Source organism: Lonchura striata, chromosome 15, assembly GCF_050655825.1.
Source record: "Lonchura striata isolate lonStrDom1 chromosome 15, ASM5065582v1, whole genome shotgun sequence".
Lineage (NCBI taxonomy): Eukaryota > Metazoa > Chordata > Aves > Passeriformes > Estrildidae > Lonchura > Lonchura striata.
Window position 1 is genome coordinate 2,783,451 of NC_140717.1, and position 71,707 is coordinate 2,855,157.

The 71,707-nt window shown below is 45.2% G+C and overlaps 1 protein-coding gene and 1 long non-coding RNA gene across 12 annotated transcripts; one reads left to right on the plus strand and one right to left on the minus strand.

Annotated features, from left to right (window-relative positions):
- Positions 1-2,225: 2,225 nt before the first annotated feature.
- MORC2 (MORC family CW-type zinc finger 2) lies at positions 2,226-53,942 on the minus strand. 11 transcript variants are annotated; one of them, XR_014958622.1, is made up of 26 exons: positions 53,519-53,655; positions 47,314-47,367; positions 45,829-45,863; positions 44,795-44,863; positions 36,469-36,559; positions 34,837-34,945; positions 33,476-33,635; positions 33,283-33,394; positions 31,949-32,074; positions 28,510-28,589; positions 23,210-23,292; positions 22,316-22,401; positions 16,670-16,810; positions 16,086-16,240; positions 15,830-15,958; positions 14,504-14,609; positions 10,220-10,352; positions 9,792-9,866; positions 9,305-9,679; positions 7,307-7,447; positions 7,159-7,213; positions 6,236-6,377; positions 5,729-5,920; positions 5,518-5,634; positions 3,994-4,182; positions 2,226-3,138 (listed from the first exon to the last, which is right to left on the minus strand). XR_014958622.1 is itself a non-coding variant. In XM_021536776.4 (26 exons), exons 4-26 carry the CDS (start codon positions 44,802-44,804, stop codon positions 3,070-3,072), a joined length of 2,853 nt encoding a protein of 950 aa, XP_021392451.1. In that variant the 5' UTR covers positions 44,805-44,863; positions 45,829-45,863; positions 47,314-47,367; positions 53,891-53,942; the 3' UTR covers positions 2,226-3,069. The 11 variants fall into 11 exon arrangements, 9 of the variants coding, with proteins under 9 accessions (XP_021392451.1, XP_021392447.1, XP_085448945.1 ...); XR_014958621.1 differs by having other exon boundaries at positions 44,795-44,884; XM_021536776.4 differs by lacking the exon at positions 53,519-53,655 and adding an exon at positions 53,891-53,942 and having other exon boundaries at positions 5,541-5,634.
- Positions 53,943-54,044: 102 nt separating this feature from the next.
- Positions 54,045-55,080, plus strand: LOC116184196 (uncharacterized). Its single transcript, XR_014958623.1, has 2 exons — positions 54,045-54,221; positions 54,349-55,080. It is a non-coding gene; the product is annotated as an uncharacterized LOC116184196 (long non-coding RNA).
- Positions 55,081-71,707: the final 16,627 nt, after the last annotated feature.

Sequence of the window (71,707 nt, forward strand, 5' to 3'; positions counted from 1 at the left end):
TCCTTGGCAGACACCTGTCTTTCAAACCAAGTCAAGGTGAAAGCTCTGGTTGAGACATAAAAAGTGTTTCAATAAGTGCTCCAAAAAGACAGGAACCACACAGTCCTCCTCATTCCATTGATAAGAAGCAACTCTGGCCAATGAGGAACTCTCAGGGACAATGAACACCTCCAAAACTACATGCACACACCCCTCAGCGTTCTCCATCCAAACCAGATCAGTGTTACTTTACACCTCTGCAGAGCTGTGCACACAGGACATCCTCTCCATTTCCACAGCATTTTAGTCCACAGCAACTATCAAGAATTGGCAAATTTCCCAGACTCACTTGGTTTCTCCCAGAGTGACCCTCGCTGCCACACTGTCTTTACTTTCCCGCAGGCAAGAACGTCCATCATCTGCTGTTCCTGCTGCTCTTGGAAGCAGATGCAAAGGGAATGTGGCAGAGAGCTTGAAGGAAAAATGGAGCCTCACCAGAAGAAGTGTGCTGGCATGAATTACCCAGCTGAAAGCTCTGGGAGAAATTTCAAATATGCAATGCATAAAACAGGGATTAAGCTGGCCATAGAGAGGGGAAGAGTAATGTGCAAAATGAAACTTTCTGCTCGAAGAAACAGTTGAAAGTAAAGAGGAAGACTTAGGGGAACATCTGAGACATCAAGAGGCTTAAATGCAGGACGGAGGTGTCATGACAGGCTTACAGGCAGGGGACAGGTTCTTGATGGCAGCTAGAACGACCTTCAAGATTTGACAGAGACATCCCTTTGTGGTACAGAGGAAGAACACCCATGGGAGTGGTGTGTGGTGCAGAGCTGTGGGGCAGTCTCCACCCCTGACTTTAAGAGCTCAACAGGAAAATGCCCTGAACCACTTGATAAAGCTTTGGAGTATACCCCACTTGGAGCCAGGAGTTTGGATCCCCTCTGGAGGCATTCTGAGCCTGTGGGTTTTAGAGGTATTACTAAAACCTGATGTTACACACAGACTTGCTTAACAAATTTACAGAAACAAATTCAAGAAAAAAGCAGCTGCAGAGCATTGCCCGAAAAGAGTTTGAGAAGGAAAAACTTGTTTTACTGGTACTTAAAAGTTCTTGGCTTGCTGTTCCTAGCAAAAAACCTTGGTACAAGATAAAAAAAAAAATTAAATGCATTAAAAACAAGAGCTACAATTGGAAATGAGAAGTTGCACAGAACAGAGGAGAAAAAACCAAACCTCAAAACAATTGCACTTTCCTAACATGAGAGAAGTAGGGAATCAAACTGTGCCACGAAGCTGAGGAAGTATTTAAGAACAGTTAGCTCCATACCGGTGCCCTCAGGGTGTCAGAAATTAAAGTCTGTATGCAGCAGCAGCTCTGAACTGCAGTATAACAAAATCTCCTTCTTTAGAATATCTGCTGTCTTCTGGGAAGGACAAAGACTTCTTTCACCTCAATAAAAAATGCATCTTCTCCAGACAGATTATTTTCATCAGAAACTGCAGTGTATTATCACAACAAAAAAACCTCCAGTACGTATGAGGAAATGGAGACTGGTGGAGCCTGTTCCTTTGCTTAAGGAATGCTGCCCCTCTGTGCAGGAAGGTGTATGAGGATAGGGGAATACTCCTTACCTTTATTTATTGTGGAATGTCAGGCCCAGATTCTGGATGGAAGCAGTCAGTCTCACTGTGTGCTCTGCCAAGCGCCTGGAATCAGGTAATAAGCAAAAGCCTTTCCTCTCTTCTGTGGTGTGTAGAAACTTGGGAGTTCTTCAGGACTATGAACAATTAGTACCAAAGATTTTTGGTGCAACAGATATTTAATTTGGAAGGGTTTGCTGCAAAACATCTATTACACATCCAGGTATCAACCCCAAGGGTCCATTCCACCTGACCTCCCTGATAGTGGGTACCTCTTCCTTTACACCATATTTACAACCATCTGGTTTGCACGGGACTCCAGTTTCTGAACATGAGTCCACAGACACATTGTCCTCAATCAGGTCTGAGAAGCTGCTGACCAGCTGACAAACTCTGACTGAGTCCCCTTGGCCACAAGTGGCTTACCAGGAGCTGGCTGCAGCTGGAGGATAAGGGGCAGGTGTCTTCCTTGCTGCAGGCAGAGGGCAGATGCCAATCAGTGGTGTAGGGCCCCAAAGGCTCCAAATAGCCTCTTTTTAATAATTAGGAGTCTCTAATAATAAAATTACCTGGTAGAACAAATTGATCAAAGCAACACTGAGGGAGTGACAAAAGAACAGGGGTCACTTTATTGTCAGGCAGAGGAGGAGTCCTTCTGATGCTGTAATTATGTCTCAAAGAAACAGCAGCAAAAGTGAGTGATAAAGTGACTGCAAGCAGAGAACCCAAGTACCAACATTCTTCCTCTGATGCTCACAGCCCACTGTGAGCAGTTCAGAAGGTGATCCTATTCTAGAAGGACCCTCAGCCTCTTAGCTATTACCATGGAGGCAGTTTCACCCACTTGCAACAACCTCCTGTTCAGGAAGCTCACTGCAGGTGCCAGTCCCAAATTTCTGAGTTTCACTGAGGTTCCATCCCTCTACTCACACTCATACAAGGACATCTTCCATAGCTCCAATTCATGGCTTGGCTTTCTCGACCTCAAGTTCAGTATCTTCCACAAAAAATCCTGACCCCCCTCTGCCACAACTCAAGGCTTATTTTTTTAATTGCTACCAGGTTCTTGCTGGAGAACCAGTAAGCTAAGCTGGGTGGTCCAAGCTCCCGGGTTTAGCATATGAACATACTTGAGTTGCAAAAGGGTACTCACACTTCTACATCACTAAAAACACCCATTGTATCAGGCATGGTTCCCATTTCTTTTAAAAATAAATATTTATAAACAAAAGGAAGAGATTCAGAGAATTACAAAGTTAAAAATTTTCCTGCCAACAGCACAAATGCTTCTCATGTAAGTCAAAGGAACAAGTTGTACAACAACATGAGCACTGTCTAAGAAACTCTCTCCTCATCAGCTGCCCCATTCCACCTGCACAGAGATCCACATCTCCCTTTGCAGCAGCCAGCTCTTCTGCACTTCTCTAGGACTTGTATTGGAGCTGCTCAGTCTCCTTTCATGATCAAGTCTTCAATATATGCATCCAGTTCATCATCTGTATTAATATCAATGTCCTGAAACCAAAGAAACAAGGAATACCAGTGAGAAGTGAATAATGAGGAACATGGCAAGAAAAGAGGAGCCAGAGCAGCTTAGCACCTTCTGTTACATCTGGCCTGCACAACCTCTGTGCTCCAACATCCAGCACCCTCCAGCTGCTAACAGCTGTAGTGGCAGCACCCCTAACTTTCCCTGTCAGCATCCAAAAGACAACACAGGAAACCCATCAGCACCTCATGCTCAAACAATTCACTGAAGTGATGGATTTACTGTACTGATTCTGGTCAAGGCAGGTTTGGTTGGGGTTCTTTTAGATTTAGCACGTTTTCCTAACAGGGAAAAACTGCTTCCAGATGCTTTCAGTAACTTTTCCAGGTTGATCCTGATTTTATTTAAGTAGTTTTTTAGTTTAAAGTTAGTTTATTTATTTAAATGCTTTAATTATATATTTTCTATTTTAATTTCATAGTATAACTAATACATCAATTTTACCACAATACTTTTTTATATTGTTTGTTTAAAAGTTTGCATTTCTGTATGTGGAGTTCAGAATCTGCCCAAGAATGAGGCAAAAATTCCCTGATGTGCACTGCCTATGCCTGGGGAAATTCTCAAGCAGCCTCACAGCAGAGAACAAACAGAACCTGTGCATTACATCCACACAGTGAGAAATCATTATGTGAGAATTAACATACATCAGACTTCCAGGGCCTGGATCCCAAGTGTGGGCAGTGACAGCCCAAGCTGCTCCCAACTGAGGAAGCTGGAGCCCAGTGAGATGCTGGACTGAGACACTTGTAATGCCTGGAGGGAATGAGCCAGGTGGCTACTCTGATATAGCTCATGGTTTGCTGCTACTCCTCACCCACCTCCTGCACTTTCTGCAGAAGGGCCATGATATTAGTCCTCAGCTTCTGCAGTTTCTCTTCTGTTTCCCTCAGCTTCCTTTCTAAGTTCTGGAGGTTTTCCTCACAGGCTTTGGCCCGGGCATCGGCACGTGTCTGATATGAATTGCACAGATTCTGCAGACCCACCTCATACTGCTTAAAATATTCTTTCTGTAGTAGACAAAACACAACAGATGTCACATTAAGAGAAAGCATCAAGCATCACAAAAACATGAGCACTCACAGGCTATAGAAGATCCAAACTCCTGAACCCCATGATCAAATCCTTCCTGCAGTGTGTCCCTGCACACCCTGCCCATGCTCATATTTACATCTGATTTGCCTACACCAGCCAGCACAGAATTCACACAGCTTTTCACATTCTTCCAATACCAAAACTGCCCCCAAAGCTGACTGAATTTAGATTAAGGGTGCAGTGTACTTTAAAAAGCAAGAACCCACAGGTACGCTGCAGGCCTGATATCCCCTGTAAACTGTGAGTATCCTTGGTAGAGATCACCCAGACAACACAGCCTCCCAGGGCAAGGTAGGGACAGCTACACTCACCAAAAACCCCAGACACAACAAAGGTGTCCTATGGAAGAATCAGGAATGGTAACTCCAGCAAATGCCAGCAGATGCCTGAGTTAACAGAAGTGGAGGAGACAAGAGAGAGACTGCCAATACACACACTGCGAGTCTGGGAGTGCAAAACAGAACTGGCTTTGGTCATGTGCTCATCTGCAGGTGGCTTTTTAGATGTGCCTCCTTGGAAAGGTCTCTCTTGGTGGTATGTTGGAGAATAAAAAGTAAGAGAGGCCAGTTCCCTTGCCCTTCATTCCAGCCAGCACTGGTCCTCCCAGTACCAGGCTGCTGGTGGAAGCTCAGTCCCACCTGTCCTGTGCTCAAATAAACAGACATCGAAAGTCTTAAGGTGTGCAGCTGACTTGCTGGAAGTCAACCTGCTCTCCAGGGTAAGTGGGAAGGGGCTGGCTTCCATGTCCTCTCACACTAAAGTAAATGGCCAATAAAGGGATGGAATCCACACTAACGTTGTGGGTTCAAACCCTGTATGGGCCATTTACCTAAGAGTTGGACTCAATGACCCTTGTGGCTTCCTTCCAACTCAGAATATTGCATGAATCTGGGGATAATTATTTGTTGTTATTTATAATTTTTAAGATTGTCTCTAGTTAAATTATAAGGCTGGGAGCTCCTCCTACAAACCTGTAACCTGGTCTCTCTTTTTTAGAAGTTTAACAGCAATGGTTAAGAATTTAAGATAGTAGCAGCCAACAGCATTCCCACACACATGCATGTTAATTAGAAAAATCCTCAGACAACTCTTACAAGAATCAAGGCATCTCTCAGAGCTCTCATTCTTTTCCTCAGCTATGTTAGTCTGCCAAGGATTCAATGTATCTTTTCAAGAGTGCACTCCTGCACTAGCAAGATGCACATTTGCCATAAGAATGGAATATGTGTGGGGAAAACAGTTAAACTTACTTTTCTAGAAGTACTGAACTCACCAAGGGAAATGCCAACAACCCTTCTGAGCTCATGGAACTCAGCTCATTCTTGGAGATCGGAAAACTTGGAGGCAAGAAGTATCGCAAACAATTCCTGTGCAGGAAAAAAAAATGCAAAGCCAGAGTTGAGAGTTTAACAGACTGGAGCAATCAGACTGCAGAGCTCACAAGATCTGCAGTGAACCCACCGAAGGATCTGGACTAGCAAGTCAACTGTTTCTTGGCTGCTGCTGGGACCAGTGGTGTCAGGCTCGATTCTGACGCAATCTGAGGTAGAAGGTTCAGCCATGACCGCCTCCTCTTCCTGCTGTGTGTCTGGAGCCTGGTATTCAGGAGAGGGAGGCTTCATAAGCCTTACATCCTCACTGCCCTTCTCTACCCTGAAAAAAAGTATTAAGGGAATGTCAGGAATCTTTTTTCATATTGGACATACCTGAAACATGGTTAATAGTTTCATCAGAACCTGTACCCAAGTGTCACACAGACCTCTAGACACACATCAGCTGCCTCCAGGGCAGACATCAGTGACAGACTGATGGGAGTCTGTCATGTCCATTCCTTATGAAGCCATGGACAGTCCTGACCTCATATGTTTCCTGACATGACAACAGCATATTTGTCTTCAGCATCTATGGCAAAAAAACAGGCCCTTCCTCCCAAAAAAAACCCAAGCCTCCAAAATCCAAGATAGTTACCAGCGATCCCTTGGTGTGGTGTCTGTAGGGACATAATCAAACTTCACCTTCCACCGGATTGCATGCCTGACCCTTTCCACAGCCGTAACACGGCCTGTGAACCATTCCTTGTTCACACGCACTTCCACGTGCAGCCCCTTATCTGTGAGGGGGAAGCAAAGGTATTTGCAAACATTCAGCTGCTGGAAAGCACATTCTACAGGAGCTCTAGAGATTCAGGCACCTCAGCAGGGAGCATGCCTGAACCTGTGACAATGCCCTCAAACAGTACAGACACTATCAATACACAATGGGTACACAGGTCAGCTCCTGCTGAGAAACATGAAGATGCATGGAAATGAGCTGGCAATTCCAGATAGAAGGTTTCTCTTGTACTCTAAGCTGTTTGACATTGGCTTTACAGTCTCAGTATGGACTCTAGGACAATTTGCTACATGTTCCTAGTGAGCCAGTTTCCAGACAGCTCTCTGGAAGCATGCTGAAAAGATGCCCTGCTCTGGCAGATTGTACACTACCACCCCAGCTATCACCTTTCCTGGGGTCTCCCAGTCTCTCTTCTCTCACAGCAGTGCAGCAGATACTGGATACAGTCCTGAGCATTTTGCAGCTGGCATGGCTGCATGATCCACTCATGATGGATGAACATGCCATCAGCTACACCCTGCAGCCCAGCCCCATCCCCATCCCTGACAACATGATACAATCATACATCACAGACCTTTCCACGCCACAATTGCCATTGGTCTAATCAAACGGTTCTCAGCCAAAATGTTTCATGCAAGTTAGAGTAATCTTGGGGTTTGGAATTCAAATTTACATTATTTTTTATTTAAAAATCTCATTCATTAAATCACACGTTTAACTGGTGCAACAGTTCTTTTCTATGTCAGATACTAGTGGCAGCCCAAGGGCCCATTTCTCACCTTTCTGTGCTTTCTTCAGTTCCAACAACTCTTCCTCGCCAGCACTGTCTGTGAGCTGGGAGCAGAGAGAGCTCTCATTAGTTGCCTCCCATCAAGATTATAAACACCTGACAAATACCTCCTGCTGGGGAAACCAGCACACTCTTACCTCCACCACCACCTCATTGGAATCTTTCTCTTCTTTCACTGCCGAAAATTTTCCTCGTTTTGTCCTCTCCTTTTTGGGCTCACCCTCCTCCTCAGACCCATCCTCTAGGATGTTCAAGGCCCTCTTTCGAGTGCTGGAGGCCTGAAGGAAGCAAACAAGCTCTAGCTATTAATTCCAGCCTGATTCCAAACAAAACCTTCTTGCAGTGTCATGATTTGACACTGGCACAATGCCAGCACCCCCATGAAAATGTAACCTATCAATTGAATGTTGTAAAATAAAATCTAGAACAGCAAAGCAGGCCAAACTTAATAACAAGGGGAAAACTTTGTTACACTACTACTACTACTACTACTACTACTACTACTACTACTACTACTACTACTACTACTACTATAAAGGGAAAAAAAACCACACAAAATTTGAAATGAAAACCTTTCAAAACATTCCTCCTCCCCCAACCCAACACCAATAAATCACAGAAAGACACATTTGGACCCTTAATCCAGTCTTCATCCTTCCACATAATCAATACTGAGTCCATCAGGGGAGAGAGGAGTCTCCCTTGCACCATAGACCCCCCAGGAAACAAGGCTGCCACCTCTTGTGTTTCCATGTCACACATGGCAGCGCCCAGAATCTGCCAGTGTGACACTCTCCTCTCCATGTCACAGTGCTCTCACCACTGTGCATGGACAGAGACTGCTTCAGAGACTGCTTATAGGGCTCCTTTAAGGATGCTTTGCCAAGGACCAACAGGAACAACAGTCCAGTGTCTCATTTTGGGACTACAGTCCCCCCCATTTTCCTGGGGCCGGGGATCCAAGAACAGAGATCGCCTTCTCTTCTTCTCTGAAGACGGAGGGCATCCTCACACCCTCCTCTGCTTTTCTCTGTTCATTCCTGAACTGGTAGTTGCTGAAGGAGTCTCTTGGCTCACCATTGCATCCCCCTAAAATGCAGTCTCTCTTGGAGGAGAAGTTGGTTCAGTCTATGGTTAACAAGAAGAGTCCAGCCAACAGCCACTCGATCATTTCCCCCCAACCTTCTTTCCCTAACAACTAAGGTCCCTGGCTGTCTCTCTTTCCTTCAAATTGAGGAGGAGCAATATTTCACAAAGCCTTCATTTCTCAGGAAAGGGTTAAAATTCCCAGACTCCCCGGACGGCTGAAATCTCTGGCCCAGGATGCTGTGCTGTCTCCCATGCTGGGCATCTCCCCCTGCCCCTCCCCTCCTTCTCCTCTGCCGGCAAACTCCCGGGTGTCTGCAGGCTCTCTCTTTTCCCCCTAGGTTGGGGGGGCAACAAAGACATCTCAGACGTTCTCCACCCTTCCATCTGCAGGAACTGGCCTAGCTCGGTTCCAGACCCTTCATCCCCTGGCCTACCTCTGCAGGCCACATGGCTTCCCCTTCCCCACCCAGCCTGTGGCTGGGCAGGGGAGGTCTGTACCCTCTGATGACCGGAACCAAAGAGAGCGAGTTCTCCTGGGAGTTCTGCTTTTAACCCCTCTGTGCTCTCAGAGATGTGTCCACCTTCAATTGGTCACTCCAAGTGTCAGTATCCAAACCTGACCCCTGATTGGAATGACCTCTTCCTTCCAAGAAAATTCTTTTCCCGCGTCAAACCACGACATGCAGCCAAGTTGAAAAAAAAAAAAAAAAAACAAACCACAAACCAAAAACAAACCCAACATCTAGTATTTAATTTGGTAGTTAATGAGCTTTTCTGGAAGGCTTTAGAGGTACTACATCATCATGCAAACACTCACCCCCCCACCACTCTGCACACTTTTTTCCCCCTGGGGGAACCATCTGGTCTAACAGGAAAGAGACGAGACCAGTCTTCTCAATGGGTGTAAATGGCACCCTAACCAAAGAGTAAAGTAGAAGTTCTCTTGTCCTGAGCAGTGCCCACAGTGCACGTATCACAAGACAGAACAGACAGGCTTACAGGACAGTGGGTGAGGAGCTGAGGGGTTTTATCCCATTGACTCTTACCTGTAAACATCTGCCAGAGGCAGATTTCCTTACTGTTGGCACCTTGACTACTTTTGGATTGGGTGTCTGACGTGAGCTTTTGGGGCTCTGCAGGCCAGAGAGCGACTTCATGCTTGTACTTTGTTTAGCAAGAGTTTTTAAAGTGCTGTTAGACTTTCCAGCTGTCACAGTGCGATGGTGTGTCCTGGAAGTGCTGGCCTCCTCCTTGAAGAGCATGCTGGCTAGCTTGGGGGAGCTGGTATTTGGACGATCTGAAGAGCTCTTTTTCAGCTGAGTGCAGGATTTGTGAGGAGGTGAAGATCCTGGTGGCCTGCTGGGAGCATTCTTGATTACATTAGGCAAAGGAGGAGATCGTGGGCGCTGAGTTCGGGTGTGCTGAAACAAAGGAGGGTAGAGAGAGAGGAAGGGTAGAAGAGAGGGGAACTGCTCTTCAGAACAGCAAAAGAAGTACAAAAAAGTAAAAAGCCTATAGCAGAACCCCATTTACCTCCCTTGAAGGCCGTGTGGTCACTTCCAGAGGCAGTTTCTTTAAGTCAGTCTGAGATAGAATTGGAGTGCTTTTCTACCCAAAAAAAAAAAAAATAATAATAAAAAAAAAATATATATATATATATATATATATATATATATATATTCAGAAAGTTCATGTTTACAAGCTGCCAGGGGCTGCCTGAACCCATTCCAGTAGTTTTCGAGGCTAAAACCAACAATTATATGGTGTGTTTTGTGTCCTTCAAGATACCTCCCTTCAGCTGTAATTTCCATTTTCCCAACAGAAAATTAAATACAAGTTGAGATGGTCCATTTCTGTTATTAGAACAGCCCCAGTCCCACGAAGGAGCATAGCTGATTTCAGAGTCAGCACTAGGAAATCCATCACACCTGCTCTGCTTAGCTGGAGACCTCCAGACTCACCTGCAGAGCTTCTAGCTTTTTCTGCTGCTGGAGTATTTTCTCTGTCAGTTGTTTCTGCTTTTCCTCATTTGATTTCAAGTCTTTTTTTAGAGTTCCCAGTGGTACCTTCTGCTTCTGCTCTGCAGCCTCACATCTAGCATGGAGGGAATGCAAGACAGCCTCAGGAAGGACAGCAGAACCTGTATAATGTCATGCACAATTATCCCAACATCCCATTCCAAATGCAGCAGGAAAGCCACTTGCTTTTCTGCAGTAGCCACATCTCAAAAGCAGTGGTTTTCATCTTGGAAAACAGATATGAATTAAGGATGAAAAGCATGGCTGCTAATAAAAAGGCATTTATGCTGGGAATCACCAATTCAGGGCCCAGGAACTGTGACAGTTTTTACAGCTTCTGTACTGCATCTGTATTCCAGATTTTTCAGCAATTTTCCTTCCTATCATCTTATTTCTTCACATCAGTTCTTCTTTCTACAAACTTCTTTCCCTTCATAAAGGAACGCACAGTACCAGAAACCCATGACTAAGATGTTACCACAAGCCTTCCAGTCTCAGATACCTTCTGCCTTGCCATTCAAGGCCAGACAGTGTCCTTTGCAATATCCTGTAGCTATTTGCCTCGTCCTTTGCTTTCCTGTAGCTGTTCAGCCTATGGCATACAACAGTGGTGAGCATCCTACTCTCCCAGGTCCTCTCAAGTGCAGAATCATAGAAGAGTCCTTGAGAAAGAAGGAAAATAGAGATAGGAAGTACTCTCTCAAATGGACTGGCATCACCTCTGAAGTGCTGGACGAGCAGCTAGCCCTCAGGAGCATTGCCAGAGGAGGAAGAGGGGACTGAGCCCAGGCTCATCTCCTATCACCAAACAGAATCATGGAAAGACAGACAAGGATCAGTGCTGCTGAGGTAAAGTCATGGAACAATGATTTGAGCCAGAAAGCAGCAGATAGCCCTTTTACAACACAAGAGATCCAGCAGATCTCACTCTGCACTGGAAACAAGCTGGTAACCTGCAGAATGTGAGTCTTACTAGTAAAGGGAGAACCCTGCTCTCACTGTAGAGCACTCAAAGCTCCAAGAAGCTGGAGAGAAATGATTCTAAGAAGATCTCTATCTAGATACACACTAATCAAGCTTTTTGAGTGAGAAGGAGCACAAGCAGCAGTTTCTCCATCAGCCTCTGCCCTGCTGAAGCACATTCCATAGAGTGGTTACTTCCTTGGCTAAGGAAGTGTGTGTCATCACTGCAAAATGACTGCCTGACACGAAAACTGCAGTTCCCAAAGATAAAGTTGAACAAGTGGCACCATAAACAGGCTTCCCAGCACAGAAATGCATCTTCCAGCTCGCAGCAAGGCTGTAAGCATTGCCAAGCTGTGTCTTACAGCACAGTAAAGAACAAAAGCACCTTGAGTTCTGAAGAAAAATTCATGGCATCCAAACCCAGAGACTGCATCACTGAAGGCAGCAAATCAGAACAAATGTATTATATTGGTAGTCACAATGGACTAAAACCAAGATTCTGATAGTGCTCAAGGAGCTTTGAGACACACAGTCATCTTCAGCTGGTGCTTCAGCCACCCATTCAAACAACATCTGGGATCCAACTGGGTATCAGATAGGAGAATGGAGGCAAGCAAGCCTGATGTTATTTCACAGTGTGAAACAGGGACACTGCCTTCTCTGTAACAAAGTGAGCGATGGTGGCACCTGGTGCTGACCTCAACACAGGCAGTGGCACTGGAGGGAGTGACTGCTTCCCATGATACAAACTGAGAAGGGCATTCAGTTCCCATGGAACACCATGCCATAAGCAGACACTGAAGTGTAGGTGGACAAACCAGAAAGGCGGGGAACAGCTCAGTGTCAATAGTAGACACTGTGCCAAGGCAGCCAAAACTATCATATGATCTCTGATGCCAGGAGAGTCTCAACACCTGATATTGCTCTGACATTGCTTTGTTTCCAATTTGGCTGGATGAGACTCTGCACAAAGCCTCACAGTACACAACCTTGAGGATGCCACCCATGTGCTTCTCAAATCCTGTCATCTTTCAGACACTACAAATACCTGTAAGGGTCACGACACAGATAGGAAGGTGTCCAAACTCTGCACGAGGACCCAGCAGTGAAGCACTTGGAATTTGCCCCAGCCAAAAGCCAGAGGAGTGCTGGAGAAACTTCTGCTTCATATAAATGACACAACTGCACTCGCTGCTGGAAAGCACATATAAGCCTACTTAATCAAAAAATGTCCTGGAGTTATTTATTCTCCCAGAGTAAGACTCCTGAGATCACTTTTGAAGCTAAAATGACCAGAAGTTTGGCTCACCAGTGCCAAGTGCCCCACCTGCCCTTTCCCAGCTTCCTGCATGGGGGATGTAGGATGGCACAGAATGCAGTGTGGAGGTACTCAGACCCACTCCAAACAACGCCTCAACATGTTCTCACATGAAAAGCAGCCACCTACCCCCAGTTATCAAGGTATTGCAAATAAAAAAATCTAAATTGTTTCATCAGGAAATCAAGTTGCTGCTAGGTAATACAATGAAGACTCCATCTGCAGACAGAAGTGCAGGAATATAATGGCAGGTGAAGAGCCCTGAATAATACCCTTCCATGGCTACCCTCAGGCCATCCCAGGAACTGCCATCCCAGAAGCTACCAGCCCATCTAGGGTCCATTTCCACAAGCCCAGAGGCCCAAAGGCAGCTAAGGGGATGTGAACTGGGCTTTTTGGGAATTGTGGAATGCAAATCTGTTCAGAGGAATAGAAACCCCTTTTGGGGTCCTGCCAAGACTGTCCTACAGCTGCCTCAGACCTGGTATCTGATCAATGGGGGCAGCCCTCTGAAACTTCTTTTGGACTAACACGAGGAACCAAAAGCAAAGTAAAGGAAAGGACTGAGATTATTTGGGAAGAATAAATAGGGGAAAAATAGACTATAACAAGGGTCAATTGTTCATAAACCTTTGGCTGGTCAGTACACCTCTGTGTACTAATCTCCACGTCTCCCCCTTTCCTAGGCAAGGGACTCTGTTCCGCATGCACACCTGTGTACTGGGGTGCAAGTGCCAGCAGCTGCAGCAGGACCACTGGTCCCACTGACCCTGTGTGACATTCACATTCTCTGGACAGAGAGACATAATTCCGTCTCTCAGAAAAAGCACAGAGAGAAGAAGAGAAAACAATCTTTATCTCTGCTCCTTTGTTTTTCCCATGTGGAATGTGGTATTGAGATTGTTTACCTGAAGTGATTGCTTGATTGGATTACAGTGAAGGTTGTTTGGGTTCCATGACCAATTGGATCCAGCTGTGTCTCGGACTCTCAGCAGAGAAGTCACGAGTTTTGGTAGTTAGGTAAGTAAGAAGTAAGAATGTAGAATAGTATAGTATCTCTTTAAATAGTATATTAATGTAATATAGTATAGTTTTAATAAAGCTATCCTTCAGCCTTGTGATCTGGAGCCAGACATCATCATTTCTTCCCTTTCCTGGGTCGCTGCATTTTTACAATACCCATGTGGCTCTGAGGTCTACCAGCTACTGTGACTACAGGCAAGTGAATGAACTGGGGTCTGGTTCCACCCTGCTCAGGCAGGGCCAGCCAGCACCAGAAGTCCAGGACCACGTCCTGGAATATCTCCAAGGATGGAGACTGAAAAATGTCCCTGAGAAACCTGGGCCAGGATTTGGTCACCCTCACAGGGAAAAAAGTATTTCTGATGTGCAGAGGGACCCTCTAGCATTCCAGTTTGTGCCCCTGGTGTCTTGTCCTGCCACTGGGCACCACTGGGAAGAGACAGGCTCTGACCTCTTTGCAGCTTGCCTTTATATGTTTGTATACACTGATGAGAACGCCCTGAGGCTGATCAGCTCTGGGATGGACAGCACACACCAGCGCTGGGGCCATCCTCCCCAAGGACAGGACTTCGCATTTTCCTGGTTGAATGTCAGGATAGGTTTCTGGTCGCTCATTTCTCCAGCCTGCAGGTCCCTCTGGAGGGATCTGTGACTGCCTGGTTTGTCAGCTGCTCCTCCCAGTTTGGTGTCACCTGTCACTTGCAGACACAATGTCCTCTGCAATTTGCACATTGCAAATTTGCACACCCACCCAATATTCTGCTCCCTATACAACTGCCATTGCTGCCTTTTCACAGATCGTGAGCACCACTTAAAGGTACAGAATCCCCCCAACTGTTTTCAAAGAACGACCAGAAGAAAGCTCCAAATGCGCAGATAAAGCATCTTGCAGAAAAGTCTTAATATTTACTGATTCTTACCTGTCTTGCTCAGGATCAGGGTTCATGGAGCACACCCAGTTGTCAGGGTAATTTTTCTCCACTGAGCTCAGCTGGAATGGGAGAGTCCGCCACTTCAGACAGACATCTGTCACACAGACACTTTGCAAGTCAGAAATACACAGCCTGAGACAAATAAGTTTTCCCATAGCCCGTGTTTTCCCATAGCCCATTTAAGCACCACACCGAAGTGTATCCAACAACAGTAAGACTAGTGGCCAAAAAAAAAAAAAAGTGAGACAGTAACAGAATATATTGCCAATTATTTCTTCATGCTCACAAAACACTTGAATGAAACCCTCAAAGACAACCCTAACAAGAATGGCTGGCTTTAACCAACACCAGAGCACCTCACACTCCTGCTGCAACTGTGACATATACAAACTGAATTAAACAGCCAGTCCAGACATCACAGCTCAGCCCAGCAGTCAGGCTGTCCTGTAATGATACCAAAGTAACACAAATCACAGACATATCCACTTAAAAAATATTCTATTAAATTTTTGATGAATCAGGAACACAAATTTGTCTTCCTGAGTATTGCTAGCCTACCAGGAAACCATCAGCTTCAAAAAATAAAGTTCTGCCAAGAAAATCCAAACGTCCTTAGATCAGGCTCTGGAAGGATATCAATAAGGGAAGACAAGAAGGAGAGCAAACCCCCTCCTCCTTCAGAAGAACCTTGAAAAGACTGAGACAACCATCAAGGCAGAAGAGCCTAACAAATAATTCCACAAGAATGGCCCTCACATTCCTTCCTACAACCACATCCTCAAGTCCCAGGGAGAAAATAAAGGAGTTTAGTGTCCCTCTACCAGGTGACAAAGTGATGGTGTGGAGCTTCCCATTACTCTAACAAGAGCTTAGCCAGAGCTGTTTAGAGGTGTACGGAAGAGAACTTGCATTAAATTCCAAGGTAATTGTAAAGGTTTCCCTCTGTGCTGTCATAGTGCAGGCCAGTGCATCAGGGTACAAATTACTTGGCCACTTCTCATTGCCTGTGAGGATGTTTCAGATCTTATTCTGGTGCTGGGATGGGTGCCTTTGGTAAGTTCCAGTTTGTATGACATTTTGAAGCCTGCTCTCAACACTGTTACTGTCTGGCACCTGAAGATAGGTTAGTAAACTGAGCATGAAAGGAGCCTTACACCAGGATGTCACAGAATATCACTGAGTGCAGACAAAGGCAAACTGCAGAGGAGACAGGCCCTAGGAAAGGATAATGATAGTCTATCCCAAATCTGTCCCCATCTGCAGCCAGGAGTGTCCCTCCCCTTCCCCAGAGAGAAGCAGCCAGATCAGACGCACCACACTGAATTGTGGTAGGGATCTCCATGGCTCTCCTACGCTTGTAGCGCAGATCACTAGACGGAGGCTGGTTCCAGTTTGCTGATAAATAACCAAATTCATCCCAGAACTTGATGATACCTCTCTGGGCTGGAAAACAAACCACATCCTGCTCAATACAGAGCTTTTATCACAAAATCACCATCTGCACTCTTGGCTGTCATGCAGACACCCAAATTTCTCCTTCCAGACCCTGGTAATTGTGAAGCTTCATTACCTATTGCAATATCCTTCCAATACTGAGCCAAATGCTCTCCCATGGCCTTCAGCAAATGTCGATACTCCTTGGCATCAGCAAAGTCTTGTTTATTATGGGTTGGCTCCAGAACCAAATAGGGCACATCCACCACTCCTACCACTCCTCCACATGCCCTGGAAGAGGGATACAGAGTGACACAGAGGGACACAGATTAAACTGACAGGCTGGAAACCTGAAGTGTCATGCAAAATGTAGGATGGGCTCAAATATTTGTACTTGCTGTCAAGATCTATTTTGCCTGTCTCTAGAATGAGGCACTAGTACTAGCAGCACTTATCAGCACCAAATGCCAAGCACCCCATACTGCTGCAGGGATGACTACAATTTGTGTAAAGAACTCTTTATCAAGAAACCAGCGAAATAGTAGGCAGTACTAAATATAATTTATTTGACAGAATACAAACTGAAGGATGAAAAAATGAGCAGGCCTCAGACTCACAAAGAATGGTTAATGCAAAACATGGTTATTGTACAGCCTAAGTCAGATACAGAAATGTGCCAAGCTTAAGCAAAAAGATTACAGAAAAATCTGCAGAACTCACATGCCGCCCTCCAGCTGTGGGCCCGCCTTCTCATACATCTTGATCAGCCGACTGCAGTTGTAAATGAACATGCCATCCAGGTTGCGTTGCTCAATGTTCACCCCAAAGATAAAATTCAGCTCCTTGGGTTCCTTCAGTGCCCTGCAGGGGACAAAGCAGAGCCTCTAGGGATGCTGAAAATAAAGCATACTATTTTCTACTGTTAAGAGAGAGGATATGGAAATCCAGCACTCTTGAGCATTAAATTAATCTGGTAAACTGCTACTTCTGAAAAATACAAAACATTTGCTGAAAGAGCATTACAACCGAATATGAACAAAATACAAAAACTTTGCAATACAGATACTAATTTAGGCTGGACAGATAATTTTTCATTTGTTCTCCTTCAGAACAGATTCTGGTTTTTACTTCTGATGTTTTTATTCAGTGAATTAGTTTTATGAGAGCACTGCTGCATCCAGACTGGTCCTTTCCCATGCTATTTTGGTTTGTATTTTCCAGCTATATATCCCTTTCTAGATAAAGCATGAAAATTCAGATTTCAATACAAAACTACAGTCTTGATATTCTGATTCTAGAAAGTTTTCCTAATTCCAAATTTCACAATGCTGCTCCTTAAGTTCAAAAGCTGGAGGATACAACATACAGTACAAGCAGAGCATTTTTTATTGGAATGTCAGGATATCAATTTGCATGATTTCTCCCTTATCTATGCATCAGATGACTCCAACAAAAGTTGGACTTGAGTATGTTTGTGAACCCATAGAGATTTCTCAATCTGAATCTCTGGTTACCAGGAATTTTATCTCCATGACAGCCAAAACCCGTGAGATTTTTATCACTTTGTGCTATAAATCAATCAAAATCCCTGTGTCTCACAAACAAGCCCTGCCCTTCAACATACTAAATTCATCAGGTTCCACAGCTTCTCTGATACCTGTGAGAACCCCGGCCTTGCTCTGGGGTCTCATATGGTGGTGAAATTCCTCCTCCAACCTGTGCTTCCAAAGAAAAACTCCACAGGCTTTAGCTGTTCGGTCTCAAGGCAGTTTATTGCTAGTTATCTAACAGATTATGTTCTTGGACTGCGGTTATTTGATCAGCGGCCTGGGTAGAGGCACACACACACCCTGACATCCTCTCTATCTGCTGTCTTCTTCGTCTCTCCCCCCGCCCAGGGCTGCTGCTATCTTTTATATGATATATTACGTATTACATGTTTACAATTATTCCCCAATACCTACTACCTACGTTGCCAAGTGTTTTTCTACTCTAAACCAATCTGTGAGTGCCAACATCACCAAGAACATGGAGGTAAGGAAAAAGAAGGAGGAAGAACAGGATCAGCCCACTTTCCTCCATCTTAGAACTTCTGACCCCCATGTACAAAGTGAAAAGCCCCCTGTACAATACTAAAAAAATTTCCCCTCTACTTTGTAACTACTTTTACTATACTATCTAACCTTTTGTGACTACTTGTTCCACCTCCAAAGTTGGCAATTCATTCCATGGCTCAAACTCAAAATCACAGCTGTTTCCAGCTCTTTGCCAGGGTCTAGAATGCCTCTGACCAAGGCCTGGAACCTCTAAAAATGTTTGAGAGACATTTTGAGTTCCCACAGATACCCTTGCTGAGTATTTTTCATAAGAATGATCCTCAGCCTCAGGATGAAGGTATCCTCAAATGTGAGGTCCAAACCAGTAACTACTGCAAGGCAGAGCCTATACCACGGTCCTGCCCACCCCTCTCAGTTTTGACCTGCTTTATATTCCCCACCTGCCCCCATAAGTCCTTTGCAGTAATGTACTTTATCTTAATGAGAAATCTGACTTCTGCTTAAATGGTTAGCTGAAGATAGTGGAATTCTTTAAAATGTTCTGTTGACTATCTACTAATATCAAATATTAGGAAGACCTGAGCCATGCGTGCATGAACCCTACACAATGATCACCTGCAAATATGAGATCTGAATCTATCTTAATAGTGAAACTTTGCAAAATAAATCCCATAAATAAATAAAATTCATATTAGTTTTTTCTTTAAGGCCATCTTTCCTCACACAGATGCAATGGTACCCTGTGACACAACTTCATTTAAAACAGTTGACTGTAATACATTCGTAGGAAAACATCTGAAATAGCAGCTTTTAGTAATTTTAAATCTAAACCTTTGCCAAGAGGGGTTTTGAACACTGCCAATTGCTGGGCTGAAATGTGACCATTTGGTCTCAGCTCACTGAGGTAGAAAACTGTGATTCAAGAACATGAGCAAGTGTGGCAAAACACCCATGTCAGGGATTAATTTTTTTTTCCTAACTTCTGGAAAAGAATGTAGAGCCTTACACTTCAAGTAACAGCATGTACTCACCTACAAAACAAAAAGGACAAGGACATATCCTCATTTTCATCAGAGAGGATAGGAAGTAAAATTATCATCTAAACCATAGAAAATGATGTGGTGGGTCAAAAGCCAGGGATTTAATTACTAGGAATTTAGTACCTGTCCTATTGTCTGGAATCAGATCCAACCTGATCTTACACAGCTTTTGGAAACCAGAAAGCACTTCTTTCATTGATGCACCCAGCATCAGGGAAACAGCAGAAAAACTGTCCTAGGACATCCTCTGTAACTCAAGAATTTTCCAAAAGACAACAGGGATTGGTTAGTACAGAAGCTATCCTATTATACACATCTTTCAGGATTTTTTTCAGTTTTCTGAATGAAATACAATTCTGTGGAAAAGCATGAACCTCTGAACTGCTGCTGATCACTAGTGATGAATGCAGGGACACACAGCAAGCCATGTACATGCCCAGAGCATTTTTTTGCTGGTCAGCTCAGTAACAGGAAGTATTTTGCCCATGGGCAGGAAGGGGAGAAGACTATTCACAAAATTTTTCATTGCACGCTAATGTCACCAAACCCAAGAATTAAAGAACAAAGGTGTAGATAGAAAAATATGTGGAAGCTGAAGGAAGGAGGTTCTCTCACAAGCTTCTGTATCATTCAGATCCTAGCTCTACCACTTTTAAATTAAAGCTGTATTTATTTATTTCTTTTCAGCATCTTAAGATGCATTAGATCTATCTCTGGCAACAAGTCTGGGATAGCTCTGACCTAGGACGCCATGTAAATGGGCATGCACACACATAGGTGGGAATGGAGATATTCTGTATCCAAATCCCCAGCTTCCTCAAACTCAGCATTTGTTTTAAGAGCATTTGTTCCTGGTTTTCACTTCATTTGAGAAACACAAAACAAACATATATGAAGAGTGAAGTATTCCTGTGAGTACATCAAAAACCAAAGTTAACTGCCACCAGAGCTAAGCTAGAAGAGTGCCTTGGGATTTCACAGCACTGACTACAACAAAACTCAGCCTGTTCTTAGAAAGCATCCCTAAAATTCCTAAAGCTGTTTCATTGTAACTTGCGAACATTTGTTCATCAGCCTGAATCTTATCTGCAGATGAAAAAGCAAGACTGAAAAAAACTGATGTGAAAACCAGGTAAGCATTTAGAGAAAAAAAACCCAGTCCAGAGATCTACGTCTTCCAGCAGGCAACAGGGGAATACCAGAGGTAACCAGAATAGTGTCCCAGCTGCTCAGTTTAAAGCCTGTCGTGGTTTGACATGGAAGAGAATTTTGTCGGAAAGAAGACGGTCAAGTCAGTCAGTGATTGGGGTTGGATATTGGCATTTGGGCTGACCAATTGAAGGTGGACACGCCTCTGAGAACACAGAGGGGTTAAAAGCCAGAGCTCTCAGGGGAACTCTCTCTCTTTGGCTCCGGTCAGGGTGCAGTGCAGACTCTCCCCTGCCCGGACCCTGGCTGGGTGAAGGAGGGGAAGTCCTGTGGCCTGACTGAGGTAAGGCTGAAGGGTGGAGGGAAATCCGGGATGTCTGCATTCCCCCCCAGAGAGGGAGAGAGGGAGAGAGGGAGAGAGAGAGAGAGAGTGAGAGAGAGAGAGAGAGAGAAGGTCTGTCAGCAATACACTTCAGGGAAGGAGAAGGGGGGGGGCGTGTCAAAGGAAGGCGCCCAGCTGTGGGAGCTAGAGTGGACTTTTAACCCCTTCTTGCATAATGAAAGCTTTGTGAAATATTACTCCTCTTTGATTTGAAAGAGAAGAAGAGAGACAGAAGAAGGAGAAATTCTAGGTGGGAGGAGATGATGGAGTAGCTTTTGGCTGGACTTTTTCTTGTTAACCATAGACTGAACCAATTTTCTCCTCCTGTGGGATTCCTTAAAATCAGAGGGTTTTGAACTCATTGCAAAAGGCAGGCCTCAGAGACAGCAGGATGGTGATTAGAGCTAAGCAGTAGCTATTAGAGTTGTCAACAGAAAAATTATACAAGTAGAAAGAAAGGACAAATAGAACAGTGTATTAACGCTTGGATAGAACAACTTCCTAAGTTGCAGAAAAGTATCTCTGGTGAGATATTAGGAAGGTCTAAGCTTAATAATGGAGCTCTGTGCATTATATCCTGAGGCTTACAAGCAAGTACTGTATTTGAAATAAGCAAGCATTGTTTTAACCAAAGGTACATATGCTTATAGTGGTTGGATAGAACTACTGTCAATATGCTTTTGCTTTTTGTGATTGGTCAAAAAGTTTATAAAGTAAGTTGTAACATTAAGTTCTTGGTCTGTTGCCTGGATGTGAGGTGCTGGCATCTTCCCATTGTCATAATCATGTAATGAGACTGATGCTAAAAAATAAACAGCTCGAGATGCATTCCACAGCAGTCCTGTCCCCTTCGTGATTTGTACATAGCCCCCAGCTGGCGATACCTCCAAGAGAGACTGCATTTTAGGGGGATGTCTGGTGAGCCAAAAGACCTGTTTCAGTGACTACCAACACCGGAGTGGAGTGAACAAAGAATTGAGGAGGGCGTGGTGATGCCTTCTGTCTTCAGAAAGAAGATGATCTCTGTTCTTGAGACCCATGAGAGGAAGAAAATGGGGGGGGTGGGACAGGACTGTGGTCCCAAAAATGAGAAACTGAACTATTGTTTTTCTTTGGTCCTTGGCAAAGCATCCTTGAAAAGAAAACCCCACCCTATGAGCAGTCTGTCCATCCATGCATTGGTGGTGAGAGCACTGTGCATGAAAAAGAGGTAGCCCCATGCCAAAGATTTTCTCTGGGCGGTGCTATGTGTGACATGGAAACACAAGAAGTGGCAGTTGTGTTTCTTGGGGGGTCTATAGCACAGGAGAGATTCCTCTCTCCCTTGATGGACTGTGTATTGATTATCTGAAGCACTCCCTGATTGGGGGTCCAAGTTGTGTCTCACTGCGGTTTTGGAATTGGGGGGAGGGAGGAGGAATGTTTTAGAAGGTTTTCATTTTTTTGGATTTTGTTTTTTTCCTTTCTTTTCCCTTTTATAGTAGTAGTAGTTTAATAAAGTTTCTCCTTTGTTATTAAGCTTGGGTCTGCTCTGCTCTGTTCCTGATCGTATTTCACAGCAAATTATTTGGGGGGTTGTATTTTCATGGGGGTGCTGGCACTGTGCCAGTGTCAAACCATGATAAAGCTCAAGCATATAAGATGCCCATGGATATTTACCCTTTGAGCTGAACTGAAAACATGCAAAACTGGAGAAAACAGCCTAGGTACCCCGGAGTTTGGAAGGCCCTGCACTCACCGCTGCTTTGCATCCTGAATCCTTTTCTTGACGTCAGCCTCCCGCCGCATAGTGATAGCTGAATTCTGGACCTGACGCAATGTCACCTGCAAACAGGCATTGCATAGTCAAGCTGGGAAATTCATAAAATTCACTCAATTTATGATTTTCTGCTTTTTCAGGAAGAACTGAGAAATGTTTTAAATGTAAACAAGTCACAACTGGTAGACAGTGACAGTGTGACTCCACATGTTGGGCAAACTTATGCTAAGTTGTTTAAGGATCTACACAGTTGCTTGGAGGAAAATGTCTACATGTAAAAAAAGGATTACAGAAATTGAAAACAGTGGCAATGGAGCACAAGAAAACATCCAGGGCACTTGGATACTATTGTTTCTGCGACATACCAATAGGAAGCTCAGTGATTTTAAACTGGTGTTACTTGCTGACCTTCCTGGTGTCCCTGCCAGCCCTCCTCTCAACTCCTGGAACCAGGGCTCAGCCTTGCCCCTCTCAAAGCCAAAGTCCTACTGGAAGGAAGCAAAGAGGCTCTCCCCAAAAGCCCCTGCCCAAATGCCACAGAGACAGCTGCATAGCCACTTCCACAGAGGCTGTCAGCAAACAGCACCTGGAATCTGGAGGTCACCGTCCCACGCAGGATATATTGGGGATGTAGGCAGGGGAATGTTAACACACTTCTCACTTGGGCTGCACACCACGTGAAGATGGTGAAATACATAAAGTGGTGATGAAGCCGTGGAGATGCCTAAATGTTGCTGGAAGTTCACTGCTGACTGGAGCCACCACCTGCTTAACTAGCATGCTGCCATGGGGTGCTGCATCACTCCACCACCAGTGCTACGAATATCCCTTGGTGCCCAAAACATGACATGCTGCCAAAAGCACAAGGCTCACCCTGGACTCCCGTGTGAGATCCCCTCCGAGGCGTAGCTCGAGGGCACGGGCTTTGCTCTCCGCTTCACGAGCCTTCTCTTCCGCTGAAACATACAGGGACAAGGATGCTGTCAGCCATTTGGTACAGACAGACATTGTCAGGCATTCACCCAAAGACAGCAATTCCAGAGAGCCTTTGCTGCACTGATGTGTACAAGGGTACAAAGGGGACACAAAAATGTACAAAAATCAAGCCTTACCTGAGACGGTGGTCCGACCGACATGGCATCTTAAACATGCTCAGAGGTCACAGTCAAAACTGGCACAATAGCAGGGATAAACTATGCAAAAGCACTTTTGAAGGAAGGATCTGTGAGGAAGTCAGCAAGGAACTGGAAAGTCTAAGGATGCTTGTGGCCCTACCTACTCTGCTTGGTAATGTGATTCAGAGAAAGGTTCTCACAAAACCAAGACTAAGTTCAGGCTTAAAAAGGAGTTCCAGAGAGGTAATTTTCTTGCAAAGACTAAGGGAAAGGACTACTCTCAGAAACGCTTTTATCTCTGATAATTGCTAAATTTTGCCTGGAAAAAAGACAATTCTGTGCTACACATTACATAGGACCCAGCATTTGGAAAACCTACCCTGCATGTGATCCTTGTATGCAAGAAACAACATAAAAGGAACTCCCCTTTTTGCCTCTCTCCTAGACAAACAGGAATGCTGATGAGAGGCACATACCACCTTAAGATTCATTCAATAAACCTCATTTTCTGCAAGGAGAATGGACTGAGAACAGTCTTGAGTAAGAAGAAATTGGGGGTGCTGATGGATGAGAGCTGGACCTGTCCCAGCTGTTTGCACTGGCCCCCAGAAACTTCACATGCCCTGGGCTGATCCCACAGCATGCACAGCAGGGGAGGGGGAGATGCTGCCCCTGTACCCCGCCCAGGTGAGACCCCACCTGCAGCGCAGCCTCTAGCCCTGGGGCCCAGCACAGAAAGGCTGTGGAGCTGCTGGAGAGTGTCTAGAGGAGGCCATGGAGATGCTCCAAGGGTTGGAGCAGACAGGATGTGAGAGCTGGGGTGCTTAGCCTGGAGAAGGCTTCAGATGAACTTTAAGATCCCTTCCAATAGAAGCCATCCTGTGATTCTGTCATTCGGCAATACAGTGGGTGTGTGCAGAGGGATGGCATAGCTCACACTAAAGCAAACAATGCCTGCACTCCCACACATGGGGGTGCAGCAGCCTGATTACAGCACACACAGAAGCCATCTCCTCCCTGCTCTCCTCACAGGGAGATAAACTGTGGCTGTGAGACACTCCAAACAAGGAAACACACCAGTGGAGGAGCGACCTTGCCTACAGTTCACATAGGACAAGGTAAGCAAGAAGATGACAGACTAGGGATTACTGGTATCTCTCCAAAAGGCAGCACTTGGATGCCAGTCAGACAGAATCTGGAGTTCTGTAGCCAGTCAGTTTACTTAGACAACTACAACACAAATCCCTTTTCCTTTCTACGCATTGTCCCATTGGAGTTTTGTTCACCTCATTCCCAGAGCAGCATTGTCTGGGATTCACAGCTGCTTACCAAGGACTGTGCTGTGTGATTAGCCATCATCAAGAGACAGTCTGGCTAAATCAAGCCAACAGGAGGCTGGAGGCTGCTTAAAGCATTTGGTCCACTTCAATCAGAGCTTGTAGGGAAGTTGCCGGTGGGCTAAACACACTTGTGGCTAGTGGAAAGAGCACAGTGGGAACCCAGAAGGGCAGGTAACCCAGGTCAAACATGCTCCACTAATGCAGTGACAACTGAGACAGCTGACAGGTACTGATACAGTCACAGGGGTGAGGCCCCGAGGCGTAAAGGTGCATGTCCTATGCAGGACAGTGAGCACACAGCAGCTGGAACCCATATACACATTCTCCCAGGGGACAACAGGCATGGTGTACCCATGGCACTGCCAAGCACGTCACTGGACACACCAAAATAATCTGAAAGAATATTATTAGATAATATTATCTAAATTATTATTATCTGATAATATAATAATTATCTGAATTATTCAGATAATTAGCACAGAGCTGTTAGCTTTTAGTACTTGATATCTGCATAACTCCTCACCTCTTCCATTTGTTTGCCTTCCCAACTTTGGAAGGGGATTTCCAGAAGCGAGGCAATGGCAATGCCAAGGTGCCTCAGTGCAGTACTCAGTCTCGGTTCAGAAGAACACAGAAAGCAAGTGATGGTCTTTCACAGCCACCTTGCCCAGGAATGGTACTTTTCTCCTAGGTCTACTCACTCACTTAGGAATACGGATACTACAGCTTATTGCATGAGGAAAGAAGTTAAGTTTCTGGGGGCTTTTCCTCATCTTAAATATATGCATGTCTCCACTCCTGAACCATATCTCTTTTTAGATATGCCAAAGCCATGCCACCAACTGCCACCATGTCACATCTTCCCCATCCAGCTATTTTTTTGTAATCCTGTTTTGATTCCACAAGCTCATAAACTATATCCAGAGACTCAGCAATCTCTCAGTGTGACTGATTCCAACACATTCCTTGTAGGCAGGTATCTCTGGCATTCTGGAACTGCTGTTTGCTCAGCTGAGACCCACCATTTGTCACAATGTACTCCTGAGTTTAAAAGAGCAAACTGCAAATCATTCCTGGGTGATGATCCCTCTGGAGTACTGCAAACCATGAAGAATTAATAATTTCTACCAGCAGGAGAACAAAAAAGCTTGATGCTACAGATTAAATGTATTTTCCTACAAGTGAAGTAATGGGACATAGGCCCCTGAGGATAATGCCCCGAGCATGTTTTAGTCCTGGAGGCTCCATGTGTGCTGCAATCTTGCAGTGACAGTCTGAGGTCAGCTGGGAGTTTTTACCATAGTGTCCTAAGCCCTTTGCTCAACACCTTCTTTCTCCCAGTGTTGAGGATTTTTTGCAGGACAATGGACACATTCAGCAGATGCACAATCCAGCCTTCTGGTAACAAAGAAACTAGTTCAAGAAACTGGGGTCAGTGAATCCTTGATGACAGGAAAAAAGAAGAAGAGTCAGAGGAGTCAGCAAAAGTTGTCAGCAAAGTTCAAAACAGTAAAAAAGAGAACCTGGGATGGGCAGACGACCAAAGCAGAACACGTGAAGAATCAGGTGATCCAATCAGCATTTAATTTTAGACACATAACAGGATTAACCAATCATGTCTCAGCTAGAGACATGTGAACAGCAGAATTTATTATAAATACAGGCTTCTGTACAATAAAATTGGTTTCACTTGATCATATTGATCATGGCGTGATGTCCCATTTGTGATCCTCTGCACCGCACCCCAGAGGCACCAGGCCCATTCAGTGATCCCTGCACTGTCTGAAGCACTGGGTTGGTTTGGTGGTTCCTGTACACCAAAAGCACTGGGGCAGTTCATAGAATCACAGAATCAATTAGGTTGGAAAACACCTCTGAGATCATGGAGTCCAACCTGTGACCAACACCACCATGTCAACTGGACCACAGCACTAAGTGTCACATCCAGTCCTTCCTTAAACACCTCCAGGGATGGTGACTCCACCACCATTCCAATATCTAATGATCCCTTCTGTGAAGAAATTAATCCTAATGTCCAACGTAAACCTCTCCTGGTGCACTTTCAGACTATGTCTTCTCATCCTGTGACTATTTGCCTGGGAGCAGAGACCTGCCCCCACCTGGCTACAGCCTCCTTTCAGGTAGTTTTACATGCCTCCTTCTCTCTAAGCTAAACCACCCCAGCTCTCCTCATAGGACATGCACTCCAGACCTTTCACCAGCTCTGTTGCCCTTCTCTGGACTCACTCTTAACACCTCAATATCCTTCTTGAAATGAGGGGCCCAGAACTGGACACAGTACTTGAGTTGTTTCCTCAGCAGTGCTGAGCACCAGGTGGAGGGGAAGAATCACTTCCCTGGTCCTACTGGCCACACTATTTCTAGCACAGGCCAGGATGTCATTGGCCTCCTTGGCCCCCTGGGCACAAATCCCCAGGTTCAGTGATCCTTACACACCCAAAAGCATCAGGCTCGTTTGGTGATGGAAATGTGTGACATTTTAGTGTCAATGGGATCTGTTCTCAGCACTGGGACAACAATGGACACCATTTTTCAGTGCCATATACTAAACTTCACTTTTAAGTGCCATGAAAGCCTCATAGACTGCTTCAGGGAAGAAGTTTCTCTAAATCCTGCTCTTTGCATCTTCTTGAAAAGCAATGGGAGTGTGTGCTCAAGACCTGCCCTGGCTATAGGACTCAATGTAAAAATAAATTCACCTATGAGGATTGAGCCACACAATAAAATCTGCTTAAGCTTCATCTTACCGAGTCTATTTTGCCAGGCTGTACTTCCTAAAGGAGGAACAGGGAACATGGTAATTCACACCATTTCACTCTGCTGCTTTTCTTTGGGGCAGGGTCACAGTCACACTGCCCTCTGTGATGCTGTACAGGCTGAATGCGGCACCATGCCTTGTGTATATGACCTGCAGCCACATGCGAACATGCCTAAAGCAGCTCTGACACAGGGACAGAGGACACATGCCTCCAAGTGATTTATGTAACCTACCAGAAGATACAGGTCACATATAAATCACTTACAACTTCCAAGATTCTTCCTTCACTACAGTATTTTTGCATCAACGGTTAGGGAGGGACACTGATTTTTGTGTTAAATTTTTGGAGACTTAAGGCAGTTGTAATACAGTTTAATGGTGTATTTATATGCTTGTGTGATTTCTATATGCTGAATATCCAATTACAACAAACTGAGCTTTCCCTGAGGATTAAAAGACTTAACAGGAAAGGAAGATTAGATGAGCAAAAGGTATGCCTGGAAGAGTTAGAACCAAGCAAACCAGGGCTCCCTTGTACACCCAGACTAATCCCTTTACATAAGTGACAGAATAAAAATCTACTTTTTTAACTGCCTTAACAGGAAAGGTGCAGAACGAAAACACAACCAAAAGCTCATAATATCTTAAGGTGAGAGAAGAACTGCAGGATGACAGGGCTCAGCCAGGCTTCTGCTGGAGTGGGGGCAAACTACTGGGACTCCAAGGGTTATCCTGTACATCCGCTACTCAGATTAAATGGTCTCTGGGAACAATGTACATTCCTTCCATTGCATGAATGTAAGTCTGTGTCGTCTGTAGTTGCTGCAATAATTCCGTTCCTGAGCAATTCCAGTGATCCCAGAGGCAGGCAACCCCAGGTCACACCAAGGGTTTAGTCCTCCCCCTAGCAACAGATGAATGCATACCCTGACGACTCACCTATCCTTGCCATGTGCTCTGCTTTCTTCACCTCTTGCTCTGCACGGGTCTTGAAGCGGTTTGAAGTGTATTTGTACATCCTATGATGATCAAAATATATTAATCGGCAAACTCAGCAGTAAGGTCAAACCAAAATTTCATCACTACATGAGAGAACAAGGTCCCCACATACTACTCTACTACTCCCAATAGATTCAATAAGTCGAAGAGGTTTACATAGCATGAACTGGACATTTTTGGATGAAGCTAAACAAAATCTTTTTAAGTCAGAGATGTTTTAGTAGTAGCTCCAACCACAATATCCAGTGGGCATGAAATATATCCATATTCTTGTAGCAAACCTCAAGACTTAGAGAAATGTCTTCAGAAGGAAAAAGGAAGAGTGAATATATATGGAAAGTTTCTCAAAATCCTCCCACCACAGCTAAATAATCTTTCATGTGAACAGCTGTCCATGGGTGCAGTCTGATAGGTCCATCTCACACAGGGCTATCTCAAAGCAAAACAACAATTTGATCAGAACTTCAAGTTTCAGCACACTTCTGTGTGTTTCGTATCTGACTCACAACCTTGTAAATTGTGCTGGAGATGAAGCAGCTTGTTTCACCTTCCTTGTGTGCTAACATGCCAAATACAGATCCAAATTCACTGACTGCTGAAGAGCGAGAGATTGGTGTTTGTGAGGCAGAAGATCATGAATGTGCATCACCTCCAAGCACGTCACAAGGAAAGATGACACCTAGGACAAGCAGAGCCTGCAGGAACTCAGATCACCTTAAGACACAAGGTTTTGGATATACGAAGAGGAAAATCCCATCCCAAATGGATAGGATTAATTTTTCCAGTATTTAGGTAAAGCAAGAGCCACTAGAAATGCTGTTCTTATATAGAGGCAAAAACACATAGGGATGTAACACTTGACTGACCAATGGATTGGAATCATGCTTAGATCCTAATGAGAGACAAAATTCCCTCCAAATGGCAGATAAACTGTCAGGATTTGTGAGAAATAACCTTGTACTTATGAAAAGTTTTAGTTAGGTTTGTTTCTCTGGGTGAACACACATGGATGTTGGTGCTGACATCAGACATAGTCTCACCAACAGGAATCCCTTGCTCCCAAACCTAGAAAATTATTACCACAAGCACAGTTCCCGGAAATACATTTTGCTAAACTCTGCTATTTGTAAGGATTTCTTCCCTGGGGAAAAAGCAAGCAGGTGCTAAGACTTCCAGAAATAATGGTGATTTCATCATGTCAGGAGCTAAAGAGTCAGGATTTTGGTGGCGTCATCTCTAACCTATGTAAGGTTGATGAAAGCTATCTGGGGCCAAAAGACAATACACACTGAAAGCCAGGCTGCTTTCAATATGTTGGCATAACTACATTACTTCACCCACATCTGCCTGACTTCAAAGGGGAAAATAAAAACACTGAGAAGCAGAGTTAAGCTGAATTATCCCCCCCATGCCCAGCTCAGCAGGCAAGGGCAGCACTTGGGGGGGGACCATAGATTCAGCACTCCTTTGCTGTAGAGAGCACTGTAAGCAACTCTGGGGTGTCCCAGATGATGGCACTGTGAACCATCACAAGCTTCATGCTTCATTTCTACTGCCTTGGAGTGTCCTCACAGAGGCACAGGCCTTGCATGTGGCCTGGCTATTTCTACCTGCACAGCCCATATTGCTAAACAAGATCCAACAGATACCGGGGAAGAGATGGAAGCAATCCTTCAGGAGACACAGGCCACTCCCAGGGAAGCAGGGAATGTAGTAACACAACAGCAGAGGCTGGTGAAGGATCCCCACAAAACCAGCCAGCCCCTACCATAAGGACGTTATCAGCTCCAGAAAGGTGAGGAGAAGCCTCTCCCACAGAAACATGGATGGTGATGAACAGAAAACAAATATCCTGCTCAGGAAATGCACTGTTATTCCTGAAAAACAGTGCTAGGGCTGCAAAACCTTTTTTTCAGTAAGGGCACTTACATACCCTAAATCCACAGTTGATTTCCATTCATTGTCCACTAACACCAACACTGGAACCTGCAGACAAGCCACTGTACAGGCTTTTCCTTCAGAGATAAGGGCAACCTGACTGACAGCAGGAGGGAGCCCCCTCTGAAAGAGCCCTTCAGATGTCCCAGACAACCGGGCTGTAAGGCAGCAGCACCTCCACTGTCTGCTCCCCATCCCTTTGCTTGACCAGGAAGGTTCAACATTTACCTGGCCCAGGCTAATGGGCCAGAAACACAGCCATCTTAAAGAACTGAGCATTGTCAGCTGACTCCATGGAGGTCCCTTCCCCTGTGCACTCACAAGCAAAACAGCACTGGCACAAATGCAAGGGATTAACCCAGTATTAACCTGCGGAGTACTCAACGCCTAGTAGATAAATGGGGATGGTGAGCTCTGACTTCAGCTCTAAAGGGAAAGCGAGGGTTTAAGTGACCCTTTTCAGCAGGTTCAGGGAGAAAAATGTAGAACAACCCCACACCTATGGCAGTAAAAGCAAAATAACCACTTTTAGAATGGACTGATTTACTGATTTTCCCTTTGGAAAGAGCCACCCAAGGCAGATTTGAGCTCTCCTGAGGAAAAAGAGTTTCCTCAACCTGCCCAGAGGACAGCGTGGCATCTACCCCAAGAGCTGTTCTGGCTCTCAGAACCCACAGTGAAGGCTTTGATGGCTTGTCCTGATGGCCACACAGCTTCTGGAGCCCAAAGCTGGCATCGAGAAGCCCAGCCAAAAGGGAGCAGTCTGGACACTTGTCACCCTACTCTACAAAATTACTACTATTTGATTCAAATAAATTATGCCAGGATATCTAGAATGCAGACTGTGTGCTCCCAAAGAGAGTCTGCCTCAAGCAGACTGAAATACAGGTTTCCCTTTCCCCTCCCATACCAGTAACCTTTTCCAGTCTCTGTTCAGCCAACTGACAGCACACTCAACTCACTGTCACATTTTTTGTTAAAGAAGATTTAAAAGGAATATAGGGAAAGCTTTTTCTCAATTCTCTATTCAAACCTGGATTACCTACATATAAAAGCAACTGTTTCAAAGAGCTCAGTCTAGTTTCTTTTTGGAAATAAACCTAACACCCACCATATGTATTTCCTTCTTCCGCTCAAAAACAACAACACAGTTACCCAACAGTTTTGTGTGAATATGGCATTTCATACAACCAGGATCTCAATTTCTTTGTTTGCTCTGAAAGGGAGCCAAGTTGCACCAATGACTCATGCAATTTTCAAAGGCATTAGATTTTCCACTATGTATCTCTCTTCCCATAATGTCAACATCCCATGCCATTCTCTTATGGTCCGATTCTGTGGCACTAGGGTTAGAAATGGAATTATGCAGGATACACCTGGAGAGCAAAACACTACATCTTTTCTCTAACTCCAAATGGTCCCACACACCTGCAACACTAACCTTGGCTTGTAGAGGCAGCATGAGAGTCGTTTGGTTTGTACTTTGTGTCCATTGATGAAGATCCTCATCCTGGGATCAATATAAAGCACAGCAGCATAGGCACGGAAGGAGCGGCGCTCTGGCTTGCTGCAAGAGAGCCATGTATTTCAGAAAATGCCCAAGAGATACCCTGAGCAAAACAGACAGGTGAAAGGTCTTTCTGTTTTAATTATCATGAAGCTACATTAAGTAAAGCTTTTCTTTAATTCTTCTCCTACTTACGTCTTCTCCAGACTCTTTGTTGAGCTGTACATCATAACTACTGTTACAAGACACTGATACTCATGTTACTGCAGCCTGAAGAGGGAGTTTGAATACATCTGGATAATAATGGCCAAAGGTATAAACGGGACTATTTAAGACTAAAAGTGTGCTCACCTATCAGAGCATTTCCACCCTTCAGTGAGTTAGCAGTACACTGCCAAAGAATCTGCATTACTCACTGACACACACGGTACCACAACATCAGAAAGAAGAGGCAGTGATCAGTGGCAATCATGCCTGCCTTAAAAACAGGCATTAAAGATGCTGAGATCCCTTGGACGACCCCAAGAATTTGCTCAGTGACATCACTCTAATAAATAGACAGAGCTGCTTTACAGAGTCCGAAACTTCCTATGGAAAATTCAAGCACTGCAGGGAAGAAGCACGTAATCTCATCAAAAAGGTAAAGCTTGCTAGGTGTGCCCATGGAGCTCTGAGACCTAATCAAGCATTTGGCCCATTTCAGCTCAGTTTTTTTGTTTTCAGGCTACAAGTGATCAACTCTGCAAACACTCAGCTCTCTCTAAACACGGGCCTGTGCTCTTCCAGCTGCCCTCTGAGCACATTCTTCTTGCCCCTCTGCAGGGAGAAGTGCTCCCTGCTCCCTGACAGATGTGATAATACACCCCACCTGCCTTCCATACCATCCACCCATAGAAGCTGACCTGAACAGCAATTTGGGAGTAGCACTGACTCACAACCAGCTCTCATTCTGATGAAAACATTGTTGGTAGGTGTAGAAAATGAAACATGAAGCTTAGGGCTCCTTTTTTTATGATGCCTACAGGACACTGAGTCTTCTGCTTTGGCTAAGCTAAGATCAGCCAGTGCAGGCATTTACCCCAAACACAGCCACAACACCCAGGGGCTGATGCATACATGAACCCCAAACTGCTTAAGAACAAACTACAGATCTTTTAAATTCTCTAATTCACTACAAAAAGAGAATTTAAAAAAAAAACCCATGTACACAGTATATAACAAGCCCTACACCAAATTTGATCAGGGCCCGTTACACTAGTCACACTTACGTTCCCTCTGGGGGTGTTTCTGCCATCTGAATATCTTGAGGGTCAGAAGTCACATCCAGCTCTGGCTCTCCATTATCCATTAGTTTGAGGTTAAAGATGATCACCAGGGTGCCTGAGCAAGTAACAAGTCAACCAGGTGAATCCCAACAAAACCCCAAATACCTCACTTGTGACCTGCACCATCCACATGTACCTTTCTCGCCATGTATCTTACTGAACTGGTCCATCACTTCCCGTTCTGATTTGAAAGGGGAATACTTGTAAATGAGCTCCGTCTCGATAGCAAATTTCTCCATGTTGTCAGTCACAGGTTCACAGCTCCATGTATTCCAGGTGGGTAGAGGAACGATGACCTGTAAACCCCATTGTATTGAGAGTGACTCAGGCTCTCCCACTGCAGTCAGCCCCTCCTGCAGGTCATGGTCCAGTGACTTACTCCTTCTGACAGCCCCCTAAGTCATCATGAGAGCTCTTTCCAGCTCATTCAGTAGTTTGCATGTCTGTCAAATGCTCAGAGACCCTCTTTGCTAGCCTCTGAGTTGCCTTCTTAAAATATGTCTCAGAGTGAACCATTCCCAAGTCATGTGTATGGTACTGGCTACTCACACTCAATGGCTTTTTTCCCCTTCCCATGTAGCAACTTTCACAAAACTAAAAAAATCCCACTCTGGCTTAATTCTTCTCTTGAACTCAGATATCCTTCACTCATATTAATCCTGATGTCAGTCTTTGATTTTTTAAAGGACGCTAGCAAGGTGGTTTCTGCCATTTAGAGTAACAATATAGATAGAATTATAAACTGCAGCTGCACATCAAGGACACAAATCTCATTCCAGAACTGTGGTCAATCCAAAAACGTAGGCAGAGCTGCTGTGGGAATTAGACTTACTTTACTCTTCCCAACCTGCTTCAGTCATAGGCTGGCTACCAGCATGCACTACCCCTCCCCAGCTTCTCTGCACAGGTCCCTTCAATCCTTCCCTCATACTAGAAGATGCTTTCTGAGATACCACCCCAGTACAAATTTAAATTAGCAACCTTGCCTTGAACAACAATGCCTGTGTTAGCTATTAAAATATACAAGTTTTTCATAGGTAGAACTACACTGACTTTTTATTAAAAATCAAAAATATGTGTAAGAAGACACACCTGCAGTTAATGACCTGTGGGTAGCAACTTTGAACACCTTTAATTCTCTACACAAAATCAAATCAGAGCAGTAAAATTAAATATTTCTCAAACTCAAATTTCATGGGAAAAGGAAATGCAAGATGTCTGGGCATGTCCTGAACTTAGCATAAGCACATCTTTAAGTGACTGAAACAAGCCCTTCAAACTTGCTTCCTCTAGAGAGATTTCTCAATTAGAATTAAAACCAAAAGGAAAAAAAAATGTTGACTTTGCAGAAGCTCTACAGCATAATGCCAAAAGAAAACCATACACTGATCCCATCAGAGTCAGAACCAGCCCTGACAGACTTTTCTGTGAGAGCTGGGCAAATTCAGATGAGGCAGCATTCACTATATTAGTTCATTACAAGAAGTACATGCAAACCTCGTCGATGCCTTCTTCCTCATGGAATGTCCGTGATAAGAGGAGGCAAGTCATGGTGCTATCTTTCTTTGTGAACAGGATAAAATCCTTCCCAATCCGCATGGAACCCCTGTAGACAGAGATCAAACTGTGTGTTACACCTGATGTACCACACTGCTCAGAATGCAGGCCACATTACTGAGCTTTCTTCCCATTATGTTCAGTTCTGAGATGCCAAAACCAGAATTAGGCAGAAGGGCTGAAACAGCAACTACCATTTTTCTCTAAACATCTCATTCCTTTTAGAAGGCATATCAATCTGGGCATTTTCACAATGTTTCAAAACATTTAACACCAGTCACAATGAAAAGGTGCACACCATTGTAGACTCATGCTATGTAGAAAATTTAAACAAAAATATAAAAAAAAAATTAAAAGACAACTGAGGTGTGGCAATAACCTTCAAATCTCTGAGCAGAAATGTCAGTGCAAAAGCAAGCATATTCCTCATTTCACTGTACCCAGAATCAAGTGCAGTAGTCTGGAGACAGAAAATTAATTTCCTAACCTAACTAAAGCTTTACTGGCACTTCAGCTACGGCAGCTTAGCAGCTTGTTGTCACAAAAAGGGACAGTACCCTCCTCCTCCCCACTCTCCTATCCGAAATAGTGTCTTTGCCTCTTCTCTATCTTCTCTACCAAGTTATCCTGTTACCAAGCTCATTCAAAACACCTTAACAGGTAACAATTAACATTGCATCAAAAGAAGTATTGGTGTTACATCAGCACATTTCTCTTCAGACTGGCTTAGATCCATACCACAGTGATACCACAACCTACCTTTCACATGCTGGGGCTTCAGGCAGCATTTCTCAGACGTAATAAAGTCCACCTCTTGTTCAAGGTTAAGAAAGGACAGAGATCTGTCCTGGAAGCATACAGTCAGGATCTGGGATCTGTCCTGCACTGCAGCTGAACCAACAGTGTCTCAAGATCCCCTAATTTTTCCCCCGCAGGTTACAGGGTCCCACTGATTACCGAATAGGATGCATATAATCAAGCCACATGGGTGAGCACAAAACGGAACAGCTGGAGTAAGTCACAAAGCCCTGTAACTTTTCCAAAAACACAGCAAACTTCTTTCTCTTTCCTAGCAAATCCACTCCAACCAGTAGGATTCCTTTCCCACATGTGCTCCTCTGCACTTAATCCTACTTCTCATTGCTTCCATCATTCCCCTTCTCTCTGTATTTGTTTGGTTTAAGTCCATCTCCTTTGCACCAGACAACTTCCCTGTTGGGAGGCTGCAGCACTATTTTGCTCAAATTTTACTACCTGGCTGTAACAGGGAGATGACCATTTTGTTTCCAGCTCTTCCATTATTTTCCCCAAGCTCTTACCTGTACCCTCTGCCTTATGCAAACATAGTGCCAAATCACTATCATCAGCTGTAGAGAGCCTTCTTGGCCACTGGAAATCTACAGCAGATGTTGAGAGAGCTCCTGTCTACCAAACCAGGGGATCTTAAGAGTTCATCTTTTTTTTTTTTTTTTTTTTCTGGGAAAAAAGCTACACACCTCTGAGCAAAAAGTACATCGATCACCTGGACTATGACCTCCCCAGTCTCAGGAGGCTGGCTCTTATTGTACGTACGATTTCAAGCCGTTCCCATACTGCCCGATTTGAGTGGACTCAGGTGATCGCTTGGCTGATTTACCAAACTGGATAACACTGGCAGCTTCATCTGCAACAAGAGACAGGGAACAAAAAAGGCTTATTTCAGTGTCCAGACACAAACAGACACATCTTTTAGATAGGGAAAGAAGATAACTCCTTCACCACTGGAAATAGGCCAGAAAACAGGCCAGAAGCCCAAGATGAAGCTGCATCCTGAAGCTGTACTACAGAGCCCTGTGAGATACATGCTGCTTGAAGGCACTGATATTACCAGAAGATTTGTACAGGTCCATGATGTTGACAGAAAGAGTTTTAGGTTTCAGCCTAGTTCACTGTCCCATCTGAACTGCATGAAGATGTTTCTTTTTGAAAATAAAAAAAAAAATCCATAAAAAAATGATCTATTGTGTCCACCACACTTGTTAATTCTCATAAATTAAGACCCTAAGATGCAGTGGGTCTGTGGTATCCCATGTCCCACTGACACAACACACTTGAGAACACCAGAGCATAAGTCAGGACTATTAAAAAGGTCAGGAATCCAGAATAAACACTGCTATTTCTTCACAGTGCTGAACTGAACACTCTGGTTAATTAAAGCACTAGTAGGACACAAGCTAACTTTGGCAGCAGATTGCTGGAGCCCTGGCAGCAGGACACCTGGGGAGAAAGTCAACATAAGCAGGTCGTACAGCAAATAGCAGAGGATTTCATTAGCACAGGACAAAATGAAAGGACACAATGGCTTTACAGCTAAGAGGGTCTGTTATTTTTAGTTCCAGCCTTTCTATTGTTCAAGGGATAAAGCCTTTTAACATCACCACTAGGACAGAATGACTCCCCTCCCTTCCCCCAAGAGATAATCATTTCACCAGTTTACTGGGAGAAATAAAGTTTAATTCCAGAGACAAGGAACACAAAGTGCCTTAATATCAGGGGTAAAAACAAATGCATACACAAGCTATAAGGGAGCACAAGACATCACTCACCCCACAAGGCAACTCCAGGGAGGCTGAGCCCATGGACAAGCTAAATTTCAGCATGCAGGAGACTCACACAGGCCTATCGGCACTGACCAGTTTTACAGTAAAATATTCAGTACTAACACCATTGGTCTGACATGACATCACTGAGCTGGTATCAGAATGCCATTTTCAGTTGAAATTATATTCAGATTTAAAGACACAAATACAGGAGAACATCTGTGCAAACACCTCGCTGCCTCAATAGCAGTTGTTCTCAGTGGAGCTCCACAGCTATTCCAGAAACAGCTTTGGACTGGATAAGGGTACCTTTGCCTTCCCTGTAGCTTACTGTAGTATTTTCTAGCCAAAGAAAGATAACACTGGAATGTCTTGTATTTGAGATCTGGGTAAGGATGTCGGTGATAATGATCATCATCATCCAATTATTATTATTCTAACTACTATTACTATGTTGGTAAGGAAAGTAGATAGGGCATATTAAAAAGAGGACTATTGGAACCTTTTTGCTCTACAAGCATTTTTTCAGTAACTATTTTTAAGAAACTTTTAGGAAGCCTAAAAAGGCTAAAAAGTAATTATCCAAAGCACTTTCCCTCTCAGGAAAGGTGACCAGATGGTTTATCATTCAATGTTGGATATCTGAGACCACCCAATTATGACTCTTCTTTCAGGTCAGAGGGATGAAGGTGATGCTGAGCAGAGGGGAATGTGAGGTAGCACCTCTCTACAGGCTGTCTTTAGGAGAGATTTAATACTTATATCCCCCCAAGAATCAAGACACAATTTTTTTTTTCCCCAGCTCTTTATAGGCTCTGGAGGGTGTTTAAATTAAGGCTATTTTAGTCACACTGTTTTTGTTTTGTTGTATCTCAGAGTTACTGGATTTAAAAAAGCCAAATTCCCCAGCAATAAAAATAGGTGAGGGAGATCTATGCAAAACAAAGAAGAGAAAAAAACAAGCTGAAAAAATTCACTCAAAATGGCAGGATTTAATTCATTACCTGGGGGAAATTAGCCTAGTTAAGTTGACCTTTCCCGAGGAGAGGGGAACAAGGGAAATGCTGTGAGGTCTTTTGTCATTGTAACAAACACAGGACACCAACTCCACATTGGGTAATGACTGGAAACAGACAGTGACTGACAAATAGCTTTGACATATGTTCCTGTAATTTATGACATATGTTCCTGTAATTTATTTTTAAACTCTGTTAACTTTAGAGGAAATATCAATGTTTAGGTTAAACATTTAACCTTAAACAAGGTTAAAGAGACATTTTCTCTTGAGAATTGTGTAGACTGCTCCCCTGAAAGTGGCCCCCAAGAGTCACTGTCCACACACACAAGTGTGTACGCACTCTAAAAGTAGGAGTTGGTCTAAACTCCAACTAAAGTTGGAGTCTAAAGTTCCAGTTCCTCACCATTGTGAGCCTTGGATAAACAGTATTTTTAAAATACAAATAAAGCAACTGCTAAAATACTACATACTAAATACTAAAATACTAATAAAGCAACCAAGACACTACTACTTAATTAACTGCTTCCATTAAAACAAAAGCTTTTTTGAGTTTCCAAACTTCAAAAATTCAGTTGAAAAAAAGCAAGACCTGATATATTTGCTTCAATCTCTCAAAAAACAACAGAATAAGCCCTCTTAAAAAGTATCAGAAGCCAGACAAGGCAGGTGACTGGGTTAAGTCTGCAGAGGTTTACAAAGGTAAGTCACACCTGACTGATTTGGTCACCTTCTACAAGGCACCACTTTCTGTCCATATGGAGAGAGTAGTGGGTGTTGTTTGGATGGACTTCAAGAAAGTGTTGGACACAGTTTAACACAGCCTGCTCCTGGATAAACTGGGGTCAGACTGGGCAAGTGATATACAAAAAAAGTAGGGAACTAGCTCATGGTTCATGCTCAGAAGTGATCATCAATGGTTTTCACTCCAGCTGGCAGGCTGTCACAAGCAGAGACACCAGAGACTGACACTATGCCCCACACTGCTCAACATCTCCATACAGGTTCTGGACAGTGGGGCGCTTTTCAATCCTCACCAGTTTTGTTAATGGGGGTAAATTGGGCACATAAGGAATGCTTTCTTAAGACACCTGGACCAGCTGGAATAATGGGCAAGCAACATTGTGTCTGAAGTTCAAGGGAACTGCAAAGTCTTCCACCTGGGATTAAATAACCCAAGAGCCCAGCACAGACTGGAATCTGCAGGTTGGGAGGAACAGCCTTGCTGGAAGGACAACAAGCTGAGTATGATCCAGCAGTGTCCCACAACAGCCAGGATCCTGGACTGTATCCACAGGGACATTGCCAAAGAGATGGAAATGTGATTATCCCACTCAACTTCCTGTTTGTCAGGCCCTACATGCTGTACTGTGTACAGTTCTGTCTGCTCAATTCAGGAAAGATGCAGACAGACTGAACAGGGTGCAAAGGAGATTATCAGAGGGCTGCAGAAACTGTTCTATGAGAAGAACTAGGTCTCCTTCCTTGAGAAGAGGGGGCCCAGGGGGAATCCCATCATAGTATTTCAGCACTTAAAGGGTAGCTACAAAGGCTACCCTTCCCTAGGAGCCACATGAAAAAGAGGCAATAGATACAAGTTGGATTGGGAGAGGTTTTTTCTTAAAATAAGTAAGACATTTTTTAGAGATCAATCAGTCATTTAATCAATCACTAGAACAACATCACCAGGTATGTGGTGGAGTCCCCCACCACTGGAGAGACAGGGTGCTAAATCATCTCTTCCCTTTCCCAGGAAAGGCTGGAAGAAATTATCATTGGGGCACTTTCCAACCTGAGCACTTCTGTGACAAAAATGCCAGGCAGAGATTTATTTTCTTCAATTGCTTAAGAATAAAACTGCAGTCACTTCCTAAACTAGTTGTTATACTTTCTCAACCTACAAGTTGATTAATTGAATCATTCAACCTGTATTTTGATTCTTTAAATTCATGCAGCACTTCCAGAGCCAGGCATTAGGTAAAAATTCAAGCCTGAGTGGTGATTTCACTGATAGTATGAGAAATCTGATATGCTGTATGAGATCTATTGTTTGGTTTTCTATGGACTCCTATGTAGTTCCTTACAAAAGAGCCAAAGTTTTGGACTATTATTGTCTGTACTGGGGGCAGAGAGTATTTACTGGATAATAATATATTTACTAATATTGGAAATTAGAAAAAGGTTCTTCACCAAAAGGGTGGTCAGACATTGGAACAGGCTCCTCAGGGCAGTGATCATGGTCTCAAGCCTGACAGAACCCCAGGAGAATTTGGATAACTCTCTCAGGCACAGGGTGGGATTTTGGGGTGTCCTCTGCAGGGCAAGAAGACAGACTCCATGATCCTTGTGGGTCCCTTCCAACTCAGAAGATTCTGTAACTCTGATATCTCTCTGCAGGACATGATGGTTCCTTTGAAAAGAGCTGTCCTGTAACATCACTGAATCCTTGGACCTTATGATAACTCATGAGATGTTTCCAGCTTGAGTACAAATGTATTTTGATTTTGAGACCACACAACCCAGAGTGATCATTAAGAGAACCAATGAAGTGAGTATTGAATGCAGCTGTAGCGGGAATCACTTGACAAACACCCCTAATTTTTTAGAAATGAGGAGTTGTCATTTGTCTTGCTAATCAGAAGCCATCAGACAGAGTAATCAAATCTGACCAACTGTCTCACTATATCCTTCTGTTTTCAGAGCCCACCAGACAAATCTGGAATTGCCCAAGACAGAACAAGACCAAAGAGAACATCAACAAGACAGAGTAACACAAAGAATGTGTTACTGGAACAATTAACTTGAGCCCTTTAGCTCTTCCCTCAGTTTAGAAGTGCCCAGATGCAACTGGGTTTATTCTCCCATCATCCCCAGATGGCACTATATGCAGCCTTCCAAGCCATCCTTCCAGTTGACTTGGGAAGATCCCATGCTAGCATGGGCTCCAACAGCACTACAGCAAGTCATAGAGGTATTCTTTTTAACATGTCAGCTTTGTGTATGATAAAAACAATTTTTAATTAAAGTTATCACGCACAAAAATAAAACACTCCCAAGATCCATGCTTTGTGTTGAAGCAAGGTCTGTATGGAGGGAGAAAAGTCCAAATAAAAGTTTTCTGCTGACATCTCTTAAAGTCATATAGGAGATCTTCAGGGTATCTTTAAAACTGGTAGACCCTGCATTATGAGAAATTAAAGCTCATACCTCTATAGCCAGGAATGGAACCAGAGAGCCCCATACAGCAAGTTTAAACGAAAGACTCTCCTTAGCTGCTTCTGTCCATGCTGACAGGCAAATGGTGCAGCACACAGAGCTTCCACCTGGCTGCCCTTGGTCAAGCATCAAGACAATCCAAGGACATGAATTACGTGGCATTTGCTATATACAATGCATAGCGCTGTGAAATACCCCTGCAACGCACAGTATCAACAAATCTTTACTGAGCATTTCAGGCTATCAGGATAAAATTCTTCAACATTTAGCTGAAAGATTAGTCTAAAGAAGCCACTTAATAGCTGTCCTGGGTAACCCAAGTATTATTGTATTTCATATCTATCTGTGCCCAAATTTGAAAGTCTCTTTAAGACCTGGTGGTGTGGCCAGAATCAGAATCACAGGATTCTGGGTGGGGGCAGGTGAGTGTCAAATTCTTTAAAGTCAAGGCATTCAGGCCGACCTTCTTCTCTCCCCTCATAGCTTTTGCTCAAGGCAGAGGCTCTGCTATGGGCATTTTTTTCCTCTGTTTCTCTCTGACCTCCAGAGGAGGTTTTTCAGGTAGGTTTTCTGTGCTCACAACAGTAGCAACTGTTGCTACAAAATGGGACACTATTTCACAGTTGAAAATTGTTTCAGAGTGAATTTTGCAACACCTGTCTGCAGCTGTAGCATGGTGCTAGGAGGAGTGAAGAGGCCCCAGTCCCTGCAGCTGCTACAGCTGCCAGCAGCACCCAGCTAATGCAAGAAGTCACAGAGTCTGAGTTGGCTGCCCTGCTATCCTCTGCCAAGACGAAGGTGAAGTCCTTCCACAGGTTCTAGTCCTTGATGGAGTACCAGCTGCCAGAGCGTGCCAGCTGTGTACACCAATCGAGCTGCTGCCCCAGAGATAAGAGGGAGGGCTGCTGCCATTTTCCCTTTGTCTTCCCGCACACGGTTGTCCACGGCAAGCATCATCTTGGGGAAAGATGTCACTCTGTCATTTTGAGTTTCTCTTTGTTCCCAGGGAGTCCATGACATTTAGCAGTTTTGTATCTAGTCATTATTTACTGTTACTGTTAGTTTGTGCCTGTTGTTGTTTTGCTTGTTAGTAAACTGTTATTTTTTCATTTATTTTTACCCATTTATTTCCTGTGGAAAGGGATTGGTTAAAACTAAGGGGACATAACTCATTTCAGAGCATCCCCCTTAAATTGTCTTAAACCAAGACAATAGTCAATACTTAAATCCCATTTTGTCACAACACCAGCACTACAGAAGCAATAACTGTATAAAAGCTGCCATGAAATTCTGTGGTATTAGAACAGACATCTGGCACATTCCAGTTTTCAACACAGACAGAGAAGGTTGTATTTTCCTCTGCCTGATTCTAAGGGTTATCAGAAGGCCACACTTCAATCTCATAGCTTTTTTTTATGGATGGGGCTTTACTGTTTCCTTCAGTTAAACCGGTGGCAGAAAAGTACTCTTGGGAGACCCATTTAGCATCCTTAATTGTATTCCAAAGAATATACAGAAAGTACCTAGATTTCAAACCAAATTCCTTAATGGAAGTCACAAATCTGTGGATTAAAGCACATATTAAATTGAATGAAATGCTCATATCTATATGGGTTTGGGCTGGGACAGAGTTCAATCTCTCCATGCTAATTTGCATGGGACTGTATTTTAGAGAAGAGTGTTGCTAATACAGGGTTTTCATTAGTGAACACAGCTTACACAGCATAAATGTCTTTTCTGCTTCTCAAACTGCACCACCAGCAAGCAGGCTAGGTTGCACAAGAAGTTGGGAGGGGACAAGTTTGGGATAGCTGATCCCAACTGACCCAAGGGATACCAAACAGTATCATAAAATCCCAGAACGGTTTGGATTAGAACAGGCCTTGAAGACCATCTGGTTCCACACCCTGACATGGGCAAGGATTCCTTCCACTAGACCACATTGCTCCAAGCTCCATGCAACTTGATGTAGTGCTCACCAGATAAAGCTGGGGAAGTAGGAGCAAGAGGGGCACATGTGGCCTTACAGTATTCGCCTTCCCAAGTCACTGTTCCACATGATGGAGGCCTGCTCTCCTGGGGGTGGCTGAACACTTGCCTGCCCATAGGAAGTGGGGAATGAATTCCTTGGTTTGCGGTGCTTGCATACACAGCTTTTGTTTTCCCTACTGAACTGTCTTTACTTCAACCCATTAAGTTTTCACATTTTACCCCCTTCTGATTCTCTCCACCGTCCCAGTGGAGATGGAGTAAGCACCTGTGTATGGCTGAGTTGCTAGCTGGGATTGAACTATGAAAATATCACAACAGGAACTTAAAAGTACTGAGGAATCAGTGCAAAAACGTTAGTTGTTGCTTATTTACCCATTTCCTTTGTCTTCTACAAATTCACCTCCCAATTTCACCTAATTTTTCTGCCCTGTACGGAGCTCCTCACAGGATGACTTACCAGTCCTCAAGACTCAAAGGTGGGTTGACGGTGCTCATTGATGCTAAAGTAAAGCAGAAAAGCTTTTAGCTTTCTCCTGCTAGATACAACACTAATTTACAGCAATACTTACAAGGCAGAAATACATTTGCTATATTCTCATATTACTGAGGTTTTATATTGTCCAGTATTGATCTCAGACACAATGTCCATGATGAAATAATGGCAAACTGTTTTCAAAGCAGAACCTTAATTTCTGCCATAGCACACCTTCTGGTTAGAGTTGAGATACATCAATCATCTGGCAGCCACATGGGGAAAAAGCTTATGCCATCAAACCTTGTACTTGTTCCCCCTTCTTGCTCCACAATTCTCCCTTCAGGCCCAAGACCAACTTCAGTGTACTGGGAAACTTCAAGCCAGGCTGACCCAACTCTATAATGCAGCAAAACAATTTTCTTTTGACCAGATTAGTTTACTGCAATGGAAGAGGTAAATGGTTTGATATGTATATATGGTGTGAAAGAGCAAGTGGAGAGGCTGAAACATGTATACAGGCATGGAACATGTCCTTTTCAATGAAATTAAGCTGTTAATTCAACTTAAACCACAACATGAAACCTCAGCTTGCAAATGCAGGTATAACTTTCTGTCACTTACTTGAATCCATTCCTGTTCCATCATCCAAAAAACATAATATGAATCCACCTCGTAGGTCCTCTCGTCGCTCTGCATGAGAAGTAGTCACAGCTCCCATAAGCAGAAGTTAAAAATACCATAAAATGGGATTGGTGTTAACAACAAAAGTAACACAACAAATAGGACTTTTAAACCTGCAATATGGCTAAGCTGTAAGAAAGAGCACCAGATTTTTGTTACAGGATGACTAAGAACTTCTTCACTACAAAACTGCACTATAAAACTGTATTGTGTCAGTGGAGTTTTTTAGCATCCACTACAAAGAGCAACTCGCTTCACCTGACCTCAGATGAAGGTTGACTTAATTGCTTCCCCAAGATATTTGTAAAGGCATTCCTTTTTGAAAGACAACAGGTACTATGGCACAGAAGAAATGGTAGAACAATAGAATTATTCATGTTGGAAAAGACCCTTAAGATCATCAAGTCCAATCACAAATGTAACACAGCTGAGTTCACTAAACCATGCCCCTAAACACCAGATCTACATATTTTTAAAATATGGGTAGGTAGTGACTCCCCCACTGCCCTGGGCAGCCTGTTCCAGTGTCTGACTACACTTTCAGCGAAGAAATTTTCCCTAATATCCAATCTAAACTTCTTCTGCCACAATTTGTGGCTATCTTCTCTTGTTCCTGTCACTTGTTACCTGGGAGAAGAGCCAACCCCTACCTGGCTGCACTCTCCTGTCACGGATTTGTAGGAGCAAGAAGGGCCCCCACAAACATCCTTTTCTTCAGGCTGAGCCCCCCAGCTTCCTTAGCTACTTCTCATCAGACTTGTGCTTCAGGCCCTTGTTCAGCTCCCTTACCCTTCTCTGGACATGCTCCAGCCACTCAATATCTTTCTTGTCTGGAGGGGCCCAGTACTGACCCCAGGATTGGGAATAAGCACTCTCACTCTTATTCAATACAGGACAAATACATATGTAGCCTAAATCTAAGTTAACTACTGACTTAACTGCAGACATGCAAGGAAGCAGCATTCGTGACTTACCAGTATAAATGTCTATTCTCGTGGCATCTGCATCTCTGCAGAGAAATAAAAGCACAATTGATATCCAAACGTTAAAACAGAAATGAAGCTAAAAATTCAGGCATACACAAGCATTTCCAAAATAATTGGCCGTACAGATCAAAGTCCTCAGAGGCCCCACAGTCATCACTGACAGAAAACATTGTTCTACATTTGGCTATTTGAACCTAAACTCCTGCATTAAGACAATGCTAGCACACAAACAGTTCTGGTGACAGGAAGTACCACTGGCATTCTAACAAAAGTCATTCTGGGGCTGGGAATCAAATGAATACATACTTCTGAGCTCCCTCCTGTACAAAACAAACAACACCTATAGTTTTTCTGTCAAGCTGTCTACAAAAGGTTTAGTAACTCCACATAAAGCTTCATTCCAATACATTCAAGATTGTTACAGGAAACTGTCATTACAAGATCACTGAAGTGAGTCCCTTCACACACTGCATCCTCCTCTGTATTTGAAAGAACAGCATGTAGAGCACTACTTCCTTCTTCCCTCTTTGTTTGCTGAGTTATAGAGCTGTAACAAAGCCCCACCTGACAAATGCCATAGCCACTTTGTTTCAATTTTGCACCTCTAGCCCAGCCTAGCTACTTCTTCCCAAAAGACAACCTCTCCATAGCCAGAGGGGAATTAAGAGGTGAAGGGGAAACCACCCCCGAAGACCCTACATTTTCCTATGTTGTTGCAACCCTGAACACAGCACCAGCTCACATGCGAGTGCACACACACACACACACAGAGCTGATTCCTTAAATAGAAGCTTTCCAACTCAAAAATGCCCCAGTTTCAGCTCCTTAAATGACAAATGCACACCGTGACAAACCACATTTGAGAGAAAACAATCCCAAAATACTTTTGTAGTGCTCCATGACAGTACTTCCTCTAGCTCAAGAGAAAAGCACACAAGACTTGGGAGGTCGCTATAGCAGGGATTCCTCCCACACACAGGTGAGACAGGTGGCCCAACACCTGCAATTTCCAAAGACCATATCTCTTGAAGTGTCAAAATTCCTTCAGCAGTTCTTGCTCTATTTTTCAGCATCCCACTTCTGATTTGATTTTCATTGTCATGTTTGATATTATGATTTTTAGATATCAGAAGAGTCACAGGTCCTGCAATATTTATTTTAGCAATTTCTTTACACAAAAAGGCAGACTAGTTTTTTCTTCAAATCTGTCTTGTGTCTGCTATCAATTTCCTTTCCAATACGAGTTGTTCCAGGATTCATTCAAACATGTCTTTCCAGGAATACATTTTTTTTAGGGGGTTGATGTGGCAATATAAGAGGAGCAAGTGGAATACTCATACTTAATTGCAGCAATGTCTTCTATTTTCTTGTAAAGTCTACTAGAAGTGAAAATTGCTTAAGATCAACTAATACATTAGTGAATTAAATCTTAACCAAAGTTATCTTAGAAATTAGGCAGTCTCAGGTACATACCTGGCGTTATCTACAAGTTCAGCAAGGGCTCCAAACAAGAACTCATGGGTAGTTCTGCAATGAAACAGAAACCAGCAGAGTTACACCAACACTTAAAAAAGAGACCTTTAAACAAACAAGAATCTCAACTATATTTTAAACAAATCCAGTCAAACGGGTACAACACTGTGATATGGCTCACAGCAGACTAGGAGCAAGTGATTTACTGTCTGCCAGAGGCAGCCATGCAGCAGCCAGTCTGCCCCAAATTGCAGCTCACTATGGTCTCAAACATATTGCAGCTACACAGATATGATAAAGAACACGATGATTTGATGAACCACCCTACAACCTAGTCAACAGTTCATGGAAGTCTTTATACAGCACAATAACAGGTCTTTTCACAGCAACTAAATACTGCCTGTAAGTAAATATGGCCAGATAAGGATTATCATAGAATAACAGAACAGTCTGAGTTGGAACGGACCTTAAAGCTAACTTCTTTCCAATCCTCCTGTCATGGGTAAGGACACCTTGCTCCAAGCCCTGTCCAATCTGGCCTTGAACACTTTCCAGGGATGTGGTAGCCACAACCACTCTGGGCAACAAAATATTAACAACATTATGAACAAAGTGAGTCTCCCCCTGCACACAGTTAGTTGCAGAAGTTATTTGTGACAGAAAAATGCTTCCAGATCCTGGTTAACATCCAGCAGGTGCAACTGCTACTAATCCAGAGAAAGAGTCTTCTGACACCACTGTACCACATCACTTTCTCAACTTCACACTAAAATAATGAACTCAGCTACCACTTCAGCACAATCTCAAGAGACATGTTTAGTTTCCAGCCTCGCAACTGCCACCTCTTTTAAGCACCTCCCATTTGGAAGCCATTAGTTATATGCCTCAATAATTGAAATAATACAAAAAGTGAGAAAAACTTAAGCAGCTAATAAAAATCATTATAATATATTGTCTGTTGACATAAAAGCCATATCTCCACTTCATGGCCAAGCTGGCAACCTAACTTCAAAATCTAACAATTTTTTCAAACATAGATGAGCCACATCCACCATAAGGTTAACAGCAAAGACATGGAGAAACAGTTGATGGGATTTGTTACTCCTCTAGGTTATTCAATGAAGAGACCAAGACCTCAGAAACCAGTTTTATCAACATTTCAGTTTGTACAAAACCTTCAGATACAGACAACAGGTGACCAAAAAGAAGGTATTTCTTCAAATTTTCAGCCTTCCAAGAACAGACACATAGGTACTTCCCACACATAAAATATATAGCTGTCCACACTGTTAATAACCATAAAAAAAACCTTTCATATTCATCTTCAGGTTTATCTCATTGAACCCACCAACCCAAGCTCCATTCAGAGCAAAATACATCAGGCTTTAAACTTATCACTAAAACCATGGGAACAGAGATTTCCCTATCTCCATTCTCCTGTAGAGACAAGACCAATGGGAACAGTGTTTAGAAGACTATCTACCCAATCAAAAAGCTTCCATAGGAATACAATCTTGGTGTTCCTTCCTTTGAACAAGATTACCTGCTGTCCTGGTTTCAGCAGGGATAGAGTTAATTTTCTTCTCAGAAGGTGTTAGTTGTGTTTTGGATTTAGTGTGAGAATCTTGATAACACACCAAAGTCTGGTGCCAAGTCATGCATACCTAAGTCAAGGACTTTTCACAGTCCTGTGCTAGTCAGCTGTACAAGAAGCTGGAGGGGAGCATGGTCAGGGCAGCTGATCCAAACCAGTCAGAGGAATATTCTGTACCACAGAATGTTCTGCTCAGTCTACAAACCGGGGAAGCTGGCCAAGAAGGGCCAATCACTCTTGGGGGACAGGCAGGGCATGGGTCAGTAGGTGCTGAGCAATTGTATTGAGCATCACTTGATTTTTCAGATTTATTCCTCTCTTTTTCCTATTATTATCATATGCTTCTTCACTCCAATATTTGAATTGTTCTTTTCTCAGCCCATGGGTTTTAGTCTTGTAGCATTCACCTCCCCATTCCACTGCGGAGGTGAGTAAGCAGATATGTAAGATGATTACAGATTTCAAGTGTTCTCTTGAGTTTACAAGTGTCTATTCAGTTCCACAGATCAACATCACAGAATTTTATTTAGGAAGTAACCCATAAGCAAATGGATGCTTTAGCACTAGTAACTATGCTTTATGAGCACCTTTTACTCCACAATTTTAGGAATACTTCAAAGAAAATATGCAAATAAGATACAAACAAGGATTTCCAAAGAAAGATGATAGAACAAAATAATTGATAGCATAGCTACAGATAGTAAGAAATGCAAAACAAATTATCTCCACATAGCCTGACACTATTGATCTTGGTCATCTCCCAAAACTGCAACCTCTTGTGCTGACACAAGCAAAGGGAAACCTTGCTGGAAACCCTGCTACAAGCCAGTGAAATTCACCCCAGCTATTTATCACTAACAGAAATGAATATATACTATAAAAGTCATCTATTCAATTTATGAATTTGAATACACTTGTCAATATCTAACTTAAATCAGATTAAGTGCTTTGGTGTGATTTATTTAGCTCATCTCAAACAAACCCATGGTCATCTTGCCTCACAGTCAAAAGTGCCTGAAATATTTCACACCCATCATGATTAACCAGCGAACATTTCTCACACCTCCTCAAAAAAGTTTGGGATTATTTTACTTGCAACACAACTTCAAAAAAACAAGACAAACTGTTGGCAAAATGAAGCCTTTCAGAATTTGCAAGTAACCTGCAAACACGGTGAGTTTATTTTAGATAGACATCATCAGAGGCAACAACAACATGCATTAGAGTATCCAAAATACAACTATTACTGCCATACAAGGGGTGAAACAACACATAGAAGGGAGTAAAGTAGTATCAAAATCCATAGTGTCAACAACAGCTCATCTGAGTAGACAAAGACTGGCCTGGATCATCCCACAGTGTGCATGTCCCATTTAAGCCAGCTCCATGCAGAACTGGAGGCCTGACAAGGAATCTAAAAAGGGAGTCCAACACTGGCAATTTATTGAAATATAGGTGACAAAAGATCAAGTTAGATGGCTCTAAAACACGACCAACTTCAAAGAGCTCTACAAAAAATAATTTGGAATAACGTCCCAAGGGAAGAAAAACTTGCTTTGTGAGAAGTTACTACAGGAATCTCCTGCTTGAACCTAGTTGGACTCCCCTCTGCAGACAAGTACCTAATTAGTAATGAGAGAATTAGGACTTCACTTTTCTTCTGAAGGAGGGCACATCTGGGAAAATGTTTTATTTTGGCACATGCACCAGGAACAACAGCCATTCTCTAAGTAATGCACTCTGTTTTGGTCCAAAACAGACAAAAAGCACAAGAAGGGGGAATTTCAGGGGAGTAGGGAAATATTGTTGGTCTGATATTACTAGTTTTCTTCAAGTCCATAATTTAGTCATCTTGAAGTCTATTTGAGTGACCTTCTTCCACTCCAACTGTATTCACCGGGACAATTCTAGTTACACAACAATACATAAGTTGCAAGCTAAAGGCTTATCCTCAACTTTTAACAAAATCATTCTAGTTTTTATTATAAATATTCAAAATATGCAAACTGGCTGGTCTCTGTTATATTTTTGGCATCATCTCAATGAGTAACTTTAGAAGCATCTTAATGTTACAGCATTTGTTAAGGAAAACCATTGGAAAGGTAAGCAGGTGATGCCAGAAAGTCATAAAACAACGCACATGTAATTTTCATGTGCTTATGCACACTGATTTTCATTCTAGGATTTAAAAGTACTTCAACATAGAAACGTAAGGGTTGAAAAAAAAACCTTTAAAGGTCATCTAAATGTCATCTCCAGCCATGGGCAGGAATACCTTCCACAAGGCCAGGTTCCTCCAAGCCCCATCCAACCTGACGTTGGATACTTTGAGGGATGGGGCAGCCACAGCTTCTCTGGGCACCCTGTGCCAGGGCCTCACTCACTCACACAGGGAAGAACATCTTCCTCCTACTGAGTGTGAATCTACACTCTTAGGTTAAAGCCATTGCCCTCTGTCTCACCACTACAGAACTTAATAAAAAGTCTGTCTCCACTATTCGTCAAGTAATGTACTTGGAAAAGCACAGCAATATTTCTACTTTTAACAAATAGTGCAACTGATTCGACTCATGTAGATGCTGTTAGATGCTCTGGCTCCACGTGCCATCAGACATGTAAGCATTAAGCTGCCATTAGAAAGATCTGTTGCAGGTCCTCAAGCTCAGGGACCTGATCAACTGTCTCCCGTAAAGCACTCCAGACTGAGTGCTCTGAGTTAGACGTATGGAAACTTTTCTGAAAGGTCTTAAGAAGGGGGGGGGGGGGGAGAGCATAATTTTCTTCTGCACCCTAGCAGCCAGATGGTTGGTCTTTCACTGTAATTTAAAGAACTTCCACCTCCTTGACTATGAGAACACACTCAGCACTGAACTAGAATTTATCCAAGATAGGATGATCTTCCTCAGCAAGAGAGCAGTCCAGAGGAGACAAGTCTCCTGTATCAAAATCCCTATACTGGCCTTGGGTTGATTTGGAGATTGGCTCTTTTTCTTTTTGCTCATTTTTTTTACTGGAGGAGCAGGAGAGGTTGTTTGTTATGGGTTAGTTTGGTACTTTCTTTCTTTTTATAATGACTTCCATTACTCCCATTGCCATTCTTCAGGAAGCATTTCACTTATGCACTTATTTCCATAACCTCAAGAGGCTCTTTGCTCATGACCGACAAGGAGCCCCGGCTTTGGCTTATCCAAGCACTGGCTTCCAACTCTTTCCAAGAATTCAGTAATGCAGGTATTACTGCACACATGCAGCACACCACAAGCAGACAGCAGCGTAAGCACAATGACAACATGAAGTAGCTTTAATATACATGAGAGCAGTAGCAACAACAACTCAGTCTTTAGCACAGGCTTTATCTTCTTATGAAGGCAGACAGAATTCTGGAGTTTTGCAGGCAAACACAAGCTGCTGACAGAGCACTGCCATCATCTGCACGGTCTTCTTATCCATAAAAAAATATTGTCTTCTGGAGCTGGACATGAGAATTTCACAAATCAACAACAGCACCATAACATGACTCAGTATTGTCCATCTTCAGGCACCAGATTGTTCAATCCATATACAACTGCTACCAGCCAAACTAAAGAGCGGACCCAAATGTGACATGGAGCCATTACTAGGTTTATTTCCCTGCTCAAAGCCCATTACTTTCCTGATTCTGAAAATTAATGGATTGTAATGGTCTTCACATATGTGAGATTAGTCTTAACTGCTGTTGCATTGCTCCTGCAGATGTATCTCATTACCAACAAAACCAGACAAAAATCCTTTGAAATCAAGTTGTCCGTGCTTCTGTGCCTTCTTTAGACTGCGGTAGACCACTGTGATCCTTCACATATTGAAAAGGTAAACAAAAAGATAAATCTGCACTTTATTTATTCTTCTATTGGTGGATAACCGTAAATCAACTCTTCCACAGAACATCATCAGATAATCTTATGCCCATGACCAGCTGATCAAAATGAAGCAAATGCTAAGTGGTTCCGCAGAGTTCTTCCAGTTCGGGCAGAATGAGCTCTTCCATCTCTTCTATACATGCCATTACAAGGCTTAGGAGCAGCAGACAGGTGTTGATGGGCGCCTGAGCCCGCTTAAGCGCTGCTCCCTGATGGTGCTTTTCATTTTCTAGACATGCGCCCACAAGAAACTCATCTTAAATAATGGCTTTGCCTCTTCTCAAGAGGTGTTATTTTGGGGGATTCGCTGGCGACATGCAAATACCTGACTGGAAAAAGAGTATCATAATCCTGTTAAAAATAAACCTGCAAAACACTCAGTCACGCACAAAGCCAGATGCTGCAGAGGGATGGCGGCCAGCATGACAGCGCATACCCACTGTTGCGCAGAAGTCCGGCCGTGCGGGCTTGGTTGCCCATGGGGCCTCCCCGTTCCTCCTGGGGCCGTTTGTCCCCACACAACGGCTCTCCGTGACCCACGGACCTGCCCGAGGTACAACAGCCGGTTCCCGGAAGGACCACGAAGCGTCCGGCCGGGGGCAGGGGCCCGCTCAGGCCCACCGGCCCGCGTGGCTTCGGCCAGGCCTATCGCACTGAGCTGGGGCTCCGGGCAGACCGGGTGCCGCGGGCCCGCCTCACCCCAGCCGGTACTCACGAGTTGGTGTGCAGGTATTCGAAGGTAAGCTGGGCCCGGTTCAGGCTGCTGTAATTGCCCAGGGACATGGCGGCAGAGGCCGCCATCGGGCCTGCGCCCGCGCCGCATGCACCGCCGGCCGTGCACGCCTCAAGCCCGCCCCGCCCCCTGCAGGGCACGGCCCCCGCCGGGTGAGCAGCCGGCGCTGCGCCGCGCTTTGTAATGCCGCGCCCCGCCGCCCCCGTGTGGTACGGTACGGTGCTGTGCGCTGTGCGCTGTGCGCTGTGCGGTGAGGGGTGCGGTGTGCGGTGTGCGGTGTGCGGGGTGCGGGGTGCGGGGTGCGGGGTGCGGGGTGCGGTGTGCGGTGTGCGGTGCGGTGCAGTGCGGGCCTACTTTGTCTCCCCGCGCTAGGATCGCACCCCGGCGCTGCAACTGCCTCCGCAGGGCGGAGCCACGCGGCTGCCCCCCATTGGTCAAGAAGAGGCACGTGACGCAAGTGCCTCGGCGCGGCCAATGTGGGCTCTGCGCCGCCGCGTGACGGGCGCGCGCGGGCGCGGCGGCGGTTGGTGAGTGCGGTGCGCGCGGCCGCGCCGGGGCCCTTCGCGGGCTCCTCTTTCTTCCCCGGGCTCCGTCCCGGCGGCAGCCCGAGCGCCGGAGCGCTGCGGGAGCGGCCGCCGCGGCCTCTCAGGGCGGGGTAGCGGCTATAGTGAGGCCGGGCTCCGCGGTGAGTTGGCCTGGGAGTGGGAGACCCCTTTGACCCTGGGCGAACTGGCCGGAGCCGGGGTCCCCGTCGCCGCGGTGCCGGCGGCGTGCACGGAGAGCACCGGCTGGCGGTGACTGCCTGCTGCCAGGTTGGAGTGGGTGAGGCCCGCCGGTCCCGAACGCCGGGAGTGGCTCCAGGACGCATTTGGATGGAAAGATCCCGCCGCTCGTTTCTTGAGGAGGCTCCGCGCGGATTTCGGCGGATGTCAGTCCTGCTCCGCTGATGAAGACTCTGCAGAGTGACCGAGGAGTGACTCCTGAAAGTGCCCGTACTTGCAAAAAAAAAATTAATGTAAGGGGTATAAAAATTCATAAATATTCTTGCTTCGACTCTGTGCTTTTGGTTCATCTTGAAATGTGAAGGGATTGAGCTCGGGGGCTCTTACCTGTCCTGAACTGATCATTTCCCTCCATCCCCCCGCAAAATGCAGCCTGAAAATGGGAACCCTGATGGCCAGGAATACTTGTCTGACCACCTAACCTGTCCGGTGGAAAAACACACCCAGTCGTTCTTCTGAATTGGACACTGAAACAGCATGGCTATGTCTTAGTTAATAGGAATCTGAACTTAATATCCAAAATCTGAAGGAATTCAGTCTGTGCAGAAATTATTGTGACATATTGCTTCTTGAACAATGTCCAGCAAGAATGAAACATGTAAGATTGCAGATTTTAAAAGGATAAACATTATTTGATACTTTATTTATAGGGTACTAAAGGGAAAAGGTAATGGTTTTGTTAAGAAAAAGACATTTGTCTGATCATTTTCCATCAATAAAATTTTAATATCCTCTAATTCATTAGAGGGGGAAAAAAAAGGCTATAGGAGTTGGGATTATTCAGCCTGGGGAAGAGAAGCATCCAGGGTGACCTTTCTACAGCCTTTCAGTAGCTCAGGGGGCTCCAAGGGAGCTGGAGAGGGATTTTGGACAAGGGGTAATGGCTTCCCACTGCCAGAGGGCAGGGTTGTTGGAATACTGAGAAAAGCTTCCATGGGAGAGTGGCAAGGCCTTGGCACAGGGTGCCCAGAGAAACTGTGTGCTTCTTCCCTCAAAAGTGTGCAAGGCCAGGTTGGACAGGACTTTTGAAGCAACCTGGCCTAGTAGAATGTGTCCCTTCTACAGGGACACCTGTAGGTGGGTATATACACCTGGCAGGAGGTATAACAAGGTAAGTTTTAAGATCCTTTCCAACCCAAACCATTTCATGATTCTGTGATTCTATGGTATGCAAGACATATGGTGAAAAGTTAAATTTAAATCTGTTACTTGTGATTGGTAAATGGCTAAAAACTGAGTTTCATATTTGAGTTGTTTGACCCACATCCCCAGTTGTGTATGAGCCTGAGCTAACAAGTCTGCAACTTTGGCCTGAGAACTTCATTTCCCAGAACAGCATTTAGCTCTGTTTACCCTGTTTGGCCTATTCAGGCCAGCAAGTTGTATCATTCCTCCTGACAGGGATTTCTCTGTGTGTTATTGTGAGGGTATCAAAAAATCACTTTGCATATGTGTGCAGTGGCTCTTTTTGGCCTTATGTCTGAAAGCTGAGCACAGCAGATGATGCTACAATCTGTAATAGACTCATTGATTGTCATAAACCTAATACACCAAAACACAGTTCTCAACAGTAATTTTCTTAATTCTTTCACACAGTTCAATGTCCTGCTTTTGTCACATTGTTGTCAATGTCAGCAGCAGATGTTCAAAAGCAATATAAATCCTATCAGTGTAAGGGCAAGGTAATTACCCAAATACGTGTTCCTGAGGAACGTGAGCCTGAGCTTATGCATCATGTCAACCTTGTCCTCTTAGGTAATCATAGTATCTCTGTGTCTACCAGGAACTTTGTCTTGTCATCTTACCTTCAGGGAGGAACCAGTGTTTTTTTTCTGGTGTTGGAGAGGTTGACAACATTATCTGAGTACTGCAGCGCTGTGGACAGAGCAGCTGAACACCTTCCTGTTGCTCCTATGGGATCTGACCTGTTTTGCAGATGGACTGGTTGTATGCCAGTCCTTTTCATCTGGCCCTTGTATGATGCAGTTCTATTTCATTTGGCCAGCCCAGGCAGGAAACTGTTCATTACCATCTCACCATTTGGTGGTGATCAATTTGACAAAAGTGAAGTGAGAATTGAATTCTTACACTTTCCCTAGCTGTTCTGCAGCAGGTTTCAGACATGTTATTGACTTCCATTCTTTGGTCTCTCTTGCCCAAGTCGTGAAAATTTTATACCTTCATTGGCTGACTATCTGAGCTGCCAGACATTGGCCCAAGATGTAATGAAATGAATTCACCTTTTGCAAAGCAGCATTTAGATTACATCACAGCTCTGCCTTGGCCACGGCAGAGCCATGCTTTGATAGGAACCTCTCTGTCCATGCATGGAGACAGAATAGGTTTGTTTGGCCTGTGTCCCACTGCTACAAACTGCTGAATTTCTCAGTACTTTAGAGATTAAAGTCTTCCCACTGGAATTTCACCTTTATCCTCCTTTGGGGCAGCTGTTTTTTCTTGGAAACTCTCTTCCTAAACTTTGTTTAAATAGTTCTAGATATTTCAGTTATACTGGTTGTGACAGACAACCTCCCTTTTTGTTTTCTTTTTCTCTTACCAGCACTATTTCCCTGAGTTTCTGTTCAGTCCCAGGATCTCTGCATCTTACAATGAGTGAAACAAGTCTGGCTACTCAGGTATCAGAGGCAGTACCCCCTCATTTTTGAAGTCTCCAGTGCAGTAGAAGGCAGCAGTTTGCTCTGGTGCACATAACTTTCCTCAAAAATTACCTGTGAGTTGGTGGTTTGTCCAGTGGAGGTTGGGGCAAACTGTACTGCTCTTCTTTAACCCTAAGGCTGAGTTTCTTACTCTGAAATAATCCCCAAGTCCCCTTGTAAAACTAGTCTTTTGGTTCCACACTGTTCAAAATCTCTGTTTCTAGGCTGTGGTGTGACTTCCCATGCTGTCCCATGTGCTGTTTGCTGAGTTACTTTGCATGTGCTTACTCTGGCATAGCATTTTGTTCAGCCGCTTTCCATTGGAGTCCAGGCCATAGCCTGAGGTCATTGAAGAATTTTTTAATGTGGCCATTGTTCTGCAAGTTGAAGGTAACTGCTTCTACACCTGTGTGGGCCTTGAGTCAACAATTGTTCTTTTCTCCCTATTTTTTAAGGAGCTAGCCTGCTAAGCCCGTACTTAATGCAAGAGTCATCAAAGTGGTAAGTACTAGATTCTGAACCAACAAATGCCATGAGTGCAGCAAAGTGTCTTTTTCAAATGCCTGTAAGGTCTCACAGGTTAACTGTTTGTAGTTTTATTCTGTGTTTATGTACATGAAGAAATGTAAACCTTTGCATTGTAGAAATGAGGTTTTCAGTATCAGAGTGAAATAAGCAGGCAGTGAAAAATAAATCTGAGACATTACTAGTAATCTCCAGGTGTTTACTGGTCCTGCATTTATGCTTTGTTTTTCTGGAAGGAAAAAATGGTATTGCCTTTGGATGCATGGTCCTCTGTCTACCTCATGAAGGAAACTGCTGAAGTTCTAGGTCAGTGCTGTTCTACTGAGCATTCACCTTGATACTTCTAAGAAGATTGGGTGCAGTTACAAGCCCCAGTAACCAGATTGGTATGGATCTCTTTTCCATTGTCCTGAGTTTGTAGAAAGAATTTCAAAACAGCTTCCTTTTATGGGCTTGAAGTCATGTTTCTTCACAGCTTTTTGGTTCATTTTCATGTCATGCCATATGCTGCCTCTGCTGTACGATGAGTTCTCATTGTCTCCCAGTACAGAATGGGAGCTTCTGCCATGAGTACAGAATACTGCTGCCTCCAATGTGGGGTGTTCTCCTTTAGACAGAGCATGCCAGTCTCACTCACAGAGAAGAGCTATGTCAAAAAGCATCAGAAGCATTCCTTTTCTTTTGGCATGAGTTATATCTTCATGTCGATTCAATATAATCCAAGAACAGAACCCTGAAGTCAAACATTTAGAAGGAAGCGTTTTCCTCCTGGCTTCTCCTAGTAAGGAGTTATTCCCTGTATGACATGGGGCAGCCCTGTTTCTTGTGTTCATAGGCATGTCTGCCCAGCTTCTCCATCATTCAGATCAAGTAGCAGAGCAATTTGCTGACTAAGTGCAAGTATCATGAAGTTGGACCTCTCTTCATAGAAGTGTCTTTTTCTCCTATGTTGGGAAGCCTAAATCCTGCAGTTCTTCTCTGGAACAGTAGTTTTATGAACATTCTGTGTATCAGTCCTTACAAGACATGAAGAGCAAGATGTTCAAAGATGAGTGCCTAAACATCCAGCTCAGAGTGTCTGTTCAACCCAGCCTGATGGATGTGTTCCTGACATGGGTAGTTCAGGTAATTTCAGTCTGGCAACTTGAAAGCAACCAGAAACATACTTTTACAATGAAAAGCTTATGGAAATCTCTTGGGTGTCTCATGGTAGCAGTATGCAAGTAGATTGAGCTGTGGTACCAATGAAGAGACGAACAGATACATCACCACATCTGGTACAGAACATGCATGGGAATGCTATGGAGAGAGCAGGACTTTGCCAGTCATTCCCATAAAAGGATCTCTAAGTGATGACTAGATAACTGCTCCTCTAGCATGTGCTGGGAATGCCACCTTGGATCAAATGTCTTTTGTCATCTCTGAAAGCATTCATCTCCCCTAGCTTTAGCTCTAGACAAGTGCAAGGTGCATGAGAACCCTGGGCTGCCCTTCTGCCTTATAGGAATCTGACATCAACATGAAGGGCTGACTGCCTTGGTGGGAGAGAATGAGGGGAACTTCACAGATGTGTAATATATTCCCTGGAATGTTATGGTTTGTGGGAAGCTGGTCAATCTGGCAGTCAATAGATGGTGTGAGGAGCAGAAGTACTGTAGGAAAAAGCTGTCAGTACTCTGTTAGTACACAGCTCTGGAGACTGTCCCTAGCCTGAGCTAGGACTATCAGGAAGCTGGGAAGTTCTTGGGAGGCCAAAAAAGAAGAATGTGTGATGTAGTATCATTTTTTCAGAAACTTCACCCTGAAATTATTTTCACTCAGGTCTTCCATCCAAACCTAGTTATTTTCTTTAAGAGAAACAAACTCAGGAAATGTTTTATCAGCACAGTTGGATCACCTCATAATGGTTTGACCAGTCCTCATCAATCCTATAATCCCATCAATTTGCCGGATATGTGATACAATCTTGCTTGTTCAATACATCCTAAGCCCTGCTTTGTCCTGCATTGGTGATCTGCATAATACATAATCCACATAATATTTTGAAAAGACAAAGAATTTTGTTTTGTGAAAGTGGTTTTGCCTGTGTGCCTCTCCCAAACTCCTTCTCTAATCCTACCCCACCTACTATAAGGAAGAGCAGAGTATCTATAGGCTTGCAGGAGTGTCATGGTGGCTTGTTTCCTAATGGCATGTGGAATAATGGGTTATGTGAAAGCAAATGAAGAGACTCCAGCCTGTGTTGAAAGTCAGTTTTGTTGTTGCATCAGGTGGCACTGGCTGGAATGTAGGAAAATACCAGCATTAATGACAGTAGTGCAAAATATGAAATAAGTGTCTGGCTCTGGGCTGAGGTTAAATGAAGAGGTGACTGCTAGGCCAAAGAGATGCCAGCCCTGTCCAAAGTCTGAGCAAAAAGCAAGAAATAGCCAGACAAAGCGGTGAGAGTATCAGCAGTGCTGCCTGACTTAGGCTACAATCACTGAACAAGGGTACAAAATCAGCAAAAATTGAGCCAGGGAGAGAAAGAACTGGGCTGGGTTGTTCAAATGGTGGGGGGAAATGGGGGCAAAATGGAAGGGAAAGCATGTGATGGGGCTGTTTGGGGCCAGGGTGAGCATGAGCGTGACACCAAATCTGCTAGGGTTCTGTGGGTGAGTTTGCCTTGCTTCTGCAGCCATGGTAATGGGATGTAAACCCCAGCATCACTGAACAAGTCCCCTGACATGGCAGCAGTGAGTGTGACTTAAATTAGCAGCTCAGTTAATCAGAATCTCAATAAAGGCCGTTTAAGGAATCTCATTTGTGTCCACATCCCTGTGCAGCCCTCCAGACAGGACTGAAAGACAGAGGAAGGTCATAAACTGCCCTCCCATTTCCCCAGAAGAGCTCTGGCAGGGTCTTTGAAGTCGACAGCACGTCTGACACTCCAGCATACCCCACACTCCAGCACACCCAGCTGTTTGGTTCAAACTGGGAGATGACCCTTGCCAGGAGGGATTCAGCATTTCCAGGCCACAGGGATACATGCCATCAGACCTGTCAGTGCAACTCAGTCCCACTCGAAGTCCCAACTCCAAACACTAAATGCGAAAGCTGCCTGAAAAATGAGAGAACACTTTTGCATCAGGAATTACTGAAGGCTTTGGTATATAGTGTTCTTATTAATGTTCTATTTGAAGAAAAATATTGTAATTAGCCAATATTCCACAGAATCTAAGTATTTTGCTCTGAGACAGTACTTCCTTTTCCCGCCTCATAGAGATTTAATTATGTGCTGATTATATGGCTTAGGTTCTGACCATGATTAGGGCTTCCCTCCTCTGTTCACATGTAGCTAAGGTCTCCATCCAGCCACTGTCATAGCAAGGGAGAGAAAATAATTTATCCTTAGTTAATCCTGGGAAAAGTTTTCCATCTGACAGACTTATGCACTTCGAATGAGGAGTATGAAAGAACGCACATCAGAAGAGGATGGGACAACTGGGGGACAGAAAACAGGCCTCCCTGACCCCCTGAATCAGCTGTGCAGGGAAGGGGTCACTTGCCAGGAATGGGGGGCCCTTGAGGTTGTGAGATCCCTGGAGCTCACAGCATGGTGGAGAGTAGGCAGTGTGGGTCAAGTGGCACAACTGGAATTTGTCCCTGCCAGCTCCTCCCTGAGTTTCTCCAAAGCCTTTGCTCGTTGAGGGGCTTGCCTTCCCACTGGATGGCAAAGGTGCTGCCCAGTTTCATAGTGTGGAAAGGGTTTTAGGCACACCACATGGTCCCTGCTGTGGAGAAACATGCTGCCCTGCACCCAGGCTCTGCAGTGTTCACAAATGTCTGCTGGATTCATGGTCTGGAGATGCACCAGGCAGAGAGGAGTGTGAGCCTGCACTGAGGGTTGGACTGCCATCAGAGCACACAAGTAGTTGGCCATGCTCTCCCCTCTCCTAAGTTTGTGGCTGAGCTGAGGTCAGGCTGCTGGGCTGTAGCTGTTGGAACAAGCAGGCACCAGCTTCTAGCTATGCAGATGGATGAACTTCCTTTTGGGATGCCAGTAACTGATAGGAGCTGGGTGTCTCTTGAGCAAGTGCTTCCCTGAAACAAGGAGAAAGATGAGAGGACTGGAGGCCAAAGCATTCAAGTGAATAAGTAACACCATGCAGCATGTTGGTGCAAGTTCTGCCCAGCACAGGGAAGCACATTCAGCTGGGAGGCCACCACCCCAGCTTCACGTTGAGGTGTAGCTGATGGGTTTTGGACCAGGTGGAGGCTCCTGCTTCCACTGAGGCTGAGCCACAAGGCTAGGCATAGGATGCGGGTTCAAGGAAACCTGGAGCAATGGTGTCTGTCACACATGGTAGGTGGTGGGACAAGCTGCCTGCTCTTTCTGCTTTTGGTGGGAATTTTGGCAGTTACAATGTATGTTCTTTGGTGTTTCCTCAATGACCAGTCTGTCAGTACCTGCTGTGTTTCCATGGGATGGTTTGAGAAGTCCACTGTAGGAGCATCTTAAGAATTGTGAGGAATTTTTGTGACATCGGATGGAGACTTTGATCCATTTTATGATCTTGGTGGATGGTTCACTTTACCATGTGTACCTGCGGCCAGGAACATCTTAACAGGTAATGGGAGAAGAGAAGGAGCTTTGAAACACCACCTGCTGATATGCAGGATGTTAAAGGCGTGTGGGCGTTAAGAATAAAACATAAATGCTGCGAGGTGTCTGGGAGAAGCTTTGCTTTGTGACAGCTGTTTTTTGTGTCCTGCATCACAGCTGCTGCAGTGGGGACAGGAATTGGGCATGGTTTGGGTGGTAGGCAGAGCAGCTTCTTGAGAGACCAAACACAGCATAGGGGACATTGAAATGCAGGCACAACTTGCGAGGAATGGCAGAGTTTTTGTGAGTTTTTACTATAGCTAGGAAAGTATCTGATGTTTTGCACACAGAAGGTGCAGCATTACCAAAAAATATCTCCTCATCATGATCTCACAAAACTCGGGTAGTGCAAGAGGACACGGCATGGAGCTGAGGGAAAGGAGAAGGATGGTCCTGGAGAGGAGCAGACTTGAAGAGTATAGTCAGGAATATTTTTCTAAGTCTTCTTAATTCCTTGTGACAGTCCCAGGAAGAATCAAGTGTCTATAAGGAGAAAATATGTTCAGAAAAGAGTCTGGTCTTGAAACAGTTTACATGTAAATGAGACAGAAGGGCCTCTGCCTGAGACAGGTGCAGAGGCAAACAGACCTGTCACCAGAGAGTAACAGATGAAACCTCATGAAACCTTGATCCATAAGGACATGGTAGTTCTGGAGCATGGGGCAGCCATCACCAACCACATGCAGCAGAAAGCCCAGAGGTGTAACACACAGCCAGGCCCTTCACCTGTTGGTAGGACATGATCCATTGGGAGCAGCACACCCAACTGTCTTTTGTCAGCATGTGACATGGCTCGTTAGCAAATACCAGGTCTGGTCGTGTACAGGTGCTCCATAATATTACCACTGCAGGTTTCTTGGAGTCATATAGCATTGGTGCCTGTGATGCAGTTTCTACACTGCCAGTGAGCTCAAGAGAGCAACCTCTGAATGCGGAAGCAGATTTGTCCCCAGCTTCTCAGTCCTGGAGCTGAAACTGTGTCTCTAGCCAGGGCTGCCCATAGCCAGGGCTATGCCCTGCAGCCAGCCTGTGAGTGTGGGCCATGCTGAACCCTGCACTTGGTGCTGTGTCTCCCTCCATGCAGGTAGTGTCACAGCTCCAGGACAAGCAGTCTGTTTGCCTTGGCACAAGACTGCAGAGAAGACCTGGGCAGCCCAAGGGGTTTGGCCACCTCTACCCAGGTCTGTTTGGCCTTGCTTGTGGCAAGTGGCACTTGATTGTGGCACAGTAGTGCTACTTTGGTCTCTAGTCCCAGTGATCTGGGGGACCTTTCCCAAACCCATCCTTGCAAGAACAGTCATCTCACTGTTGATATGCAGCTTGTAAATAAAGCCATTTTTTAGGGCACTCTGGAAAACAATTCCTCGATTGCCTCCCAGTGTGTATTGGTGGTTCAAACCTCATATCCTAACTGACAGGATTCTTGGAGATGCAGATGGTTGCTCTAGTCTTCTGAGAAAGCCCTGAAAGGGTTGGTGTGTTTCACGGAATAGTTTGGGCTGGAACTGACCTCAAAGCTTGTTTCATTCCCCTGTCATGGGCAGGAGCACTTTCCATTATACCAGCTTGCTCCAAGACCTGTCCAACCTGACCCAGAACACTTACAGAGATGGGGTAGCCACAGCTTCTCTGGGCAACATGCCAGTGCTTTACCATCCTCACAGAGAAGAATTTCTTCCTAATATCTAAATCTTTCCTCTGTCAGTTTAAAACCACTGTCTCTTATCCTATCACTACCTTCCCCCCCACTCCCACCCCCAAGTACTGGAAGGCAGCAATGAGGTCTCCCTAGAGCCTTCTCCAGGCTGAGCAGTATTTGAAGATGTCTAGAGCCTGGGTTTTAGGGGTAAGTGACCAGGAGTGGCATCTTTCCTGAACCCCTTTTCTTTTTCCAAATCCTTCCTTCCTTAGCCACAGCAGATCTCAACATTTGATTTATGGGCTTTTGAGGAGTCTTTAAAAGGGAAAAAAAAAAAAGCTGTGTTCATTCAGTATGACAGAGAAATTGGAAAGGCAGGAGGGAAGATTGCTGTTAGGTCACCTCTCAGGAATGTCCTATCTGTGGAAATACTGAGGCAGCTCCCTCAGTGTAACACACGACTAGGGAGGGCTTCATGTGAGATCCCAGAGCTGCAGCTGAGCTGGAGCCTCCCTCTGTTCTGATAGCACAAAGATATTTCTCTCCAGCTTCAGATGGAGCTTCTGACATGTCCAGGAGTTGAGGTCCCCCTCGGACCTTGTTTCTCACCACTGCTCAAGGCACAGAGAAAATCAGGATGAGAGTCCTGTGGGTCAGCACGGTGGGAGGGATGCAACCCCTTGGAGGAAGGACAGTCAGACAAGGGACATTAGGAGGTCTGGGCAGGCTAGAAGCGAAATTCTGCAGCCTACCAGTGCCATCTAAACAGGGGCACAGCCCCGTGGGAAGTTCAGATGCCACAGAGAGCCTCTGCAGCCCCTGGCAGCAGTGGCTGTGCAGCAGGACAGGGACCATGCGTTCAGCTTGGGTACACATGTTGCCATGCACAGATCCATCTGTAAATGCCAGCATACAGCAGGGAAGGGAGGTTCCCACTCTTCTTTGCAGGCTGGCAGCCCTGTGGTTGTGGGAGATGCTAACATCAAGGCCCTGACATTTTTCAAGCACTCTAGTCCTCTGGGCCCACTCCCAGGGAACAGCCTGCAGCCTGGGGAGTCATGTCCTGAGCAGATGCTAGTTCCACAGCAGCTTCTGCCTGTGGGCTCCCTCTGCTCCTGCTTGTGGCTGCATCCTGCACTTTGGGGTGCTGTGCAGTGCCCTGGGCTCCTGGGCTGCTGCAGTGCTGGGTACTGAGAGTGTTTTCCTCTCCCCTCCTTCCTGGGGCACAGGCAAGGTGGACTCATGGCCAAGAGGTGCTCAGGTAGGAGCAGGCTGTGTCAGAGACACTGCAGCAGAAGCAGATCCAGGCTCCTGTGGTAGATGTGGCGCTAAAGAATAGACCCACTGACTCCTGTGGCATGGCAGGGAATGGGACAGACTGTGCTCGCTTCACAGGATCCTTGGGGGGTTCTGTGCAGGACAGGGGCCAAAGGTCAGTGGAGGGAAATGGATTCACTTATCTGGGTTTTAACTCCTACAAGCCAAGGCTGTGGTGGGGCAGGAGCTCAGTGTCCCAGTGCTGCAACCCCCACAGCACAAATTGAGCTGGACAAGGGTGGGCATGGGCAGGAAGGGTGCTGACCCAGCACCTCATGTGTGGATCTACGCTCTGGAGAGGCTCCACCAGGAGTGCATGTACATGCCCTGAGCAGGCTAAGCCCCCGAGTACTCACCAGCATTACTCCTATACCAGCACAGTCAACAGACAAGAGCCTGCAGACAGACGGATAGGCCTGCCTGTTCTCTTTCTCGATGCAGGTAAAGAGGCACAACAGAGATCCAGCCCCCAAGACCCGCACCTGGAGCAAATTGCTTCTAGCTCATAGGGAAGTGGTGTGTGCTTTCCGCATGCCAGTCCCCATACCGGCCAGCCAAGTGGGACAACTGGAGCCCTCAGTGTATGTGGCAGCACTGATCCTCCTTGGGCAATGTAGCACACCAAAAGTAGGACTTTCCTTGTCACAGGGCTCCTTCCCATCCCAGATGAAGCAGCACCCCCAGGCAGGTAGGAGGCTGCCCAGTGCCCCTGCCAGCAGCAGGATGTGAGGGATCCATCACACCTGATCCTGCCCTGGCTCCCAGCAGGATGTGAATCATGCCTGAGAAATGGGGACATGTTTAGGCATGAGTACCCTGTCCTAAGCAAGTGGCACCAGTTCTGTGCAGACAGGTGGTCCCTGTGGCTGGTCTGGCTGCAGAAGAGCTGCCATACTGCTGCCTTCCTGCTGCTGCTGCCCTCCAGCTGCACAGTGTGTCCCAGAACACCTTCCTGTGCATCAGCCTGGCCACTCTGTGCTACCCAGCCTCCAGCCACACCCAAGGACAGCCCTTAACCCATCCCTTGAACTGACCCATCATGGGTGTACCCATGCCCAGGTTCTGCCATCTCTCAGAGGACACAGCACTACATCCACCCCAAGTCCTGCTGCTCTGGCCTGTCTTCATGTCAGCCTCTGAATTAAGCAACCTTCATAGTTTCCAGGGACTTACTGTCAGGGAGGATCTTGGCACATCATCACACCCAAGGCTGCAATTCTCAGGAGTGAGAGGAGGAAGAGGAGGCAGGGAGAGCCCAACTTCTGCAGCTCCAGGCAGATGGAGGAACTTCTCTCCTGCCCAGACGAGCTGGGAACCACGGGGGTACTCTGCCATGGGGGGCCCTGGGAAGTAGGTCTGAGAGTTCCAAAACTCAACCACCATGATGTCACTGTTGATTATAGCATGGTGTCCTGTGGGAGCTGCCCTGCTGTCAGCATACAGAGGAGTGGCAGCAGCATCAGGGTTCACATGTGTATGCCATGGGCAAACAGCACAGTGCAGTGAGGCCAAGAACTATCCTTCTCCTCCCCTTTTTCCTCCTCCTCTTCCTCTCCCTCTCCATCTCCCTCTTCCTTTCCCTCTTCTTCCTCCTCCTCCTCCCCTGCCGGCCTTAGCTCATCCTACTGCTTTGGTCAGCCAGGAGTTCGTGCCTGGCCCAAACATACACCTGGGGTGACGGGTCTCTCCTCCCTGACTTCCTCTGGGACTGAAGCCAGCCAGGTCAAGCCAATTTGTGATTTTGGAAGCAGTCACAAAATACTGGGGGTGTGGACAGTGGGATGGACATAGGTCTGTGCGTGTCAGAAGTTCTCAGGTGAGGAAGTAAGAAACCAGGAAAGCTTCAGGAGGAAGAAGAAGAGATGGATTCCAGGACCCTCCTCTGCCCAGTGCAGCCTGTGTGAGCCTGCACTGACAGAGGGTCTGTGTTGCCAGAACAGCAGGGTAATGCTGGCCCCACACTGTGCTCCTGTGCACAGAGGAAGGGCTATGCCCCAAATGAGATTGAATTGAATTGAATTGAATTGAATTGAATTGAATTGAATTGAATTGAATTTTAATTTAATTTAATTTAATTTAATTGATTGAATTTTCCCTGCCTGGCACTACAGTCACATCCCTACCCGTGTCTGCATTGTCCCATCCCTAAGTCAGACAGGTGCACAGACCAGTTCCAGACATGTGCTTGCACAATAAAATGCCATCACTGCTATTTAACATTATGTTTAGTATTCTCAAAGGGAACCCAAAGGATTCTTGTCCCTCCTCCCTTTCCTGCAGTTGTCCCCTGGCTGGGGGAGCCCCCAGGACCTGTGCACCCAGCCAGGCCTCTGCCCCCTGATGCAGGTTCATCTCATCCACTGAGCAATATGACCACCTTTGTCAGCACAGAACACACAACAGCATGCTGTGATTGCTGCAAACTGGTGAGATCAGTCCCTCACCTGCTGTGCATCAAAATATACAGGGCAGCCTCCCCACAGTCCTCCCAGAGCCTGGCCTGGAGCTGGAACCCTGGGCTCTCCAAAGGGTTTGTAAATATCTCCTTGCTCCACTTCATGGAATAAGGAGGTCTGCTTGGAGTCTGTGCTTGGCTGTCTGCATGCTCACCTCACCCCCAGGAAGCCCTGCATATGCTGTGTGGCGGCTGGATCCTGCGGATATGGCAGTGGGTCAGTGAGGATGTGACAGGATCACTACCTGGGGAATGGAGCCAGGAGTGGTGCAGACCTATGGGAGCACAGGCAGGATACATGCTGAGAGCTGTGCACCCAAGGCTACTTTATCCACACTGCTCAGCATGCTTCTGCTTCCAGGTGCTCCATATAGGAAGACCACGCGCAGATCTGTCTGGAAATACCAGCAAACAGCAGGGAAGGGAGGTTCCCATCTGTCCTGGTTTGTGAGATAAGCTTGTATTCTATTTGCCATCTGTTGGAGGTTGGGCAGGTTTGTTATCTCTTCCAAGAACAATGGTTTGCTCCGAAGAGGTAATGGTTTGTTAATGGGCCATTGACTGACTCACTGCAGGGCTGGTAACGTAACACCATCCCATTGTGAGATGCTCCACCCAGAGCGGGAAGCCAAGCACTTTTTTTTTTTTTTGTATAAAGGGGTACCTTTTGGGGGGACAGGGCAGCTCTCGCTCTCTTTGCAGGATTCCGAGAGAAGCAGCTCTCGGCGGGATTCCCAGAGAAGCAGCTGGAGCGCGGTGAGGCGGCGGCGGCGGAGCTCGGAGGCGGCCCCGGCGCAGAGGAAGACCGGCCCCACTGCCACCAGATCTTCAGACAAAACTATACCCTTCTAAAGATCACCACTTCAGCTGCAATTCATCAGCCACTGCAAGAGGAGCAGCTGTCATTTCAACCGGACTGCTACCAACACCCCGAATCCTCAGGTTGTGGACTTTATCACTAGTTTTGTTTGTACCAATTGCATTTGCCTTTTTAAATTGTTATCTAGTTTTCTCCTAGTAAAGAATTGTTACTCCCATTCCCATATCTTTGCCTGAGAGCCTTTTAATTTAAAAATCCTGGTAATTCGGAGGGAGTGGGTTTACCTTCTCCATTGCACAGGAGGTTTTTGCCCTCCTTCACAGACTCCTGTCTTGTCAAACTAAGACAGATTTTGGCGCATCAATGTGGGGCTCGAGGGCATTGAGAGGGAAAAAGGATTAACAATTCTTAAGTAATTTGGTTTTTTGTTGTGTGTAGAAACATCTTAAGCATCACCATGTGGTCTAGTTTACCTTGGTTTGGGTGGCATGTGATCATAGCTATACTTTTCCCATTTGCAGACCCTTATCTAAAAATGGGTCCTATAACTAAGGCTACTGTGTCTGTTATCAAGTTTGGCTTCTGGCTTAATTGGGTGAGGAATTCATGGATCTTTAATTTCCTCTGGAAGGCAGGTACATGGATTAATAGCTATCACACACTAACTGTATGTTTTTGGGGTTACTTTAATAACGGTACCTACTGCGAGGAAATAGCACCTGGGGAAACTTTCTCCCAACCTTTTAACCATCTTTTTGGGTCTGCTCCACCAGTTCTCAAAGGGTTAAGATCCTCTCTAAGTGCTAATGATATCATACAATGGGTGGTGTTGCTGATAGGCCTGTTATATTTAGCACTCAAAGATAAGGGAAGATTAACCTGGATAACTACCCTCACACCTACACCAGAGGCTAGGGATGCTCCTGCAGAACCTGACACTGCCCCAGAGACTCAAGATGCTGCTGCTCCAGAGCCTGACCCTGCCCCACAGCCCACCTCAGAAATGAACCACCCAGATTGGGTGAGGGTTCTGGTTAAGGAGATACGAGAGATGCTGAAGGAGTGCATTTCCCCAGCTGGTGAGAAACCAGCCCTTTGCCTTGAGGAGGGACAGTCTAATAGTACAGCTGTGGAACCCACAAATGTTACAACTGTCCAGGTTCCAGCTGAACCACAAAGGCAGTCACAGCCAGCAGCAGTTGCCCCGGTAGAAACAAGGAAGTCTAAGATGAAAGCAGAGCACCCTGCAGATAGGGGCAGGAATGGAGGAACCTCACAACCCACAAGGGAGCCAGAGATTGCTATCATCGCCGAGTCCCTGACGTACGAAAGTCTTCGTAATCTGCAAAAAGACATTGTGAGATGAGGGTGTGAGGCTTATACTACTTGGTTACTCCGGGTTTGGGATCTTATGGGTACAGGCGTGCAGCTGGACGGTGGTGAGGCAAGGAACTTGGGACCCTTGACCCAGGACTCGGGTATAAATCAGATTTTTGTAAGGGAACCAGGGTCCCTTTCTCTCTGGGAGCGGCTCTTAATGAGTGTCAGGGAGAGGTTTGTCCACAGAGAGAGAATGCAGGAGCACCATCATAGAATGCGCTGGAAGACCCTCGAGGAAGGGATCCAACAGCTGAGGGAAGTGGCAGTATTGGAGGTACTCTTTGGGAGGGATGGACGACACAATAATGACCCCGACAAGGTCAGGTGTACAGGGCAAATGCTGTGGAGTCTAGCAAGTCTTGGGCCATCTCAATACACCACTTTCATTGCAACAATCAATGCTGACACTCACCGGGAGACAGTGGGTTCTGTTGCCAACAAACTTAGGAATTATGAGAGTATGATTAATGGCCCAATGCAGGCTCATATCTCAGCTGTGATTAAGGAGTTTAAAGAGGAGATGAGGGAGGAGATGAGGAAGGTTAATGCAGCACCCATGAGAGTCACAGGCCCCAGAATCAGCGCCCAACAATCCCCAGCTAGAGAGAGAGGGTACACCGCAAGGGCTAATCTGTGGTTCTTCCTGCGTGACCATTGGGAAGACATGGGGAGGTGGGATGGGAAACCCACTTCTGTCCTGGCAGCATGGGTCCGTCAACTCAAGGAGGGAAACTCTAACCGGGGGAGTTCCACCAAAGTGAAGGTAGCCTCAACCTCCCGTGACCAAGCTTGTGGGTACGATCTGTCAGACCCCCTTGAAGGGACCTCTAGTATGTATGCCCAGGAAAGAAATAATAACCAGTGTTAGAGGGGCCCTGTCTCTAGCCAGGGAGAGGCACAGGAAAACCGGATCTTCTGGACAGTGTGGATCCGATGGCCTGGCACATCAGAGACACAGAAATACGATGCTTTAGTTGATCCTGGTGCACAGTGTACTCTGATACCATCGGGACATGTGGGGGCAGAGCCTGTTTCCATTGCTGGTGTGACAGGGGGATCACAACAATTGACTCTGGTGGAAGCCGAGGTGAGCCTGACTGGGAAGGAGTGGAAGAAACATCCTATAGTAACTGGCCCAGATGCTCCGTGTAGCCTAGGCATAGACTTCCTCTGGAACGGCTATTACAAAGACCCAAAGGGACTCAGGTGGGCTTTTGGAATAGCCGCTGTAGAGGCAGAAGACATTAAGCAATTGAACACCTTGCCTGGACTGTCAGAAAACCCCTCTGCAGTAGGACTCCTAAGGGTAGAAAAACAACGTCTGCCAATTGCAACCTCAACAGCGCACCGCTGGCAGTATCGGACGGATCAAGGTGCCGTGATCCCCATCCACAAAATGATTCGGGAGCTGGAGAGCCAAGGGGTGGTCAGCAAAACCCACTCGCCCTTCAACAGCCCCATCTGGCCTGTGCGCAAATCTGACAAAGAATGGAGATTGACTGTGGACTATCGTGGCTTAAATGAAGTGACTCCACCACTGAGCGCTGCTGTACCGGATATGCTGGAACTCCAGTATGAGCTGGAGTCCAAGGCAGCAAAGTGGTATGCCACCATTGATATTGCTAATGTGTTTTTCTCCATTCCTCTGGCAGCAGAATGCAGGCCTCAGTTCGCTTTCACCTGGAGGGGCGTGCAGTACACCTGGAACCGACTGCCCCAGGGGTGGAAACACAGCCCCACCATCTGCCATGGGCTGATCCAGACTGCACTAGAAAAGGGTGAGGCTCCAGAACACCTGCAATACATTGATGACATCATTGTGTAGGGGAGCACAGCGGCAGAAGTGTTTGAGAAAGGTGAGAGGATCATCCAGATACTACTAGAAGCTGGCTTCACCATCAAGAAGAGCAAAGTCAAGGGACCTGCCCGAGAGATCCAGTTCCTGGGAGTG

Excerpts from the sequence above, each read along its gene's own strand:
- MORC2 (XM_085592819.1), bottom strand. The coding sequence starts at position 53,604 with ATGGCGGCCTCTGCCGCCATGTCCCTGGGCAATTACAGCAGCCTGAAC. Across the intron at positions 10,353-14,503 it reads CCTGATCCTGAGCAAGACAG|ATGTGAGGCTGCAGAGCAGA; the intron begins GTAAGAATCAGT and ends CCTCCATGCTAG. Across the intron at positions 3,139-3,993 it reads TTCTGCAGAAAGTGCAGGAG|GACATTGATATTAATACAGA; the intron begins GTGGGTGAGGAG and ends CTTTGGTTTCAG.